We start from the raw sequence: 72,089 nt of genomic DNA on the forward strand, positions 1-72,089 counted from the left end.
GAAACAGGCTCAGGCCTTATATGCAAAGAAGTATGAGGAGAGAGTAAGGGCTACAATTTCTAGTTTTGTAGATACAATAAATGCCTCATTTCTCTACAACAATGTAGGTAAAATTATGGATATATGGAATGAGCTCAGGAGAGACACGACCATTTTGACACTTGTTTTTGACAAATGGAGGCCGAGGGAGCAAGATTTAGAGTTTATGTGTGTATCTTGCAATGAAGCAAGGGCCAATCCCATCATCAAATCCACTTTTGATGTCGCTAAAGACCTAGTACAATTAGCAGTAGAAGTGGATAATGTTGATAGAAAGGTTAATTTGTGCAAAAAGGAGTACACTGATCAAGTTTTTGAGTTGCTCCTAGGAGTTTTTGCTAGCTCGGATCAATTAAAGGACAAACAAATGTGGCTTAAGGAGATAGAAGCTAAATTGCCAGCAAGAGTTAAAGGAGTTATTGATCTAGATGATGCTTCTTTCTTTGTTTTGACAATACAAGAGATAGAGAAAATTAAGTCACATTATGGTTTTCTCAATTTAGAAGTCAACAAAATAAGAAATTCTTGGAAAAGGCTGACTAAGACCAAGGATAAAGTGATTAATTTCTCATGGCCGACAGAAAAGGTGTATGGTGAGCGGACAACTAAATATGCCACCCATGATCCAAAACAGTTGGAGAACGCCCCTGAAAAGGTAGAAGAGGTTGCAACTGAATAGCTTGTTGAAGAAACTGTAGAGGTCGAAAAGAGCTTGTAACTGTTTTTGTGAAAATCTTGTAACCTCTTTATTTTGAAAGAAATGATTGTAACAAAATTCTCCTCGAGAAGTCCGAAGCTGTATGCATCCATGTTGTTATAAATGGATACTAGGACTAGAGGAAAAGGGATCGCAAAAGAATTGTAAGAAAACGCTGTAGAAATTTATCTGAGCTTTTCCAAGTCTAATGGAGAATATTCAAAAACTTCTTGTAATATTTCTTGAAAGTTAATATCAATATACAGACCATCAGTTTTGAGTGAAGCTTTGTGTTGTCTTCAAGTGTGTTTACAATTTGTTTACTATTTTCATTCTAAATAATCTAGGGTTGTTCTGTTTGAATGGAATTGCAAAGCAATTTCAGTAGAAGTGTTTGTTAGCTTTTCTCTTTAGGAGAGAAATTAAAGATGCGGAGATCACTCATACCAATAAACGGTTTGGAAGAGACTTTGAATTTTGATGATCATAGCTTAATTTGGAATGCATGAATTCTTGTAGGTGTTAGGCATATACAAGGATTAATAGAAACCAAGCCAATGGGATGCATAAAGATGTTTTGTTTGAGGAGTCTTATTTGAGTTTAGATGACTCTGTGACCTTGGATAAGGCACTGGTATTGATTGAAGTTGTTTATTGCATGTTTTGTTGATCAAAATGCTGAATTTAAGTATAATTTCCATTCTTTGTTTTTAATTGATTTCAAGGTGAATAGATCCACTAGTTTTCTAGACTGGTTTGTTGTGGGTTTATGTTTGAAAGTGTGAATTCAATTCACAAAGGTATACCCACCTGGGCTTTGAGTAAGTCTGAAGTGTAGAAGGTTCAATCAAACCTTGTCATATGTTGTCTTGAGAATGTCCTTATCTTTAATGTCTCTCCTACACCAAGTTTAACCATATTATTTTAAGGATGTTAAAGGGAATCAGATTTTGAAGACAACAAAAGTGGTGACTCTGCTGGGGAGAGTTACAATAAATATATAAAATGCAGATCTATGTTGAGGTTTATAAAGAAAATTGTTGTGTGTTTGTGGATAAGACTACTTGTTTTCATAATTCCCATAGTTTTGTGGGTGGCGACTTTGTTACTTTTGAACCAGTCCTTGTGAGATACAAATATTTCTAAAAGGAAGACAAGCGAGACGCAAGGAGCAAAAAACACAAGATCATTCATGAAGAAACACCCTTATGAAACCTTGCAAGAAGGTCTGCCAGAACAGTCACGGAGAGGCTAGAAAAGATCTGTGTTGCATGAGCCATCAAGTGTTGCTTGGGTGTAGAAAAACAATAATACTGGTAAGATGCCTATTCGACCTGTTTATGCAAAGTCTAATTCATCTTCTAGAGATTCAGAGCATGATATCTTAGGTTTCCATTCGGGATTGTTTGGAAATATTGATGATGCTCCTATTTTAAATCAAGATCTATCTCATGTTAGTGTTTCTACAAAAGATAGAACTAGTTCAAATGCAATTAGGCACTCTGTTCCTAGGACAATTTATGGGAACATTAGTCTGATTGACATAGATCAAGTTAATGCATCAGACTCTGAAGAAAACTTCCCTAATAAGGATAAAGTGTCTCAAGAGATTGAAGATTTAAATAGAAGAGTCCATCATCTAATCTCCCTAAGAGCCCAAAAGGAGGCAAATAAGGAGAAGGAAGTTAAAGCCAAACTAATGGAAAGAGATAGGCTTCTTAGATAGATAGTTGATCTTGAAATGCTTGCTAAGGAGAAAGAAAAAAGTGATGAGGAAGGCCCTATGATTAGAGAAATTCTAATCCCCAAAACAAAACAAGCTTGTAAGTCAATAGCCCAGCCAACTAGGGAAGTATTTAATGACTCCCAGCTTCTTAAAGACAATATAGACAAAGGAAAACATAAATGGGTAGATGATGGAATATAATCTAAAACTACAGAAGAAATCTCTCGTAGGCTTTTAGCACATGAGAGAGAAATGGAAAGGATGACGAAGGAAAAAGAAGATCTCCAAATGAAATTAGAAAAGGCTGAGTTAGAAGGAGCGAATCAGGAAGTAAAAAGAAAGATTAACTACTTAAAGGCTCCCCCTATTACATTCCCATTAGAAGATCTTAGCAAGCCTAATCCCCAACACATTCCCTTTCCTCAGGCCAATACTCAACTTGCGGTACAAGCTAGTATTGCCTTAGTAAACCAAATACCTATGAATAAACAGTACACCCAAGTACCTCAATCTCCAATCCCAAAAGCTAAAATGACCATGGGAAATAATAGTGCTATTACCCCTTTTCAAAGAAGACCAATCAATCTAGAACAATATAGACAATTGTTCTTTGATGGGATCCCAGGATATCCAAATCATGTTCCCACTAAGTTAAGAGACAGACTCCATAAATTTGCTGGGAACAATGCAATTAGTGCTGAGGAACATCTGAAATATTTTGGGGATCTAATAAATGATTATGAGATAGTAGATGAAGATGTTATTATGAAACTATTTGTTCAATCCCTAGTTGATGATACAAGAGATTAGTACAGAGGTCTTCCAATCAATAGCATAGGTTCATGGGAAGATTTTAAAAATTGCTTTCAAAAGCAGTATGGTGACAAGACTAATGTGAGTTTCATGCTAAATGAGTTCAACAATCTTAGAAAATCTGAAAATGAAATGGTCACTGATTTCAATGCCAGATTCCAGAAGGCCATGCACAGATTGTAACACGTGATGAGGATAGATGATAACATGTGTCTTAATACATATTACAATGAATTTGATTCCAAAATGGCCTATATCTTGAGAGATAAAAATCCCCATAACCAAACAAGGACAAATGGTAGATTATGGCAAGAAACCAAACAACAACTTAATAAAGTTGCTAAAGAGGATGATAAAATAGAGAAATTGGTTACTACTATGAAAGATTTGACTGCCAAGGTTAACAAAAATGATAAACCTCATTATAACTAGAAAGATAGACCCCCTAGATTACATGATATGCCATATAATACCAATTGGAAGGATGGTAAACCCCAAATTGAGAAACCCAAAATTACCCAAAGTCAAGACACACTGGATCCTTTGAAAGGGAAAACTGTTCACAATATAGAAAATACTCCTTGGTGTATTGCTTGTGATGGACCACATTCTTCTCATCAGTGTGCAGTGGCTCAAGCTCTTGAAGAATATATGAGACCAGAAGCAGAGCCTGACATTAATATGTTTGAAACCATCATAGAAAGCGATGAGGAATCCATGCAAAGTGAATACAGTGATGTCCTAGATAATGAAAAGCTAGTGCAAGGACAGTTAGCCTTAGGTTGGCATCCTACATTGAATGTGGTAACAATTGAAGATGAAGAGGTTCATCTTAGGAGGCCTAGTGAGGAAGAAGTTAGAAATCTCACTAAGGCTGCAATTGCCAAAGCAAAACATAACTATAATCTAAGAAGCACTAAGAGAGACACTGATCAGGGTGAGCTGGGTTCTATGTTTGTAAAGGAAGTTACAAAAAAGGGAGCATCAAGTAGTGCTACTACTGTTCCTAAGGTCGGTCAACAAAAGGGGGAACAAGTTAAGGATGTACATAAAGGCAAAGATGATAAAAATGTTGGTGATGTACAAGGAGCAGAGACAGTGAAAAGGGCAAGTCAATTCAAAATAGAAAAAGTTTAGGGTTAATACTGAAAAATGCAATAGTTCTACATTTGATATGGCCCAAGCTTTAACTCAAATGAAGGTCACTATTCCATTAGTAGAATTGCTAAAGATTAAAGAACATAAGGATGCAACTTTGTCTTTATTCTCTAGTATATCTGATAGTGACACAATATTACCCACCAATTTAGCTAAAGTTGGAAAGGATCAAGAGTTCCAAACCCCAGAGGTTTATGTTGGAACCACTATCACTCAGGAGCCTTCTCAGGTAGATCCCTTCTATGTTACCTTGTTAGTCAATAACCAATTGATTAAAAAGTGCATGATAGATTCAAGAGCTGCTGCTAATGTAATGCCCTATGGTGTTATGAAAGAATTAGGGTTATCAGTAACCATTGTGTATGGGAAATGCTATGCCATGGATAACATAGAAGTACCTGTGATAGGTACAATGAAAGATGTAGAAGTAAAAATAGCAGCATTCCCTGAAGCCACTTACAAAATAGATGTTACTGTTACTGACACTAAACCCCACTATGGTATGTTACTTTCCAAGCAGTGGGCAGCAGCAGTAGGGGGAAATGTTCAATTGGACTTATCTTATGCTACCATTCCTATTAGCGGTAATCAAGTAAAATTATACAGAGAGCCATGAGCTCCTAGGGTAATTGAAAATGTAGACCTTAGTATGCTTAATTGTATGATCGATGTAGATTTAGATAACTTTAGACTTCAACCAATTTCACCTCAATTGAAGAATACTGACCCTATTGTGGTTGAGCTACAAGCATAGTAGTATGGATTGTGGCAGATGTATTTTGATGGAGCTTGCTCTAAAGAAGGATCTAGAGCAGGGGTTCTTTTTGTGTCCCCATCAGGTATAACTTTTAAGTACTCATTTTTATTGGCATTCCAGTGCACAAATAATACTTCAGAGTATGAAGCCCTATTACTAGGACTTGAGGTTGCAAAAAGGCATGAAATCCAACTGTTGAAAGTAATGGGGGATTCAAAATTGGTTGTTTCTCAGGTGAGATCTAAATATGCATCCAAGAATGATAGATTAAAGCAGTATAAGCATGCTATTTGGAATGTTATTGAGCATTTTGATACATTTTCTATTAATTGGATAGAGCGAGCAAAAAATATTATGGCAGATTTCCTAGCTAATGTTGCTTTGAAAAATGATGATGCAACGCTAACCAGTATTTCCACTGTGGAAATAAAATCTAGGCCTGCTATTCCTGATAATGTGTACAATTGGCAAGTTTTTGCTGATGATGAAGACATTCTTAGGTTTATCCAATGTGTTGATGATTATGATGGACAAAAGATTGATTGTAATGCATTGGTGGAAGTGGTAGACAACAAAGAGACAATGTTTGGAAATGATGTGGTCCAGTTGGAAACCAATGAAATATCTAAAGGGCTGGTGGAGCTGGAGAGCATGTTTAGTTATAATGATAGTCATTTACATCAGCAGTCTACCACCAAGTTGGAAGAGTTAGAGGAGGTAAACCTGGGGACATAATCATCCTCTAAGTTGGTATATATTGGAAAAAAAGTACCCTCTCATGTCAGGACTAACCTTATTAATTTATTGAAAAGGTATAAGCATGTCTTTGCTTGGTCTTATGAAGACCTAAAGGTGTATAGACATGATCTTTTTCAGCATGAAGTTCCTTTACTTCCAGATGCTAAGCCTTTCAGACAGAAACAGAGGCCTATCAATCCCTTGTTAGAAACTAAAATGCAACAAGAGCTGACCAAATTGAGAGAAAGGGAGATTATCAAACCAATAAGGCATTCTTTATGGGTCTCCAATTTGGTCCCAGTGAGGAAGAAGAATGGAGACATCAGATTGTGTGTAGATTTTAGGAATTTAAATGTTGCTTCCTTGAAAGATAACTACTCATCCCCAAATATGGAAGCCATGCTACAAAGAGTGACATGATGTGATCTTTTATCCATGATGGATGGTTTCTTAGGATATAATCAAGTGTTGGTAAAGGAGTCTGAACAGTTTAAGACAACTTTTACTACTCCATGGGGAACTTATGTATATGTGAGAATTCCATTTGGATTAAAAAATGTAGGAGCTACATTTCAGAGAGATATGGATGTAGCTTTCAAAGAATTCATAAACATCATAATTGTGGTTTATCAAGATGATCTAACTTGTTTCTCTAAGAAAGCTAATGATCATTGTGGGCATCTAGAGAAGGTGTTCAATAAAGCCTTGTAATTTGGTGTATCACTAAATCCCAAGAAATGTCATTCTGGGGTCACTGAGGGAAAGCTACTAGGACACATAGTTTCCAAGGAGGGGGTAAGAATAGACCCTAAGAGAATTGAAGCAATCAATAAGGTGTCTGAACCTAAAAATGTGAAAGGTATCCAATCCTTTTGAGGTAAAGTAAATTTTGTCAGGAGATTCATTGCAAACTTCACAGAGATAGTGAAGCCTATCGTCAAATTGCTTAAGAAGGATACAAAATTTTATTGGGATCAAGAAGCTTCAAAAGCTTTTGCTGAGATTAAGAAGGCAATCCAGGAGACACCAGTGTTGAAATCCCTTGATTATAGTAAGCCTTTTTCTCTATTTTTTTTTGCTTCATATCATACGGTGGCTGTAGTATTACTACAAAAGGACAATGAAGGATATGAACATCCCATAGCCTTCTATAGTAAGTCTTTGTAGGCAGCAGAACTAAAATATGAAACCATGGAGAAACAAGCTTATGCCCTAGTTAAAGATGTTAAGGCTTTTAGGCCATATTTAGTGAATGCAAATATCATTGCCTATGTCCGACATGCTGCAGTTAAAGATATTTTGTCTCACTCTGAGGTTACTGGGAAGAGATGTAGATGGATTAATAGAATTCAAGAATTCAACTTGGAGATCAAGATCACCAAATTGGTGAGAGGTTTAGGTTTGGCTAAGCTCATGACTGAGTCAAATCTCATGAATGTAGAAATACACAATGTTGAGGTTAGAGATGCTTTGGTCACTAGTATTGAGAGGCAACCCTGGTACACAGAGATAATCCAAATTTTGAGAGGTGATACACTCCCAGAAGAAATGACATACAATCAGAAGAGAACTCTGAAACTCAAGTCCCAAAAATATGTGCTCATTCAGGGTGATCTTTTCTAGAGGAAAAGAGATGGAGAGTTACTAATGTGTTTGGATGAATTTCAAGCTAAACAGGTGTTGACTGAAATGCATGATGGAGTATGTGGAGGTCACTATTTTGCTAAGACTACTGCTGGTAAGATAATCTGGGCTGGGTACTATTGGCCCACCTTATGTAAGCATATGTTCGGAGATGTGACCCATGTCAGAGATTCTAATCCAAGCTCAAGTATGAAGGAGCCTTACCCCTAAATCCAATCTCTATAGAAGCTCCTTTTGTCCAATGGGGCATTGATTTTATTGGAGAGATTGTTGAGAGGTTAGGGAGAGGTCATGGATGGATCATAGTGGCCACTGACTATTTCACCAAATGGATAGAAGCCATCCCTACAAGAAGAGCTACTAGTAAAGTTGTCATTGATTTTCTGATGGATAATATTGTAACTAGATTTGGAACACCTGCAAAATTGGTGATGGATAATGCCATGTGTTTCAGATCAGAAGAATTTGTAGGCTTTTGTACTAGTCATGGTATACTCATGTCATACTCTTCACCTTATCACCCTCAAGGGAATGGACAAACAAAATCCAGCAATAAAAGCCTGTTGAATATCATCAAGAAAATCCTAGAAGAGAATAAAAGATCTTGGGATCAAAAACTAAAGTTAGGTCTATGGGCAGATAGAATAACAGTTAAGAAATCCATTGGAATGTCACTTTTTGAATTAGCCTCTGGTGCCCAAGCTAGGTTGCCGGTAAATAACCTTCTTCCAGTGTATAAGTTTTGCAAAATGAGGACATGGAGGTATCTGAACCAATGGAAAATAGAATGATCCAAATTGTAGAAATGGAGGAGCTTAGGACTTCTGCCCATAAGAGAAATTAGAAGATCCAGTTGCAGTCAAAGTATCTTTTTGATAAAAGGACATCACTAAGGAAGTTTCAAATTGATGACATGGTTCTTCAGTGGAATACAAAAGGAAAGGATAAGGGAAAGCATAAGAAATTTGAATCACTATGGATTGGCCCTTTTGTGGTTTGTGACTTAAATGGTAAGGATTCATATTTCTTGAAGAATATGGATGATGAAATGCAGGAATTTCCAGTGCATGGACAATTCCTGAAGCATTATTTCTCTTAATGTCCATGCATAGTAGGTCCTTTGTTTGTACATATTTTGTTCCTTTCCTGCTTTTCTGTTTTAGTCTGTGTTTTGGTCTGTTTCTCTAGAGTTTCTTAGTTTTCTTGTGTTGACCTTACGATCAACCATCCCCAGTCAGAGCCGCTGTTATCACTGGTTAAAAATGGGCTTTTCTTTTCCCATGATTGGCTATGGTTTGTTGAATTTTTGAATAGGATGCAGTTTGAAATGCTTTAGCTTTGTTTTAGACCTCAAGGGTTTAAGGGTTTTTGATTTTAGATCCTCTTGTGTTTGTTTTAAACCCTCTGGTTTCTAATCTTTTGTTACTTTATTCACTTAAGTAATGGGTCATGGGGTCGTAGGAAGTTTCCCCCCTTGTTGTTTGCCTAGGTGGTTATGTTAATTAATTGAAAAATTTATGCCTTATATGTTTTTCTCTTAAAGTTGTCGGGCCCAGTAACTAGTGCGCATCTCGCGGATGGATCTATGGCTTTTGCTATTTCACTAGGCGAAGTTGCGCATAGTTTAAAACTAGCGAAGTTGAGAAAATGACATGGCATGCCACATAGACGGTCTAACTGGTTGATGACAACAAGTAAAATGGTGACATGCGGCACAAGTCACAACAGTCAGAGGCAGGTCACAGTTAGGAGATGATCTGGTGGGTACAGCTGTCAATAATTTACTGGAGCCCAATAGCTTTCTCTCAGCAAATGAAAAAAAGACAAGTCAACTTTGAAGGTGACTAGGCACTAGGTGTTCACAGTGAGTCAGCATGCCCACCCCTCCCAAAAGCCTTTTCGGATGGTTAAATGCCAATCACTTAAAAGATGATCTGACGGCCCACGCTATTTTGCAAGGGTAAGATGCTCATTCTTTATACCCTGTGAAATAGCGAGAGTGAATGAGAGCCATCCACGTGTCATAATGGAGGACCTGGAGGATATAGCTATCAAGAGTTTGTTGGGGCCCTGTGGTTTTCTTTCAATGTATAAAAAAGTCACATGTCAGCACTGTAGATGACTGGATGCTAGGTATTCACAGTGAGTCAATGGGCCCACCCCTCCCGAAAGCCTTTTCAGATGGTTAAATGCTGATCACTTAAAAGATGATCTGACGACCCGTGCTATTTCACAAGGGTAAGGTGCTCGTTCTTTATACCCCATGAAATAACGAGAGTGAATGAGAGTTGTCCACATGTCTGGCGACACATGGTCTTAGAAGAAAGTTGTGGGCCCGCCAAGGTGGAACCGGCGGTATAAAAGAAAGACATGCGGCCAGTATCAAGTGGAATGCGAAGGAAATTTCAAGGCCAATGGTTGGGCGCCATGTGGTATCATGTAGCCAATAGAAAAGTGGGACCCAGTGCAGAGCCAAAGTTGTTAGTTAATCTAACGCTCGATCAAGTTTCTTTTGATCGGACAGTTGGTGCTATTTCACAGGATCAAGTTGCCCGATAGTTATGCTTCGCGAAGTTGCAAAAGAGCAAAATGAAAGACTCGCAGGAACATTGTGACCCATTGGAGTGAAAAATAGGAATTCTCATATGGATTCAATTTTGAAGGGATGGCCGAAGCATGCGGAATCAATGTTGTAGTTAAGACCCTGAGTACAATATTTGATTTCCTATTAACCGGGTGAAGATGTCTTTTAAAGAATTTTGTAGTAGAGCGGATGCAGAGTTATTTTCTTCAGGTACAGAGCAAGTTGGTTCAATTGTAGAGCAAATTCCTTCAAGTGAAGAATAGGTTTTCTCATACTCCTGTGTAGCAATTCCTGTGTGGTGTGTTTTAGATAGGATAATTGATTCGTCACAGGATTGTTTAAGAGTGGTATTCATTTCTTATGTTTTCTAAATGGCTCCTAAAAGACAATTTTCTGGAAAAGTTAATGATTGCTTAGATTTTGAATCCTTCTCTTGCAATTACATTTGATTATGCCTCTTTTATTGCTGATGCTATCCATGGATGGTTAATAGGAATCAAGAATGGAAAGGTGGATAGGCCTTTCGGATGGTACTCACTCTTGATGTATTTTTTTTCTTCAAAGGTGGTGATTACTTTGCCAATGGACTGGACCTTGTTAAGGAGAAAGAAGGAGAAAAAATGCTGGTACAATTATGGAGTACTATGTTATCATCAGATAGAGAGGATGCCAGTTTCTTGAAGTTCGACAAATACTTTGCATCCAAGATCAGGACTCTCCTCTGCTCAGAGAACCCAAGAATCCCCAAAGTTCTTCTAGAATTCATAAGACCAAAAGAATTCACAAAGAACATAAAAATTGTTCATAACTAGGGTGACATTTACTTGTATCCAATCTCCACAATTTTTAGAGTGTTTGGTTTTAGAGGCACCCCATTTTTGCTACCTTACCAGGTCCCTCTCAAAGTGGGAATTCCAGAGATCCTTAGACAAATTGGTGGTTTACAAGAGGCAAAGTTGACAGGAAGCGGTAAAGGGACTATTTTCCTTGAAGCTACCATAGCCCACCAATTTGTAATAACAAAGGGAGGCTAGAATTGCTTTGAGGATTTCCTCAATCCTTATCATTTGTCCACTGCAGTGTCTAGGTGTGCTGATCTAGAAGACTACTTCAACGGTATGTTTAGAAAGAAGGCAGCATGCAGAGGTAGGCCTCATCAATTCCAGTTTCCTGAAGACCTTATTAGAACTGAGTTTGATCTAGATGAGCAGGAGCCAATGAAAGAGAAGCTGGTGGCTTATAAGAAAGCCTTGGATTTTGTGCATTAGTTTGATGCCAGCTATGACCCATTGTCTAGCATTTTCCCTCTGGAGGAGAAAATAAATTTTTTGATTGTTTGCTTTGAAGATGTGATGCAGACCCTGAAGGAGAAGAGGGAAGCTGTAATAAAAAGAAACCCTGAGAAGGTAAGAATGATCCTAAGTAGGTCAGCTTCCAGCAAAGCAATCCCTCCTGGTGATTATACACTACATAAGAAATCTAGTTATAGTGTGTTGATGCCTACAATAGGGGAGTCCTCTACCTCCAAAGGAAAGAGGAAGATACAGGATGTCATTGACATCCAAGAAAGCCCAAAGAAGTAGAGGGTGGGGAAAGAAGTAAAAATAGAGACACCTTTGTATTTCCCTTCCCAATCCCCTATCCATATAGGAAATGAGCAATCAGCAGCTGAGCAACTCCTACAGTTAGGTAGTCTAGGGGAAATTGCCTACACTTATGATGAAGTGGAAGAAGGAATGCCAGAAGAACCCATTGCTGCTGAAATGGATATCACTACCACTGAACGCAAAAGCCAGGAGTGGGATCCTGAGCTAAAGCAGGCAAGTAATGCCTTCTTAGCTGATAACAATTTTATCACATTAGAAGCATTTATGCAGTTTATATGGAAACAACACATAGATAAATATAATGCTAGATGTGAAAAGAGAAAGGTTGAGCAGCCTAATAAAGATCCAGCCCTAGTAGAAGAGGAAATAAAGCAAGAGATGATGGAAGAATTCAAAACCATCACCCCTGAGTAGGGAAGAGATATGGTAGCGCAAGCTAGAGTGCTTATTTTACCCAAATGGGATATAGCAGATGTCATGGTACTAGATGCAGTGAGAAAAGAGACTAAACCCATGGAGGGGATTACATTCAATAAGGATAATGCTACACTCGTCATGTGGTCTCTCAAGAGAAATTAGAGTAAGAAAAGCAAAGAAACCCCAAGGTCAAGTTACCTTGGTGGGATGATGGTGAAGAGAGTGCAGAGTACAGGGGTAGTGGAGGCTACTAGCACTGTGTTAGAGACTGCAAAATTTAGTGTTGCAATAGCAGAGAAGGAAGCCAAAGAGAAAGAGGCCTTCCAAGTCAAGTTGGAAACAGTTTTGAAGGCCTATACCAATGCCAAGGAGGAGGTAAGAGGTAAGCATAGCATCATTGCCAAGTTGCAGAGCTCGTTGACTGGACAATACCATCAAGGTGAGTCTTCAAAACTGATGATCTCCTCTTCTCCTGTAAGACCTCCACCTACTAGCCCTATCATTAAGTTTCCACCATCTCCAGCACCCTCCAGCTCTCAAATGGTTGAAATTACTCCTCAAGAATTAGAAAAATTGAAATAGGCTTAGGCCTTATATGCAAAGAAGTATTAGGAGTGAGTAAGGGCTACAATTTCCAGTTTTGTAGATACAATAAATGCCTCATTGCTATACAACAATGTAGGTAAAATTATGGATATATGGAATGAGCTCATGAGAGACAAGGCCATTTTGACACCTATTTTTGACTAATGGAGGCCTAGGGAGCAAGATTTAGAGTTTATGTGTGTATCCTGTGATGAAGCAAGGGCCAATCCCATCATCAAATCCACTTCTGATGTCGCTAAAGTCTTAGTACAATTAGCAGTAGAGGTGGATAATGTTGATAGGAAGGTTAATTTGTGCAAAAAGGAGTACACTGATCAAGTTTCTGAGTTGCTCCCAGAAGTTTTTGCTAGCCCAAATCAATTAAAGGATGAACAAATGTGGCTTAAGGAGATAGAAGCTAAATTGTCAGCAAGAGTTAAAGGAGTTATTGATCTAGATGATGCTTCTTTCTTTGTTTTGACAATACAAGAGATAGAGAAAATTAAGTCACATCATGGTTTTCTCAATTCAGAAGTCAACAAAATAAGAAATTCTTGGAAAAGGTTGACTAAGACCAAGGATAAAGTGATTAATTTCTCATGGGCGACAGAAGAGGTGTATGGTGAGTGGACAAGTAAATATGCCACCCATGATCCGAAACAGTTGGAGAGAACCCCTGAAAAGGTAGAATAGGTCGCAACTGAATAGCTTGTTGAAGAAACTGCAGAGGTCGAAAAGAGCTTGTAACTATTTTTGTGAAAAGCTTGTAACCTCTTTATTTTGAAAGAAATGATTGTAACAAATTCTCCTCGAGAAGTTCAAAGCTTTGTGCATCCATGTTGTTATAAATGGATACCAGGACTAGAGGAAAAGGGATCGCAAAAGAATTGTAAGAAAACGCTGCAGAAATTTATCTAAGCTTTTCCAAGTCTAATGGAGAATATTCAAAAACTTCTTGTAATATTTCTTGAAAGTTAATATCAATATACAGACCATCAGTTTTGAGTGAAGCTTTGTGTTGTCTTCAAGTGTGTTTACAATTTGTTTACTATTTTCGTTCTGAATAATCCAGGGTTGTTCTATTTGAATGGAATTGCAAAGCAATTTAGTAGACGTGTTTGTTAGCTTTTCTCTTTAGGAGAGAAATTAAAGCTGCGGGGATCACTCATACCAGTAAAATTTTTGGAAGAGACTTTGAATTTTGATGATCATAGCTTAATTTGGAATGCATGAATTCTTGTAGGTGTCAATCATATACAAGGATTAATAGAAACCAAGCCAACAGGACGCATAAAGATGTTTTGTTTGAGGAGTCTTATTTGAGTTTAGATGACTCTGTGACCTTGGATAAGGCACTGGTATTGATTGAAGCTATTTATTTCATTTTTTGTTGATCAAAATGTTGAATTTAAGTATAATTTCCATTTTTTGTTTTCAGTTGATTTCAAGGTAAATAGATCCACTAGTTTTCTGGACTGGTTTGTTGTGGGTTTGTGTTTGAAAGTGTGAATTCAATTCACAAAGGTATACCCACCTGGGCTTTGAGTAAGTCCGAAGTGTAGAAGTTTCAATCAAACCTTGTCATATGTTGTCTTGAGAATGTCCTTATCTTTAATGTCTCTCCTGCACCAAGTTTAACCATATTATTTTAAGGATGTTAAAGGGAATCAGATTTTGAAGACAACATACACATGGAATACATATAGTCAGTTCACAATACTTTACTACCACAATGCAACCCAAAAGATGTCAAAAACCTAAGAGTTTTAATGGTAAAAACATGACAAAGTATCAACTTATGACCACTCTAGACCAGTTGTACAAAAAATAAATAGATGTCTTACAATTGATTTATTTTGAATATTAAGAATTAATTAACTACAATAACATCTTATGATTACCTCTCACTTTCCTCAATCTACCTTTCCCCATCAAGTACTCCCCTTTGAATTTGTTAATGGTGTTGGGATCCCAAATGTGATCCATGTGGATCTTTGCTGCAAACTTAGGAAGATATTCATAAATGTACACCATAGTCTGGTATACCATATATCCCTCCACCATAGAACCCTCAGGATGTGCTCTTTGTTGAACCAAAGCCTTCAAAATTTTTAAGTGCCACTCAACCATCCACATTGTCCTAGTGTGTATAGGTCCACACAATTCAATCTCCTCAACTTGGTGTATGAGGTAGTGTTCTTGTGCATTGAAAAAAGTTGGAGGTAGACACTTTTGCATTTCACACATTAAATGAGGAATTTCTCTCTTCCAATATTTTATATCATCTTTATGGATTTCTTTACATGACAACCACCTACAAGGTATTCAAGATGCAAAAATATATATTACATAAGAAGTAAAACAAATCGCAAATATAATATCTATACAATGAACTAAACAAATATCACTACTTACCTCATGTATTTTCCAATATCATATATGACTTGCTTGACATTATTGTCAAAGTCTTCTGGGAGAGATAGAGGTAGAACGTACTGCAACAATTATAAAATTATCTTTTCATTTTTTTGTAACATAATGAAAAGTACACGTACGCATAGTACTTAAATACATACTAGAAACACAATAACATGAATTACCTTAATGAAGTTATGCCAATCATGTGTTTTCATCCCTGGCCCAAATTCACTTTTCTTTGATATGAGATTGTTTATGTTCACAAAAAATCCTGTGGAAATCAAATTTTTCGTATGACTTCTTTTATAGCATTATTTTGCTGGTCCGTTAATAACCAAGGAAGCTCACTTATATTAATCTGGTCTCCATGGCTATTTGATTGAATGAAATTTGTCATTGCATGATTGGAATCTTGAATGTCACTACATATTTTGACAATTTTTTCTTTGTCACGCCTTCGATCCAATATTTTCCATATTGCCTTTGTTATATTCTTTCCAATATGCACACTATCAAACAAATGAACAATTTGTAACTAATCCTAGTAGGGCAACCTACTAAATTGTCGGGGATAACTTTTTATGCCTTCATGACCTTCATGATCATCAATCACATCATCTATAAACAAAACAAAATAGAAAAGATGTTTTATGACAAACCAATAGATGGAATTGCATTACCTTGATGATTAATTCTATTATATTCCAACTTCCATAGGTGAGTTGTCATTCTTTGTGGCTTTGATGTATTCTCTTCTTTCCCATTGAAAAGGTGTTTTTCAGTATTTCAATACTTATGATTTTTGTGGAGAAAGTACCTATAATCATCAAACACCTTCTTTCCTAAACTGTTTGAATGATGAAATTTCATCTTTGGACCACAAATAGGACATGCAAATTTTCCCTTTATTTGAAGACCTACAAGATAATGTATAATTGGATTAAATATGATATTTTTTTGAAATATAATGTTCATGCATAGCTTGAACACTATAACATACCACAAAAATGTGTTAGCCCCTGGGCATCATGTATTGTCCTTAGAAGCATTGCATGGAATTGAAATTGTCTTTGTCCTATTGGTATAGAGATGTCATACATACTGACACTATTCCATAACTCCAGCAACTCGTCGATAAGAGGCTCGATATATACATTCATATCTTTAACTTGGTACTTACCTAATCGAATGAACAAAAACATTACATAATTATTATGACCATTTTACTGCAATATTTATAATTAAATTTAGACGACTATATTTAAATGATAAAATACCTAGAACAATCATTGCCAACATTATGTGCTCCCTCTTTATTGACATCCATGGAGGAATGTTATCATTGATAAAAAAAATAGGCCACACTGAGTAAACAGATCTCATCTCTCCAAATGGATTGACACCGTCCACTGCCAATGGAAAGCTTGAGATTACGAGGTTCTTCTCTAAAGTGTGGCCACTTTTCCTCTATGTCCATAAATGCTGAACCATCAACAAACATTCATAAAATTTCATCTCGACTTCTATTGTGTGCATGGTAATCCATAAATTGTGCCAAGATAATGCACTTGAATAATCGTTGCATACGTGGAATAATGGGAATATAGCAAAGAACCTTGCGAGGAACCCCTTTTGTTATTTTATCTATTTGATATCTACTGATATGATATTCAGTGCATTTAGTTTGAAATTCATGTTGTTTGTGATATATGATATGATCATTGGGACAAGCATCTATTGCTTGATACTCCATTCCAATATCTTTCATAACGACAGATAATTCTTGGTATGAGTGAGGTAGAATATTTGATGGTGGTAACAAAAAACTCACCTATCAATCTACAGCAAAAAAATAATTTGTTATAATAAAGAATATTAATGGCATAGCATGATTCACAGTTTATTATGACATATATGACATACCTTAACATACGTGATATTGTTATGTTGGATAAACCATTCATAACCTTCAAGTTCACCAACAACAATACATCGGAAAGAAGAGTTGCCTGCAAGACTTCGTAAGGGGTCTCAGATGCCTTCTCAAGTAGAGGGACATCATGAACAACATCAAGGTCATCTTCATCATCATGATCAGCTGTGTGAGTACTAAATGAGTCATAGATCAATGTATTTGTACCATCATCTTCAATTGTGTTTTCTGGCTCATGATCTTCATCTTCCATGGGATCATTATCTTCAGCTTCGATATTCACACCTCCATGTTCATCCACTTCAAAAACCATATTCTTAGGGTTGTGTTGATCTATACCATGTGCTCCGAGGTGCTCACGCTATATAAAATTGATAAACATAAATAAACCGTGATAATGATCTTATCATCATGTGATTTATTGTGTATATAATTTGTCAAAATGATATAATGAGAAACTTACCAATGGATGATTATCATGTCCACCTTCAATGTGACCATGTAGCCTACAATGTTTCTTCACTATTTTGATTAGAAGTCTTCTAGTCTTTAACCCCTTACAAACTTTACATGGACAATAACATTTTCCATCACCTTTTCTTTTCAGGTTAGACACAATCTAGCAATTGTCTCCTTATTTTGTTGTTCATTGATATTGTCTGACATGGTCTTTCTTCACAGGCAAGAAAATAGAAATTACCATAATTGAACAAAGAATCTTATTGAATTTAGATTTCTAGTTTTCTTATGGTACATCACACAACATGGAAAACAAGAAATACTCAATAAATAACAAGATTCATTGATCTAGTATTGTCACAATCTGCACCAAGTAAGTGGGCAAAAAACTTTGCAACATTACACAGTTTATTTGTTTCCAGTCTGTGTATCATAGAATACTGTTGTACAAAACACTTATCAAAAAATTCCTCATAAATTTTATTGATCATACAAAATCTTTTCCCAAGAAGACCATAATAACGAAGGTATGTTCTCTCTTGACCAAGTTCAAGCTTGATCTTTAGTAGCTTATGAATAGCTTCCTCAAAATCAACACTTGACATGATTGTCAAATAAATTGTACGTCTTAAATTGACCAAGTTTGTCTCTATCCCATCCTATATTCTTAGTGCTTCCTCACCTTCCTCATCATCATCATCATCATCATCATCATCATCATCATCATCATTCTCCCATTCTGCTTCATTTGAAGAAGCATCTCCAAGGATATCTTTTTTCAGTTTTTCATAGGTTGCCTCATGCTCTAAGAAATCAGGATCTAGCTTGAAAACATCCAAACCAGCTTCTTGATCAAGTTCATCTTCTACGAAAAATTCATGTGTTAAGAGATCTGTATACATAGCTAGATGACCATCAAACTTAGCTTTGTGAAATGAAAAAAGGCCTTCTATTAAAAATTGTACTTGTTTGTCAATTTCCCCCTCATGGAGAATACCTCTAAATCTTTCAAAAATCCCATAGAGACCTTTGCGTGAAAGGTCTTGCAATAAAGAACCACATTCTTTCACAAACCCAACAACAACCTCTACACTGTCATCTGTGGGGTTCTCTAGTAAAAGGGTGAGAAGTTCCAAGGCAATGATCTCATGTGCAACTTGTTGATTCACTAAATGGGCTATGAATTTTGTTGTTGCTATCAACATGTGCATGTCATTGCATTTGTCTGCCCTCTTAAGCTGCAAAATAATTCTTCGCAAAAGTAGATTGCCAACTTCAGGAAATTTTATATTTACCACAGCAACCAACGCAACAAAAACATTTGTAAATCCAGGGGATGCCATTTGGGATTTCATACAAGACCTAAAAAATAGACCCCTCCCATGGATGAGATTCTTTGAAAATAACTCTAGAATGATGTTCTTGATGTTAGATTCATTTACCTTGTTTACTAACCCATTGATACTCTTCCAAAGGGCATACCATGTCATGCGCTAGTATTCCACACTGCTCTTGTCTTCCACATCTTTCATCATTTGAGCTAGCTTAAATGGGTGAATGTAAACACCCTCACTTCTTCCAACACCCTTCTCAACTTCTCTTAGAGCACCTTCACCATTCCCATTCTGCGATGGAGTAGACACAACACCAGAAGTTTTGACTTCCACTACCTCTCTGTCCCTCTTGTTTACAGAAGCCCCTTTACCACTTAATTCATGCTTATTTCTATACATAAACCCATCAAGAAGCATGAGTTTTTGCATATAAGCTCACCTAAATATTTTATAGTTATTTTCATCAAGATTCCCTCAGAATTTGGCAGATCCTACTTCCATACTTTAATTCTGTTTTCTCAAAGGACAATCCTAAAAATCCATGCATTGCAAACAAATTTTTACACCTTTGTTGGTTGTGGTGGTGTCACAGAGAGTTTACATCAATAAATGAAGAACATGCCAATGCTTTTAATGTAGCAGTAGAAGTCATCTCTTATTCAATATCTCTAGTGAAACCCCCATGATCTTTTGTTGGAGTAGAATTTGTTATATTCTAGAAAGGGTCTTGTCCTTTGTTGATGGGATATTCATCTACCTCAAGAAATAACTATTCTTTTCTCCAAAAAGAAGTGGAACTAAATGAAGATCTAGCACCATAAAATGAATCCTCAAAAGGATTACTATAGTGAGTTTTGGTAGATAATGATCTAGGTAAAATACTAATGTGGCTTTAGGAAACATTATGTACTAGCTTAGCATACTCTAACAACTTTGGTGTGACATGCTACATCCAATTAATTCTTCATCGGTATCTCTATTTTGTTTATGGATTGGGATTCAATGTACTCTTTTTATACACAGATTTTACTTTCAACTGAGGAGGCTTGTATGTACTTACTTTTCTTTTGATTGTATCCCTATTTTAAGATTTTCTTCTATCAACAAATCATTTGTTGTAACTTGTACAAGTGGAAGCTTGAACATGCCTTCCATGCTAGCCTTGTTGATACATTCAACACCACATTGTGCAACAAATCTTTAGAACTCCACTATTTCATTGAAGAGTGAGTAGTAGGCACAATCTAGGACACTTACAGACATTTTGCAAGAGAGATAAATAGACCTAAATATTATGGCTTAATAATGATCAATAGGTAAACAGATAAGAAACTCTCAATATCAAATTGACTTTCTCAATTGTCTTTACTAGAAATGAATAGATCTGCTCATAATGGCTTTATGACTGTATGTCAACTTTAGACTCAATCTAAGAAGAGATAGAACTAATATGCGATATCTAGATTTATGATCTCTATAATATAACAATCCCATAATTATGTTTCCATGCATCTATACCACAACACAAACATCATGCTAGTGTTCAACCATAGCAATTGATATCCTAATTATAGAATGTGAAATATGCACATAACTATGAATAAAGATTAAGAAAAACAAAGAAAGATGCTTATTGCAAACATAAATGACTAATGGACAAGAATTGAATTCATTGTAGATAGTTTTGAATATCAAATTTAATTATTTGTGTACATTTAGTAACTCATGTACTTATGGCCAACCATTTATCTCTTTCATAAATTAAACACTTATTAATAACATTAAATGGCTGAGTAATTATGTTTTAGTTGAAATTGAAAATAAAATATTTTATTTCAAGACAGCTCACACTATTCCCTATCATATTTTAGACTCTCGGTTTTGTTAGTAGTAGTTTGATGTCTTTGGAGCTGATCATTGCATTTCTTTAGTTACATTTGCCAGTGTACTCCCAGCCTGTGCCAAAATGGGAGATTTGGAATAGGGTATGGACATCCATCAAAGCATTAAAGATAGAGGAATTTTGTCAGATGTAGTTGCAACTACTCTGTTAGCATGTATGCAAAATGTGGAAGCATAGACAAGGCATGAGAGCTGTTTGACAGATTGCCTCAAAGAAATGTGGTTTCCTAGACTGCAATGATTGCCAGATATGCATAAAATGAATTTGTTGAGAAGGCTTTAGAAACTTTCAAGCAAATGCAATCGACTGGTGTAAAGCCAAATTCGACGACCATTGCTACTATCCTCCCTGCCTGTGCCAAAATGGGAGATTTGGAACAGGGTATGGACATTCATCAAAGCATAAAGGATAGAGGAATTTTGTAGATGTTGTAGTTGCAACTGCCCTGGTAGCCATGTATGCAAAATGTGGAAGCATAGACAAGGCACGTGAACTGTTTGATAGAATGCCTGAAAGAAATGTTGTCTTGTGGACTGCAACGATTGTTGGATATGCACAAAATGGATTTGTCGAAAAGGCTTTAGACACTTTCAAGCAAATAAAATTGGAAGGCATAAAGCCAATTTCCACAACCTTTACCAGCATCCTCCCTGCCTGTACAAAAATGGGAGCTTTGGAACAGGGTATGGACATCCTTCAAAGCCTAACGGATAGAGGAATTTTGTTAGGTGATGTACTTGCAAATGCCCTGCTTGACATGAATGCAAAATGTGGAAACATTGACAAGGCTCGTGAATTGTTTGATATGATGCCGCAAAGAGATGTGATCTCATGTGAACAATCAACACTCGCGTATACAAGAGGAAGGGATTGCTGCTACAAAATTGAATGCTCACTCCTCAATCATAGTTATATGGTTTTACGAGATTAAACTAGGGAAATTAACCACCACATGTATATTTTTTGCAACATGAAATTAAAAACTAGGTCAATTTGAATCTACCTCCTATGCGAGATCGCAAGCAATGCCACGAATGCCTTTGACGTAGGTTTGATATTCTTGGGGGTTGAAGTCACCACAGATGCCTAGGCGAGAAATTTGCAATACAAATGAATTCCCCTCTTCTTCTTTTTTTAAGATAGTGGTCATTATCGTCAGAATTATGACTAACTAGATGACTTTTTTGGAAAAAAGAAAATTTTCATTGCTAATGCCTTCTTCGTCAAAACCAAATGGGAAATTTTTGTCGGAATTATGATGAATGTGGGCATTTTTTCAAAAAAAATCAAATTTGGCCACAATATACCTTCTCAGTTGGAAACCTCAGTCAGAAATCTAGTCCAAATGTATTGGTGTCACCTTGAAAAGTTTTAACTCTATCAGGGCCACACAAATCATTATGAATAAGATCAAGAACATCATTAGATTTATCTTGTATACTCCTAAAAGAGGTTTTGACTTGTTGACCACTTTGACATTCTTTACATACCGGATTATAGGGCTTCATAATCTTAGGTATATCTCTAATTGCCTTAGCTGAATTGATCTTTACAATGCAATCAAAAGTCACATAACATAGCCTCTTATTCCATAGACAACTCTCATCAATTTGTGCAATCAAACATGTCTTATCACCAGAATTCAAATGAAATATATTTCTTTTTGTCTGTGTACCAGATGCAATCTTCAAACTAGATCTATTAATGATTTTGCATTTTCCATCCTTGAACTATAATTGAAATCCCTTATCCAACAATTGTCCTACACTCAAAAGATTATGGCTCAAACCTTCAACAAAATAAATATTATTAGTATTTTTCTTACCATCCAATGATATAGTTCCTTTTCCTTTGATCATACATGCTTTGTCATCTCCAAATCTAACCAGACCACCGTCAAATCCTTGCAAAGATAGAAACTTCCCTTTATCTCTAGTCATATGATGTGAACAACCACTATCAATTACCCATTCATCCTTGTCTTAAATTTTAGCAGCAAGTGCCTTTTCTTCAGGTACATTCTCTTCTAGTGCTAGAACATCTTCCTTGATATCTAGGAACACCCATTCCTTCCCATTGCCAGGACCACTCACAGATTCTTCTATCGGTTCATCATCAGAATTAGTAACACCTTCCTCATCCGCTATGTAGCATGACTTATCTCTATTTTTACTATACTTGTTCTGATATCTAGGGTTAGCCTTAAAAGATATTCTAACTCTTTCTTCAAATCTTGAATTCCTTTCAGGACATCTAGATGCAAAATGACCAATCTTATTACATGCAAAATATTTAAAAGGTTCTTTTCCCTCATACTTACTTCCTACTGTTCCTTAGCTACTCTTCTAGAAAATAGTGCTTCAAATTTCTCAAACTCATCATCTTCTCTCTCGATATCATCCAAATCTTTTGTATATAAATATTTCCAATCTTGCTTACTAGTTGATGATGCAGATGCATGAAAAGAAGGTCTAGACTTCACAGCTCCAGAAGGTCCAAATTCTTCAAGCTCAAAAGAAGATAATTTCCCAACCAAGGTATCTATGTTGACATAAGTGTTAGCCATTGTTCTCAATTCATTAATTCTAGTATCTTTCATCTTGTAACCTGGTGGTAGGGCTCTCAAAACTTTATAAATAATTGTTAGGCCCAATATGGAAAGCTAATGTACTAAGAGGGGAGGGGTGAATCAGTACTCCAAAACTTTTCTTCAATAATAACTTTACTATTATGCATAAACCGAATAGTGTAGTAACATAATATAAAGCTAAAACAAATAGATAACAATCATACATGATTCACTCCATAACACATATATTTTGGTTATGCAGAAACTCTTGGTTAGAGAGAAAAACTGTAGTGGGGATGGCACCCACAACTTCACTACTGCAATAATAAAGAGTGCTCGGTTAAAGCTACATGTTTAGCTATTTCTGATAGCTTACCCTATTAGGAGTAACAAGATCTATTAGATCTACCTTGCTATAGGATTTCACAACACTTCATCTAAATGCTGCACCTAGTTAGAGGCTTTACAATTTATAGACTTGATTAGACTCTTTTACCCTGTTAAAGGTTTCTCTTACAACTTCAAAATATTACAATAAAATCATTACAAATATCTGCAACTTTACATCTGAAATGTTATAGCAAATTTTATGTGCTTAGAATAAGTTACCTTGCTTATAGCATACCTCAGTAACCCATATAGTAACTTGGTAAACCCTTCTGTTTACTCTGTTCTTTAACTATTCTCTGAAAACCTTCTCAGTGACCTCTATGTCTCTATAATAGTCTTCTTACACTCATGCACACACATTGTTAATTTTTAACTCATGCTATATAAATAGATGTCTTATGTCGGTGATCCATTCATTGCTTTGATCTTACAAATATGATTTATTGAATGAATAACCATGCAAATTATTTCATTGTTTAGATGACCTCAAAATCATACACAATCTTTAAGTGTAATTTCCAATCTGATAACGGTTAGATCTACCTTGATCTTGTAACACATTTTCATATGTATGTCTAGGTTCAATTAATCTGGTAACATGTTTCACTCGGTGTGTCATCTTTGCTGCTCAGTAGACATGAAATGATACTCGGTAGATAGCTTGGTGTATACTATGTTTTGAGACTACTTTCTTCAATAACTGACTAGACTGTGCATACCGACTGAATATCTCAATAGAGACAACCGACTAGAGTATATAGAGTAACTTTGACATGAAACTAATGGTAACTTGGTAAGAAGTAACAATCTCCCCTTTTGACATTAGTTGAGATGTTTGACAAAAACTACTTTCAAAGTTATAACTCAATAATCTATATACTTGCAAAATTTGACTATGCTAACAGTATATACAATAGTCAATAATATAATATATCCAGATATACTCCCCTTATCGATATATTGTACAAAACTCTGATTTTGCATCCTTGGTGATCTGTTATGTGTGCTTTGCTTACTATACTGTATACTACTCGGTGCACCTCTCTTGGATACTCTGCTTGCTCTACTCAGTATACTCCCCCTGTATACTATACTCCTTTTGTTTGATTTATGCTACACTCCCCCAATACTGTATCACTCCTCTAATACTATAACATATTACTCCCCCTTTTTGACAAACATCAAAACTTAATTACCATTCGGGGGTGGTAACTGGTCAAAAATGGATTTGTACTTGGTCCGGAATTCGGTGAGAGCAACAGAGAGGGCACTCTTTACACTATCCATTAAAGAATTTTGGCCTTGAATATCAGCCAATAATGATATTAAGCCATCTAGAGTGCTTCCTTCTTGTGTAGTAGATAAGGAGGTGGCTTGGTTGATCTGTTCTTGGATAGATGATAGATGAGGAAGGAATAATGTCTGAAGTGTCATTATGTCCATTTGGATCCTGTGTTCTTCATTTCTTAGGTCCAATTGTTGAGCCATGAGCTGTTGTAGCTTTGTATAAAAATTCTGAACTGAATTTGGCTTTGTGGTCAACTTGTTTGAGAGATCAGTGATTTCTTTCTCAATTGCCTCTTTTTTATTCTTAATGTCTTTAATGAATAAAGAAAATGTGTAGAGTTTCTGAAATAAATAAAGAATTTTCTTGAGTTGAGGAGTCAACTCAGTAATAAATTTGACAAGTTTAACTTTGCCAATAGCTATAGCTTTCTGTACCTCTTCTATCATTTTGGTTTTGAGCTCTTTGTCTTTTACCTTGCTCAAATACTCTGATGCATCTACTCTAGATGTCTCTATCTTTGTTAGGAGTTCATCCAGTTGAATGTGGATGGCTGCATTTGTTGATACTGTAGCTTCAGGTAGCATATCTATTAAGAGTGCTTTCACCTTTTGAAGTACTTTATTTTTCTTTTGAATGGCCATTTGCTTCTCTTGTTTGGCCTTTTCTTTGCATAGTTCACCGAAATCAATGAGTGCTTGCCCCTTCAATTTTGATATGTCTACATTGGGCAACACTATTGGTTTTGACAACTCAACTTTAAAACTATGCTTTTTCATCTTCTTTTCTTTACCTTTCACCGATGGAACTAAGACAAGGGCTTGTGAGGCTTGATGACCCTCGGTAGGTTGCTCGGTAGAGGCAACACTTTGATTGGTTTCTTTAGCCTCTGTAGAGTCCCTTGGTGTCTTGATACTCGGTGTCTCAGTTTTAATATTCATAGTGCTAGAAGGTGCTTGAGATATCTATTTTTGAGTAGTACCTTCTCCTATTGTAGACTTGTGACCTTCGGTGCCTTGCTCTGTATCTTGAGGGATTTCGGTTGAGACAGGTTGCTTGACTGATGGATAAGGCTGAACTTGTTCCAAGACTAATTCACTAGATACAAGTTTTACATATGGATTGCCTTCTATCATTTCTTGTTCTGGTGCCTCTATATCCATGACATCTTCATCTATTTGAATGGTGTCAGCAGGGTCTTTCTCGGTAACATCAGGATCTTTCTCGGTGACATCAACAATTTCAACTATAGCTTGCTCACCAACATCCTTGATTTTAAAGATTTCCTGCCACTTTTCTTTTGTCTCATTTTCAACTTCAATATACAACCCATTCATTAGTTTTAAAGCTCTCTACTTGACAAGAAACTTTGAATTATAGGTTATCAGATGTTCCTTTATTTCAGTTACTAACATGTCAGGAAAGAGATGAACTAGACTTCTCTCTCTAATTTGTTTCTTCAAGTCCATTGCATACTTCCACCTATTATCAATATGCAAGTAAAGTTCACTCGGAAGTGACTTAGCTAGTTCCAATGGAGCTAACCAGAATTTAAGTAGTGTGCAGATGATAGCTTCTTCAATTTGTCTCTTCTCATCATTATTCCTAGTTTCATACTTGACATATGTAAATGATCCAAATCCTCCATGTTCTTTTGGATTAGCACAGAAGTTTTCAACACTATGTATATTTACCTTCTTGCTCTTGACAATCTGGAATTTCCTTGCATCCTCTAATTCGGTATCACTAGACTCTTTTGCCAAAATGAGTCTCTGAGTAGATTTCTTGTATGTCTTTGTTATCTTGGGAGCAGTAACACTTTTTGTTTTCTTACTCGGTGAGGCTGCAGATGCTCTTGTGTTAGGTTGCTTTGGAGGTGGAGTCGGTGAGGCCTTTGATGTGTCCTATTTCTTTCTCTTCAACACTTTTCCCTTAGGAAATTTAGTGCTTAGTGTTATTGCTACCTCTTGGGCTTCAGATTCCTCTTTGGTAATGGTAATGGTGCCTTTGATACGTGTAGAGGAAGAGTCTTCTCTGAATTTCTCTGACAATGCCTTTATCATTTTTGTTTCCTTTCTTGTAGCTTTGGGTACTACAATGCTCATTTTTACCTTTTCCTTTACTTCCTCATAGGTTCCACACCTTAGGTCAGTAACATGTCTTGGTAATGAGAGAAATGAATCAATTTGCTATTATGTGATCTCAAAGTCAATCTCGTAACCCATCAGTGACAAATATTGAGTCCTTAGTTCCACAACATTCACATAATAGTAATCAGTGTCAACTTTAAAACATATATCATTTTTGTATTTCTCCACTAGCTGGGGTAGAATCCTATATCTATTATGCATTTTCTCGTAAAATTTACTGAAGTAGTCATCCATATCCATAATATCATTGAAATTATCACCTAACTTCTTGATGAAGTCATCTATCTGATGGGTGATTGGTTGGTGTAGTTTCGAAAAAACTTTACCGACTGATGGAAAAAAAATTTCAAAATAGAAAAACATGCATACCAGTAATGATCCAAACTTTAGTGTATTAGCCAAGTTGTTTTTCTTCAGCTTCCTAATGGTGTTTAGATTTTCAAATGGGTTCTTCAGCAACACCTCACATAGGCCAATTTTCATTCCCTTTTTCACAATTTTGTAGGCCAGATCTACTGTTGCATAGGGTACATTGTTTTCCCTTGCCGATTGGAAGAAACAGTAGCCCATTACTCTAATGGCAAATTTTAGTTCTTCATTTGTGACATTATTCAGTTTCAATCCTCTGCAATCTGATTCCACTCTGATTAAACTAATCTATTCCTTCTATGATATCATCTTTTGGGCTCGGGTATGATCATAAATGGGGTAACCGGTAATCAGATGAATGGTTTCCTTGGTAATCTTAAATTGTTGTTCTTCTAGCCACATGAAATCATCGTGAACTCTGCTCAGAACAAACTTAACCCACTAGGGTTTGAACACATGAGGATAGGTTAGGGCTTCAGTTAATCCCTTGATCTTGATGTGTTCATACTTGCTATTCAATTTACCATATATGCATAGTTCATCATAGGTATCTTTAATTTCAACATGACTGAGTTCTTCAACACAACATTTGGTGAAGAATCTCACATCCTCGACTAACAACACTCTATCTGTGATGAGTGAAAAGGTGGTTTTGTCATCCGGTTCAGATGCAACTTTGGGAGTCAAAGAGTATTTTAGTGAGGGATTCTCTACATTCTTGACAACTATGGGATCTTGGATCTTGGGCACCATTGTAGATTTTAGATAAAAGCTAACAAAGGATCCTTATGGTTTCAGGATTTTCAAACGACTGACGATTTATACTTAGCAGATAATGGCAACTAGATAAGATTGGTAAACCAGCTTAACAATGTGTTGAGATTGATGTAAATACCTTGAATCTACTTTGTAGGAGGTTTGATCGCCTTGGATTCTCTTTACTTTGCTCTCTCGAAAACTTGGTAAGTGTAAATGACCACGAAAATGCTTTTAAGTACACCATATGCCTTATCGGGCTTTGTGCGGGTTAGGTCAAAAACATTAAATGCACTTGGTTCCTCTTTAACCGATTTACTCTCCTCTTTAACCGATTTACTCTCCTTTTTCTATTTTAACCGAGTAACCAAACTTCCTTCATTTACCGACTAGACAAGTTTCCTATATTCACCGACCTGACAGTTTTCTTGTATAGTGCTTCAAAAGACTTTGATATAATTTCAAACTTACTAATACATCTTAATTATGCAGATTTGAATTAAGTACATGATAAAATAGGAACTTTTAATATTTTAACCTTGAGAGAATGTAGTCCCTTCATACCTTTACCGATTAATTTGGAATAGGTGCACCTAACTTGGTAGGTAAGGTGCTTTCTTCATTTGACACAATTTCCTTCTTTTTCCAAATCATCTTTAATTTGTCTTTTATTTCTTCAGTGTCTTTTCTAGGTTGATCTCTGCAATCTCTTGCTAAATGTCCAACTTTGTGACAATGAAAACATGCCATACCAGGATTTCTCCATGATCTTCGGTTGTTCATTCCAAACCTTATAAAGCAGTTGGCACTTATATGTCCATATCTTCCACAACATTCATGCCATATCCTTGTATTGTAATCCCATGGTACTACAGAATACTGTTGGTAAGGATGTGTGTGAGTTCGGTAACCTCTAGCATTTGCTCGGTGTGTAGACCACATATAGTTCTTTTTCTTAAGCTAGCACTTCTCGATACTATGTCCATATCTATTGCAGTTTTTACAAAACCCTTTGAATTTTGCCTTCTGATAATTGTTAACAGACTTTGTCCTGCATTGATTAGATGTGTGACCATATTTATTGCAATTGTAATAATAACCTTTGGACTTAGTGACATTCGGTTGCTTACCTTTTCTGAATTGGCACATGTTGGTAGTGTGACCTTGATTTCCACAGTAGTTGCAAATAGACTCCTTTCTTTTGATGTTATTCTTGTTTCGAGCTTGCTTTGATGATTCTCCTCTCTCGGTAGTATGAATTCCCTTCTTGGTAGAGTCTTTTCCTTTGTAACCGAGTCCTCCATCTTTGTTGGGTCTTCTTGTATTCACTTGCTCATCCAACATCTTTGATGCTTCATAACTCTTCTTGAGTGTTTCTTTGGATTTCTTCTCTGATTTAAGTTCATCGGTTAACCTTGATACTTCAAGTTTCAATGCTTGATTCTCATCATTTTTCAGAATTGCTTCATGATGTGCATAACCTAGTTGATCTGACAGGTTTTGTTGAATTCCAGTCAACCTTGTGATTTCATCATTCTTATCAGATACTAAGACTTCAAGTTGTTGTTTTTCTCTTTCTAGATCTCTTACTTTATCCTCGATTGTCCTCAATGCATCAATATTTTCAGTCATCTGTGTGCTGAAATGTTCATGTTCTCTTTTCATTGCTTTCAATTGATCAGCCAGTGCTTTGTTCTTTTCTTTCAATACTCCAATCATTTCTTCAGTTTCTTCAGATATACTATTCTCAAATGATGTCTCAATTTGTTCCACTAACTCTTGAGAGTCCTACAAATCATCAGATAATCTTCTTCTTAATTTCAGAGATTATTTCAGAGATTTTTGCATTTGTCTTTGCATGTTTGCAATTACTTGATTAGCATGATCCAGTTCTTCTTGTAGATATACAATCCTCCGTGATTGTTTATAGCCTTCCATTGATAAGATCTTTCTCTTTAGGTAGTTAGACCCTTTTTCAAGATTTAAGCTCTGATACCAATTGGTAGGCCAAATATTGAAAGCTAATGTACTGAGAGGGGAGGGGTGAATCAGTACTCCAAAACTTTTCTTCAATAATAACTTTACTGTTATGCATAAATCGAATAGTGCAGTAACATAATATAAAGCTAAAACAAATAGATAACAATCATACATGATTCACTCCATAAGACATATATTTTGGTTACATAGAAACTCTTGGTTAGAGAGAAAAACTACGGTGGGGATGGTACCCACAACTTCACTACTGCAATAATAAAGAGTGCTCGATTAGAGCTACATGTTTAGCTATTTCTAATAGCTTACCCTATTAGGAGTAATAAGATCTGTTAGATCTACCTTGCTAAAGTACTTCACAACACTTTATCTAAATGCTGCACCTAGTTAGAGGCTTTGCAAATTATTGACTCGATTAGAGTCTTTTACCCTATTAAAGGTTTCTCTTACAACTTCAAAATATTACAATAAAATCATTACAAATATCTACAACTTTACATCTGAAATGTTATAGTAGATTCTATGTGCTCAGAATAAGTTACCTTGCTTATAGCATACCTCGGTAACCCATATAGTAACTCGGTAAACTCTTCTATTTACTCTGTTCTTTAACTGTTCTTTGAAATCCTTCTCGGTGACCTCTGTGTCTCTGTAACAGTCTTCTTACACTCATGCACACACACTGTTAATTCTTAACTCATTCTATATAAATAGATCTCTTATGTCTGCGATCCATTCATTGCTTCGATCTTACAAATATGATTTATTGAATGAATAACCATGCAAATTATTTCATTGGTTAAATGACCTCGAAATCATACACAATCTTTAAGTGCAATTTCCAATGTGATAACGGTTAGATGTGCCTTGATCTTGTAACACATTTTCATATGTATGTCTAGGTTCAATGAATCTGGTAACACGTTTCACTCGGTGTATATCAACTCGGTGTGTCATCTTTGCTACTCGGTAGACATGAAATGATACTCGGTAGACAGCTCAATGTATACTACGTTTTGAGACTACTTTCTTCAATAACCGACTAGACTGTGCATACCGACTGAATATCTCAGTAGAGATAACCGACTAGAGTATATAGAATAACTTTGACATGAAACTAATGGCAACTTGATAAGTAGTAACAATAATTTCATCTTCACTCAGAGTTCCACCACAATATTGAACTCCCATAATAGTCTCATTTACCCTTTCCATGAATGCATTATTCCTTTCATCTTCTTCCATCTTTAGGTTTTCATATCTCACCTACTAACCCTAAAGTTAAGCAATCTTTATAGTAGGATCACCTTCATTAAGTGTCTCCAACTTATCCCATAGATCTTTTCTAGATGATTTGTTAATTAATCCCATTATTTGTTGATCAGAACGTACACACAAGAGGGCTTCTCTTTCTCTACAATCATTCTCAAGCTCCTTATCCAAGTTTGTCAAAGGAGGGTTGCCAGATGTTGGATTCTGAGGTGTAACACCATTCTGTGTGACCTCTCAAATCTCCTTACAAAGAAATCTCAAATGAGTCTCCATCTGAATCTTCCATATTGTGTAATTTGTTCCATCAAGCCTAGGAATATCTCTCTGAAAGATAGCTCTAGATGAACTAGATGAACTTGAACTGTTACTCACCATAGGATCTTCCTTAAGCGGTTAAGAGTTTTGTAGAGAGGACCAGAGCTTTGATACCAATTGTTACATAGTTCAAATATCTGGAAGACAACTGAGAGGGGGGGGAGTGAATCAGTTGTACTAAAATGCTTAAACCAAATACCGGAATAAAAGATAAACCAATTAAGCATTAACAATAATCAGAGAATAAACACCATCCACATGACACCAAGATTTATATGTGGAAAACCTGGTAAAGGGAAAAACCACGGTGGGAAGCCTACCCATAGTTAGATAATACTTCTGCAATAAGTATGTGAATTACAATTGAGGGGCCAAAACTTACAAGAAGGCTAATATCCTAGACCGCACTACTCATCACAAAAGGAGTCTCACTGACTACATAGAAATCTAGACTACAATCCAGAGAAATGATTGAACTGCAAAGATAACATCTCCTATGCTTGAGTACAAGTTTGATTAAGCTCAATATTAGAGGACTAAATCCTCTTACATAAACCTGAGTCGATCTCTAATGATCGACCAAATCCTCTGCCTAAATGATATTGCATTATTCACACATTACATATCCATATCCCATTCCTATATTCTAATGATCTACAATGAGATCTTACATCATATATATACAAACCCTCAATCATAAACCATCAGGTTGGCCACAAGACAATAAACTAATTACATAATTACAAAAAATGTCAACCTTAGACCAAGAAAATAATATCCAACCCATAGGACATCCTGGAAACACATCAAGAGGTCCAATCCACACATTACATTAAACCAGTCCATAACCTAGATCAACTAGGACCCAATATAGGTCCACATGCTAAATCAATGATCCTAATATATCAAGTCTCAAACATGATCACCATCAGCATCCTGAATCCATACCAGAAGCTACACCAACACCACTTATGGATATCATTAAAGATCTTCATTAAAACTCTGTCGGTGAAACCCTCACCAGAATCACAAACCAAGCTTCCAAGCAAACAAGATAGCATCTGATCACCAGATCAAAACTAACTAACTGAATATGAACATGAGTAAGACAATTCCATAACCAAATCATACTAGAGCATACTAGATCATACCAAATCCAAACCAACCAGAAACCACACAACCTACCAGGACCAGAAGGGTGCTAGTAAAGCATCCAAAATAGCTAGTGGTATTATCAATGACAAAAAATCAATTCCTCCAAGTGGCCAACACAAACAACAAGTTGAAGCCAAAATTTTCCCATTTGCAAAAAAAGGGTAACTTCATGGAGAATTCATTTGGTTGGAACAATCCTACAATATCATCAACGAAGTAATCAAGAACATCACCTACCTACATATGATTGGAGGTCTACTCGGACCTAGGTCTAAGCTCTCCAAAATAGAACTCTGCAAACTCATCGGATCCACCTTCAAAGGTCGTTTGATGATGGTTGATGATATAAAAGATATTGATGTCAAATTTGCAACTATGGTAATTGGATATAAAGTTTGCCAGTCAAACCGGTTGAACTCTGTCTCCGGTAATAATATTCTTATAGCTCATGAAATGGTGAAGGAGGATGCACACTATGATATCTGTAGTGTGATGCTAAAGGAGATGATGTCAAACCTTCAAAAAATTAAATAGGACAAGAAAAATAGTTTCTGGTATGGGTCTTTTGTTATTTTTTTGGCATTCTACTTTTTGAATACTATTCCTAGTTATGGAAAAATACAATAGGCTTTTTATTGACTGGTAGCCATAGAGACAGCCCAAATTTTGGATAGCCAATGGGATAAGTAGCTAAAGGAAAACTTATAGACAGTCTTCAAAACTTTTTAGGAGGAAATGAAAAATAGTGCTAGAATTTCCAAATCTATAATAGAAAAATATAAATATACTATATGTTTTATGGGAAATAGAGATGAGTGTATGATGGAAGCTGTCTAGCCTAGATTAGTTTGGATTATTTCGATGGGATGTGAGGTGGACGAGGCCAAACTAGATGCTTATGGACAACATCTATTGTAGGTACCAGTGGATGAAAAAGAAGAGAAATTTGGCACAACCTAGGAAAAAGGGTTAAAGGTTCACCAAGAACAGGTTGCTCCAGCAATAAGAAGAAAAATGACCAAGATTGCAGTAGAGACCTAAATAAGTGAAGGTCATGATAGGGCTAAAGTTGAACACAAGTTCAAAATTATTGAAGGCCAAAGGACAGAAGAAATGAAATAGAAAAGAAAGGAGGAGAGGGAAGCTAAAAACGTAGCTCAGATCACTACCAATGTGGTCCTGGTTTATATAGAGACTTCTAAATAACCGAAAGCATCATCAGGTGAGCCTGTCAGTCCGAAGCTGACCAAATCAGTCAAGATAAAATACAAGGCAACTAGGTAGTATATGATAGTTTCTTCGGAGGAGATAAAATCAGATGAATTAATCAATGAAGCTTGAAAGAAGAAAGGCATTTTTGTAAGGGTGGTAAGGGAGAAGAAGGAAGAGTGGAAGAAGAAAATGGCTAAGGAGCCTCCTCGGAAGACATGCAAGATCAACATTGTATATAAATGCAAGACAAAGACTAATGAGAAATCTAAACCAGAAGCCAAAAAGAGAACTGGTAAGAAGAAATTAGATGCTCAAATAGTTAATGATGGTCATTTGGACAATATTTCTACATTCTTTGATGAATTTTATGAAAAGGATAAGAAGCAAATTGAGGAAGCTATTCTTTTATATCTTGATTCTTTTTCGTACACCATTGATTGAGTTAGAGAAAATTTTGCCTAAGAAATTATATGATAAACTAGAGCCCTGAAAATTACATTCTCAAACTCTGGACTAGAAAATAAAAGAGACATAATTAGTCAATCTATGTCCATAAATAACCCCTCCAGAGATAGAAGATTTAATAAATAAAATAGGTTCATCAAAATTAAATCCAAAGCACCAGATAAATAATTTAATGTTAGAAAGATTTGAGGAAATCTAGAAGGAAACCATAGATATTTGGGTTAGAATTATTTTGAGTTTAGGATGAGTTGAAACCCATTTTTGTTCAGTTAAAAAATATTCAATTACTACGGGACAAGATACCAATAGAAATAGAGGAACAAAATATAAATATTGATCCACCGGCTAGCACTCCAGCAACTACTACTATATTGGCTAGTGAGTCCGATTTTGCAGCAGAGGATAGCCGACAGATAATGTACAGGACACAAAGGTTAATAATTATAAGGAAGAGGATAAAGAAAATTGCTGAAAATTTGGAATTAAATTGTCATTGATGTCAACCGATATGATGAAGAGGTAGAATGTTAAAGTTATCACAAACTACTGGAGGTGAAGGTGTGTTACCGATATAGTGTTCACTGCCAGTAAGAAGAAGAAGAAAGCCTTACTGGTAAAGGCATGTACTATTATGATTTTGTTGAATGTTCAAGGCTAAATAGACTCTGTGTTAGTGAGAAAAGTGATTGACCATGGTGATGTTGTGTGGAGCTGAGGTGGCAAATATGCAAAGGTTGATAAAGCCACCATCGACATAGTTGGTGAAACTATCAGTCGACATAAATGAAATAGCCACAAATCATGAGATTGCAACTAACTAATGTGACTTGAGGAAGGAAGGATGAAAGAGGAATATCAGGGAGTAGTTACCACCTGGATCAATGCAAAGGAAATTGGATTCACAAAGACCTCAAAAATGAAACAGCTGAAGCGTTTTATGTGTCGACAAATTTCAAGGAAGCAAATCTTGTTTGAGATTACTATCTTCAACAAATATGCGTTGTATAATGGAAACCATGTATAGATGCATCCCTCAAGGATAGGTGATCGATCCAAGATAGGATGGATCAAATTTCATGAAGATTGCGTTGGGAAGAGGAAACCCTAATCGATCTAAAGTTTGAATTGCTTTCTGGTAGGAAATCACAGGATAAAGAGGAGAGCTCAAGATAGAGCAAGATGTTGCTATAGAGAAGAGGAAGATAAAAGAGAGATTAAGTAAAAGAGAACAAGTGATAGCCTAAGATATAGTTCTAATAAAGTTGCAGAGTAAGTGAGCAAGCATACCAGTGAGAGGGTTCTACCGGCATAACTATTGTTTCACAGTTAAGCTAAATCGACAAGGTGTGGTAGAGCAGGGAGCATCCTAGTGTGACATAGTGTGTTGAGAGACTATGAGAGAGAGAGAGAGAGAGAGATAACAAAGGCTGAGAATCAGAGAAAGTAATCTCACAACCGATAGTGTGAGATTTAGTGGAGGAGAAAAGACTATCAACCGTCAGTGAGTTATCTGATCAAAGAGTTGTAGAATTCATTTGCAACAAGAAGACTTAATTCTATTCAAATAGTATTTCAATACACATCAACAAGGTGAATCTTGGTGCAGGGGTTGGTGCTCCTTGCGTTGGTTCCCTAAATCTTTATAATTTAATGTTTTACCTCTTAGGCTAGATTGGAGCAGTAGTCTCTAGCAGCTTTTCTCACTGAGTTTTTTCACACATTTGATTTTCCTCATAAATCTAGTGTTGAGAGTTACATTTGTGTGAATGATCTCTTTGGCCTTCTTTCTTGTTCTACCAGTTTGATTGTTCAGTATTTAAGTGAATAACTGGTATTCTGAAGTTGATTTGAAAGTCAAAAAGTCTAGGAAGTGCTGATTCACCCCCCCTCTCAGTGGTACTCTGTGTTCAACAATTGGTATCAAAGTGTAGGTTCTCAGTTATCTTTAAACCTTGGGTAGATTTTGGACTTTGAACACAATGGCAAGAAATGAGTCTGCTTCCTCAAAAGCACCCATGTTCTATGGATCCAACTATGCTTTCTAGAGCAGAATAATGGAGACCTATATTTCCTCTCTAGGTTTTGATGTGTGGATGTCTGTCAAGAATGGGTATGTTGTTCCTAATGCTCCTCCCACTGATTCACATGCCAAAAAGGAATATGAGAATAATCCAAAGGTCAAACATGCTATCTTGAGTGGACTGTCTGATAATGAATTTGTCCAAGTCATGCGCTATGTTTTAGCAAAGGAGACTTGGGATAAATTACAAAGGTTGTTTGAAGGAGATGAAAAAGTCAAAGAAGCCAAGTTGCAAGCACTAAGGGGCTAGCTTGAAAGCATCAAAATGAAAGATGATGAAAAGATTGCAAACTATTTTCACAGATTTGATAAAACTATGAACACTATTACAAGACTTGGAGAAGAGATTGCAGATGAGATTCTTGTCAAGAAGGTACTTAGATATCTCACACCCAAGTATGATACTAAGGTGTCTACCATAGAAGAAGCCAAGGATCTAAAGACTTTTTCAATGGATGATTTATTTGGTTCACTGATAGCCTATGAGATGAGAACAATTGGTGATACTTCCTCAAGGAAAGAAGTAGCATTCAACATCACCAAAAAGGGGAAAGAAGCTGCTACTCATGAAGAATCTAGTGAAGACTCGGATGCAAAAGTAGCAAACTTTATTAGGAAGCTCAAAAGAGGAATCGGTCAGTATAAAGGAAAAATTTCACTTAAATGTTTCAACTGTGGGAAGGTAGGACACTTTGTTGCTAATTGTCCTCACAAGGAAACCGATGGAGATGAGTCAAGAGAGTTCAAAAAATCTATCAGCAAAGATAGAGAAAGAAACGACCACCGGCAAGGAAGGAGAAGCTACCATAATTAGAACTGTCTATATATTATTGAGGATGATATGATAGATGAAGAAAATGCATCAAAAGTTGATTACCATGAGAATGACATAAAAGTGAGTCTTTTCATGGCACTTGGTGAACCAGTTGATGAAGATAAGGAAAAGGAGGATATTGAGGCTGAAGTGGACTTGGAAGGTGAACTTTTCAGTTCTCTTGAGGAAATGGGTAAAATGAGAAGAGAACTCAAGAGGGTTAATCTTGTTGCAGTAGATGAACAAGATCTCTTGAAGCAATCCCTGGATGAGTCCAGTCAAGTTATATCTAACTTGAAAGTGTAGCTAGAAGAAACTAAGAGGATATGTGAAGCTATAACCTCTAATTTGACAAAGAAGGAAAATTAGCATCAAAAGTTGGAAGCAGCAATAGTAAAGCTCAAAAAGGAGCTTGAAGAAAGTAAGGAAGAAATAAAAATAAGGAGCAAGTATGGAGGCAACATTGAGGCCTTAGACAAGATGTTGAGCAAATAGAAGCAATCCAAAGATACTGGTGGCCTAGGCTTTGAAGAAGGTCAAAGTTCAATGCACAAAGATAAACCCGAAAAAGAAATAATGTTCACCTCTTGAATTAAAAGTGAAGAAAAGAAGACATTCACCATAGGCAAGTATATTGGCAAAAAGACATATGCAGATGTTGTTGGAAATCTCCACTCAAATTAGTACACAACAATGAACCGGAGGCCACACTTCTTATATCAACATGCAGATCCAAGGAGAAATGCAAGAGTTGACAATGAAGGATTCACCAGACTCAACAACATGGAGGGGAGACCCCCAATGAGGCAGTTCCATTAAGGACCAAAACAACCTAACTGGTATGTTTCAAACTTTCATGGTTACTGTTACCAGTGTAACAAATTTGGGCATAGCATAGCTGACTGCAAATTAATCAATAAGCCCTCAATGAGTTATGAAGATAGAAATCCATTTAATGCACTCTGGGATATGAGTGGTGTCTGTTATCAGTGCAATGCACATGATCATAAGAGTTTTGATTGTAGGAAGAATAAACTGGTACCCTACAATAATTTTAAGGATGTTCCCTCAAATGAAAATGTAAAATGCTATAACTATCAAGAGTTTTGACACATACCAAAGTTAAGGAAAAACTATAAGATCAAGTAGAAGAAGACAAATCCTGATCAAGAGCTGCTAACTAAACCTAAGCACAATATAGCAGATGACAAGAAGGAGACCAAACCAGTTTCGGTTGAGAAAGAAACGGAAATGGTAGAATCAAGTCTCATAGTACAAACTGCCTTACATGCTGAAAGGAAAAAACTATGGGTTGTAGATAGTGGTTGCTCAAACCATATGACTGGTGACCAAAGGAAATTCATCAAACTTGAAGACTGAAATGATGGTTCAGTAAGGTTTGGAGACAACTCCTCCTTTAAAATAAAGGGAAAAGGAACTCTAAGAATTGATGGAAAATTGAAGGCACATGATGTATATTATGTGGAAGGCCTTAAGCACAATCTGTTGAGTGTGAGTCAGATGTGTGACAAAGGTTACAACTTCACCTTTGACTCAACGGGTTGCTAGATAAAGAAAGACAGTATCGATCAAGTTGTGTTAGAAGGAAAGAGAATAGATGGAAACATTTATAATCTGAAGTAGTGCTATGAGTCCCAATGTATGATAGGACACGTAGATGAAAGTTGGTTGTGGCACCAAAGATTATTCCACATAAACTTTGATTACCTAGTTGCATTAAGAAAAAAGGAGTGTGTGAGGAATATTCCACCCATCATCAAACTAGTAAACACATTTTGTGATGAATGTGTAAAAGGTAAGAAAAATAAAGTGAGCTTCAAGACAAAAGAGCACAACACCTCAAGACCACTTGAAATCATGCATACAGATTAGTGTGGTCCAAATAGAACAAGAGCACTTGCAGGTGAAAGATACTTTATGCTCTTCATTGATGACTACTCAAGAATGACATGGGTGACCTTCCTACAAGATAAATCACAAGCATTTGAGAGATTCAAGATCTTTCAGAAGATGGTGGAGAAAGAAAGTGGGTACAGGTTCAAATACCTAAGATTAGAAAGGGGTGGAGAGTTTACTTCAAATGAGTTTGAAGATTATTGTGAAAACTATGTAATTAGAAGGAAATACTTAGCTCCTAGGACACCACAAGAAAAAGGGTGTGGTAGGAAGGAAGAACATGATTGTCAAGGAGATGTCCAAAACCATGTTAAATGAGGTTGGACTGCTAGACATTTATTGGAAGGAAGTTGTTCATACTGCTACATGTAAAGCGGAAAATCGCGATCGAACCCTAGTTGCTCTCCCCTCTTCCAACTCCAAGGAGAGAGAAGGGAGATTCACTAGGGTTGATGGTTTTCACTTAGGGGAGAGACTTTACATTCAAAAGAGGGGTTGAAACCCACAAGATCCAATCCCACACAATGCAAGATTGGATGCTAAATGAGTTTCAAGGGTTATGATAACAAGGCTACCCTCTTTTGTAAAGAATGTTGATAGAAGAATTAAGCTAAGCATGCATAGAAAGTGACAAAGATTCACTTATAAACTGAGATAGGGATATAGGATGAAGCTGCGGACCTGGAATTAGCAGTAAAATGTCGATACGGTGCTGTCCTGCAAATTTGAGCAAAAGTTGTCGCGACGATGGCGCCCGGCGCCACGGTCCTCCGAAAAATCCGTGAAACGAAGGGGGATCTGTTCATCTCTGCACAAGGATTCCAGATCATCAATTTCAGCCGTGTACCTGCAACCTACACACAGAAAAGCGAAGATGATTGGGGGGTTAGGGATTAGGGGTTTGCCTTTAGGTCAAACCCCGGTTTTGGAATTAACCAAGAAATGAGCAAGTGCTGTAAATGTAAATGTATGTAAAAACAAGTACTAATACCTTGTTCTAAGGATGTTTGTATCCTTATGTGCGAAGGTATAGATGTTGTATGTTGTTGTAGTATGTTGTATGTAGTATGTGATCTCCTCTTCAATGGTTGAATCCTTGACTTGAATGCAACACTTAGCCTTGAATGGAGACTTAGAATGATCAATTGCTTGAAAGAATGCTTGAATGCTTGAATGCTTGAGTATAGTTTCCACGCTTTTTCCCTCATGTGTGTCTCTTTTTTTTCATCCAAATGAGAGAGGAAAATGTAGTTTATATACTTGTCATTTAGGGCTGATAGACTAATTTTCCCGACCTTAGGCTGACCAGGAAAGTTAATTTCCAAATTGCAAACAAAAAGACCCGAGGCCCCTTAGGAGACCGGGCCCAAAATAGGACCCAGGGACCAGGGCGCTGGGCACCATGATCCTGGGGACCAGGGCGCTGGGTGCTCTAGTCCCACCTCCCGGGACAGCAGGGTGCAAGGAGGTTCAGGCCAAGGTGCTTGAAAAATGCAGTTTTCAGTGTCATAACCAAGTTTCAGGGTCTCCATTCAGGTTGCGTGTTGCGTCGCCATCGTGAAGACCGAAATGCAGTCGAAATTGCAAGTGTCACAATTTTAGGATGCTACATTTAGCCCCCACTTTAGCGGGAGTATAAGCGTACGCTCATACTTCCGGTAAAGTACAAGGAAACAACATTGAAAGACTTTCACCACATCAAGGAGGCAAGACACACCAAGCCCCCTAGTGGACTAAGGATCTTACGACTTCGATTGACAAAGTAAAAGGGAAGATCACGAGGGAGAACCATGACTATCAGTAGTAAGGTTCCCTCACTATGAGTCATGCAAGAAAGATATCAAAAAATTTCAAGGCAAAGCTAAGTTTGTCAAGAAATTTTCATGTATCCTGAAGGGATAGACAGGGTGTATGCCCCCCTACGTTAAAGCGATCGCACACGCCTCACCGGGGGTGATTGCTTTAAGGTAGTCATACATATAAGAAATGAGAAAGGAGCACGTTATCGCAAGGATTTAGCCCCCAAGTGTGAGATAAACCCAATGATAATAGACACAAAACACAAAGCACGAGGTGACTTCGCTTTCCTCGGGGTTAGTATGCTGTATGATAATCCATGTATATCATATGTATGTATGCATAATTGTTCTTCATTCCCCAATCAAGGAAGGTCACCTAGAAGAAGGGAACACATGTGTCTTTTGAGTCAACATGAGAGAGATCGAGAGATCTCAATGCTTTGCATCGTCCTCAAGTAGACAACACTAAGGACAACAAATAGAAGAATGAGAATAACGTATAGAAGAAGTAACACAAGAGAGGAGGAGAGAATCTGCTATGCTAATGTAACTAGTCTAGCACGTCATCTACCCCCCGATCTTACTGATCAATGTTTCGGGAAGGTAGGGAACACGCTAGAGGAGGAACATCCAACACAGTAGATGGAGCTATCACAAGATCCAAACACGGGCTATGTTCATATTCCAAGCCACGGTGTTCTTGTCTAGGAGCTAGGATAAGTGCTTTAGAAAATTTGTTAGATAAATGGTTATCAACATCAACAAGTTCATATTCACTATCAGAAGCAAGAGGAGTAACATTTTCATCATGAATAACATTTTCATCTATAGCATCATCAAGATTTATAAAAATAGGGTCTTTAATTTGCACAGGATCAAGACCATCATGCATCTTATGTTTAGGAGATTTAGGCTCAATGTCCGGCTAAGGAGAAAATGGAATAATGCTTGTTGAAGGTGTTTTTGGAGATTGCAAAGTTTGAGAAGCAGCTCCTTGAGCTCTAAGACGACACTTTCATCGGTGTTCACGTGCAGAACGATTTCATCTAATCTTAGTAGGAAGTGGAGAAGATTGAGGAGGAGGAATGTTCTCATCCTTATCACTTGGGTGTTTAGGTTGTGGTCTCTTAGGCTGGATAATAGGAGAAGAAAAAGGTCTCTTCTCTCTATAAAAAGAAGGAGGAGGGACTGCTCCATATAAAGGAGGAATTTTTGGTTTAGGAAGGAGACCAAGTCCATCATGACGAGGAGGTATAGGTCTACTTTTAGAAGGTTTATTAGGCATAGACATAATCACATCCATGGGAACGGGTTGGGAATCTTCTTGAGGAAAGACATTAGTTTTATCTTTCAAAGGAAGAACTTCCTTCTCAAGAATGATAGGAATATCAAGTTTAGGTGTTCTAGGTTCACTTAGAGATAGGATCATATCTGTTTTCCACTTTTGATAAGATTTGAAAAGATGATCACTTCGCGGAGGAAGAGATTGGAATTGTTTAGGCCAAAAATAATCAATAGGAACAATAGAGATTCTTTCAGCTAGTTTAAAGAGACTATGATTGACAGTAACAACTTCACCATTATGGGGAAATTTCAAACACTTGTGAATAGGAGAAGCAATAGCTTTCATGGAAGACAGCCAAGGATAGCCAAGCTTTACACGAAATTGTTCGGATGAAGGAATAATAGCAAAGTTCACATCAAGGGATTTGTTATGGACCTCAATAGGCAATGTAATAGAACCAATTGCAGGAGAAGAAAATGCATCAAATAGTTTCACAATCACATCTGTTTTGTCATAGATTACTTGATTCAATTGCAAAGTAAAAAGAAATTCTTTAGTAATGACATTAACCATACAAGAAGGGTCAATAAGCACTCCACGGCAAGGTGTATTCTTGACTTTTGCAACTATGTATAAAGGACCATCGGGTACCCTAATGGTTTCACTGGAATCAAATGTGATGGAAGGTTCTTTAGGGTTTTCTTGCTGCTCTACAAAGTTAATCACATTCGGAGTCATAGACACAAGACGATCAGATGATAAAGAAGAATCATTAGCCTCAATCGCATTAGAGGTATGAGAAGGTAATGGATCAGTGAAAATCTGAAGATTTTGTTTAGGAGGAGCTACAGATGTATTGCCTTTATCATTCACTCCAGAAACAAAAATAGTATTATTATCAATCAAATCTTGAATTTTACCCTTTAAAGAAAAACATTTTTCAGTATCATGCCCAGGTTGACGATGAAATTGACAAAAAGCTTTGTTATCAAAATAAGGTGAATTAATCTTTGCAGGATCAATTTGCCTTATAGGAGGAAGAGTAAGCACATTTTGTTCCAATAACTTATTCATAATACTATGCAATGATTCATTCAAAGGAGTATACTTTCTTTCTTTCTTGAAAAATTTAGAAATAGGAGACACACCTGATGCGGCATTCACATTGTTGTTGATGATGTTTTCATTGAATTTGATGGAATCTCTTTTCGGTTTAAACTTCCCAAATGGTTGTTGACTGCTATCACCCTTATCACTCGGAGCCATAGGATGTGATTGTTCCATTTGACTCACAGTCAGTTGATAATTGTGAAGAGTTGCACACAACTGTTGGAAAGAAGTAAACTCAGAAAATAGGAGTTTATCTCGAATATCTTTTTGTAAATTAGAAATAAAGATTCTTTGAATATCATTGTCAGGCATTGGAAAAGAAATTTGAGCATACAAATGCTTATATCTACCAATGAAATCAGTCACTTTTTCTTTAACACCTTGTTTACAATGCATTAAATCAATCAAAGTAACTTTAGGACTTATATTGTTTTGAAATTGTTGAATGAAAGCATTTGCAAGTTGTTCGAAAGAAGTAATAGAATAAGAAGGCAACGAGCAATACCATTGTAGGGCTTTGTCTCTTAATGTTCTAGTGAACAGTTTTGCAAGCAACCTTTGGTCATAAGCAAAATCAGTACATATTGTTTGAAAAGTCTTAACATGTGTTAGAGGATCACCTTTACCATTATAAAGCTCCAAATGTGGGATTTCAACATGTTTAGGAGGGATAGCTCGAACAATGTCAAGAGAAAGTGGGCTCACAACATCAAATGTGGGCACACTAAACTTAGATTGATTCATAGAGGCAATTTGTTGCTGTAAAGAAGAGACAGTTTGTGCAAGATTGTTAATGGTAGCTTCAGTCGACGAGTTCATATTAAATGTGTTAGATTGAGATGGAGGTGTTATGTTATTGAAAGAAGGTAAAGAGTAAGGTGGTGGGACTCTATGATAATTAGTCATAGGAGATGATTGGACAGAAGGAACACTACAACGAGGAATGGAATGATTGAATGAATTGCCCCCTTGCGTCATGTTCATTTGTGGGGATATAATAGGGACACTCATTGAAGGAGTGAATGAAGAAATCGGATTGAATGAAGGAAGAGGGTTAATTGAAGAGGAAGGATTGCCCCCATGACTAGTAATCATGGGAGGAATGTCTTGTGTAGAAGTAGCCATTATGTTTGATGTAAAGGTAGGTATGCTAGCAATATAAGTCATCAAAGGAATAGAATGATTGACTTGAGTAGGAGGTTGTGTATAACCCAAATTTTCAGCACAACTCTTCATAGGCATCACATTTGAATCCACAATGTGTGCAATACCACGCAAAATATCAATTCCATTATTATCACTTTGAAGCATATGTTTTAGACCCTCAATTAAAGGAAGAGCTTGACTATCGGGATACTCATGAGACATCCATTGGTGAAAATCGTCAAATTGGTTATCCAATTTTGAAAGTTGTTCTACAGAAACCTCATGGAGAGCTTCTTCATTATTAGGAGGATTAGAGGAATTACCCATGTCCTCGTTAAAAAGGCTTTTCAAATTAGGTTCCATCTCCTCAGTAATTAAACCTTGGAGGGACTTAATTCTAAGGCTTCATCTAACGGGAATAGTGTAAGTAGGGCTTATTGTTGTAAAACTCATGCACTAGAAAGAGAAAGAAAGTTTTGAATTTAGAGGTAGCAATTTTCAGTAAAATCAGCCAATCTTCTGGATTTAAGCTGTTAAATGCAATCACGACAGTCTCCTGAAATTTCGGAAAAAATGTCCGGGACCGTGGCGCTCGGAGTGCAACACGGTCCTTGCAACTTTTTTCGAAATTTGCAGGGATGAAAGGTATGATGATTTTAGAGCCAATCTAAAAAAATTGAGTGATTTTACGATCTGTAGATAGGCCAAATTAAAGTTGCAATCTCGAAATTGAACCCTACCAAGATTGTCGAAAAATGCAAAATTTGAATTTTGAAAAAGAGAGGGAAACTGAAATTTTGAATTTTATGATTTTAGAGGGAATGTCAAAAGCAATGCAAGTTTTGAAATTTGAAAATTGACTCAATTTCACGCAAAATTCAATTTTGAAAGCGGAAATTAAAGTTGTTGTAATTAAGCACTTAATTTCAAAAGTCACAAATTGCAAGAATTTGAATAAAGCACTGAAATTTCGAATGAATGCAAACACACTTTTCAGATTTAGGACAGCAAGAACACAATTTTGATACAAAATTTCAATTTCAATGATTTTTGAATGTTTAGAAGCCTTAATCCAAGCAATCACAAGACCAACTTTGACTGTAATTTTGAAGGTGTTAAAATTGATAAAATCAGCCAAAATTCTGGATTTTAGCAGAAAAATATAGTAAGATCTAGCTCCCGAAATTTTGGAAAAAATGTCGGGGACGATGGGGCTCGGAGTGCACACGGTCCTCGCAACTTTTTTCCAAATTTTTAGGGATGAAAGATATTGTGATTTTATTGCAGAATCCAAAGTTACAGCTGATTTGGAGATGTTTTGAATGGTCAAATTGTCGGACAAAGGTTGAATCAAGAGGGTTTCAAAAATTAGGGTTTTGACACTTAACCACTTAATTTTCAAAATTAAAGCATAGACATGAATTGACAATTTGTAATAGAAGGGCAGATCTGAAACAAGCATTAACAATTAAATATTTCACAAGTTCAATTACTAAAAAGAAATTTTAGGGTTTTTATGCAATCACCTCTAAAATTTTGCAAAAGATCAAACATGGAAATGTAATTAAAGAATCAAATTTCAGATCTAATCATGAATAATCAGAAAGGATGTTCACGTCGGGTTCACCAAAATGTAAAGCGGAAAATCACGATCGAACCCTAGTTGCTCTCCCCTCTTCCAACTCCAAGGAGAGAGAAGGGAGATTCACTAGGGTTGATGGTTTTCACTTAGGGGAGAGATTTTACATTCAAAAGAGGGGTTGAAACCCACAAGATCCAATCCCACACAATGCAAGATTGGATGCTAAATGAGTTTCAAGGGTTATGACAGCAAGGCTACCCTCTTTTGTAAAGAATGTTGATAGAAGAATTAAGCTAAGCATGCATAGAAAGTGACAAAGATTCGCTTATAAACTGAGATAGGGATATAGGATGAAGCTGCAGACCTGGAATTAGTAGTAAAATGTCGATACGGCACTGTCCTGCAAATTTGAGCAAAAGTTGTTGAGACGATGGCGCCCGGCGCCACGGTCCTCCGAAAAATCCGCGAAACGAAGGGGGATCTGTTCGTCTCTGCACAAGGATTCCAGATCTTCAATTTCAGCCGCGTACCTGCAACCTACACACAGAAAAGCGAAGACGATTGGGGGGTTAGGGATTAGGGGTTTGCCTTCAGGTCAAACCCCGGTTTTGGAATTAACCAAGAAATGAGCAAGTGTTGTAAATGTAAATGTATGTAAAAACAAGTACTAATACCTTGTTCTAAGGATGTTTGTATCCTTATGTGCGAAGGTATAGATGTTGTATGTTGTTGTAGTATGTTGTATGTAGTATGTGATCTCCTCTTCAATGGTTGAATCCTTGACTTGAATGCAACACTTAGCCTTGAATGGAGACTTAGAATGATCAATTGCTTGAAAGAGTGCTTGAATGCTTGAATGCTTGAGTATAGTTTCCACGCTTTTTCCCTCATGTGTGTCTCTTTTTTTTCATCCAAATGAGAGAGGAAAATGTAGTTTATATACTTGTCATTTAGGGCTGATAGACTGATTTTCCCGACCTTAGGCCGACCAGGAAAGTTAATTTCCAAATTGCAAACAAGAAGACCCGAGACCCCTTAGGAGACCGGGCCCAAAATAGGACCCAGGGACCAGGGCACTGGGCGCCATGGTCCTAGGGACCAAGGCGCTGGGTGCTCTGGTCCCACCTCCCGGGACAGCAGGGTGCAAGGAGGTTTAGGCCAGGGTGCTTGAAAAATGTAGTTTTTAGTGTCATAATCAAGTTTCGGGGTCTCCATTCAGGTTGCATGTTGCGTCGCCATCGTGAAGACCGAAATGCAGTCGAAATTGCAAGTGTCACAATTTTAGGACGCTACACTACATATACCTTGAACTGGGTTCAATTAAGGACTAACAACAAAATGACACCTTATGAGTTGTGGTATGACTGGAAGCCTTTCGTCAAATACTTCAAAGTACTTGGAAAAAAGTTTTTATTAAGAAAGACATGGATGGTCTAGGAAGTTTTGACTCGAGGAGTGATGAAGGAATCTTTATTGGTTACTTATCTAACAACAAGGCCTACAAATACTACAACAAAAGACTAAGCAGACTCATTGAGAGCATGCATGTAGGAGTTGATGAGGATATGCACAAATGATTTCAACCAAAATCAACTGGTATGATAACTTCAGTGATGAAGATGATGAAGCTCATTCAGACATTGAACAAGAGGAAGCATGCAAGAAGGCCCCCAACTGGTATGTACAGCTGAATCACCCGAAAGAGAAAATTTTGGTAAATAAGAGTGATGGTGTGTAGACTAGAAGAAGACTTGCTTAGAATGATGAACAAGTCAACCTTGGTAGTTCTAATACTTAATATAAGTACAGATCCAATAGCCAACAAGATGAGAGGGGGGGTGAATCATACAAACTTAATCATCCATAAAAACAAAAGATTCAAACTCGGTAACATATATATCAGTCATATAACCAAAACTGTCAAACATGCAAACTCAAAAGCATATGAACAATATAAACCTCATAACACCAGATTTAATGTGGAAACTCAAATAGGGAAAAACCACTATGGGATTTTGGACCCACTAAGAAATATACTCTTCTAGATTATGTTCAGTTAAAAGCAAATCTTGTTAAAGATTACAAACACATTGCTAGATGTGACCCGGTTAAGGGATTTCCCTCAGATCTGTTAGGATCTTCACCTTGTTAGAAGTGACCTTGTTAATGGATTTCAAACACTCAATAAGAATGTCACCTTGCTATAGGATTTATAAATAAGACTGTTAAGTCCACTCGGTTAAGAGATTTTTTCCTACTTCTCAAAATAATAGTAATAAAAATATGTCTGCAACTTCACATCTAAAAATGCTAAAGTAGATTCCCATTTGTTCAATATAATTTAGATATAGAACTAGTCTTGTCTATCTATTGGGCATCTATACTCTATTATTCTAATAGGTCTTCAAGCTTCTGTGCTCATTAATCACTATGTAGCATCCCTGTGCATACACTTGCCTGCATACATTGTTTATCAACACTTTCCTATTTATAAACAATCTTCCAACCACTTAATCTCCTTGATCACATTTCCCATGATCAATCATAGCCATCAGATCTTCAATCTTGTCTAGGTTCAACGTATCCTTTGATCTGAAAACATTTTACCCCACCTTGGAACTTGCATTTTCACCTTGGAACTTGTGTTAGGGTATTGCGGTTCAATCTAAGCTGTAGATCCTCCTGCCGATATTTCTTTACCATAGATTCTTTAAAAATCTTCATACACGACTTACCAATCATTTAATCCACTCCAACTCACCAGCTTCCTTCATTAAATATCACATGTAAACATTTAATGCATTCTGTTATAGCTCTGTTGTAACTCGATAAATACTAAACTTCACTCGGTAGACATTCTGCCTTCATTAACCAATAGCGATAACCTTAGGGTTTATCGACTAGGTTCTTTGCCTGATAACATAGTATAGTATTAACCTTTACATTTTACAACATATGTATGATGTTAAAACAATCTAAAACATCATGATCTCATCATTGTCTAACTCGGTAATAGTTGCCTATTGAATAATTTATCCCCTTATTCATCATATTCTTTCTGTGTCTTTTACCTACTTCTTTATAATCTTCAAATCATACTTCTTAAGATATGGCAACATCATACTAAATTAGAAAATCAATTTCTTGACATCAATTTGACAAAATAATAATATTAAGACAGTAATCATCCTTAATCAGTTATATCCATAGTCATCAACAACCTTCTCAATATCCTTATTGAAATACCAACAATCTCTCATTGTATTTGGAATGCCAACCTTCTTCTTGTCTATTATAATGCCAACAAACCTCTACATCATGACTGAAGTTCAACCCAAAAAAATCAATGAGGAAAGGAAAAGACAAGAATGGATGGATGCCATGGAAGAAGAACTACAATAGATTGAGAAAAAAAAACTTGGGAATTAGTCCCTAGACCAGAAGACAGGAACAACATTGGCACTAAATGGGTCTATCGAAATAAGATGAATGAAGAAGGTAAGATTGTTAGGCATAAAGCTATACTAGTGCACAAAGTATACTCTTAAGTAGAGGGGATTGACTTTGAAGAAAAATTTGCACCGGTAGCTAGATTAGAATCAATTAGAATGTTTCTAGCCTACTTTGCCTATAAGGGTTATAAAGTATACCAAATGGATGTAAAATTTGCCTTTCTAAATAGAAATTTGGAAGAAGAAGTGTGCATGGAGCAATCAAAAGGGTTTGTGCTACATGATGATGAGATATTTGTGTGCCGGTTGAAGAAGGCCTTGTATGGTCTAAAGCAAGCTCCTAGAGCATGGTACTCAAGACTAGATCAGTATTTGAAGGACAAGGGATTCAAAAAGGGAAGTGCTGATAGCAATTTGTACATAAAGAAAGATGGGAACCACATGATCATTGTGGTTGTGTATGTAGATGACATTATCTTTGGAGGCAACAAGGACACCCTCTCCAAAGAATTTACTGATCAGATGTAGTCAAAATTTGAGATGTCCATGCTTGGTGAATTGACTTACTTCCTCCTTGGTTTGCAGAATTAGAGCAAGATAAAGGAATATTTATCTCACAAATCAAGTATGCAAAGGAGATGTTAAAGAAATTCCAACTAGAAGATTGTAAACTAGTAAGTACCCCAATGGTGACTAGTAGCAAATTGAGCAATAATGATGAATCACTGCTAGTGGATCAAACACTGTACATATCCATGATAGGAAGTCTACTATATCTAACTGCTTCAAGATTGGATATAGTTCAGGCAGTATGCATGGTGGCCAGATTTCAAGCTGCACCAAAGCAGTTACATATGAATTTTGTTAGCAGAATCTTTAGGTACCTAGAAGGGACACTCAGCTATGGTTTGTGGTATCGTAGACAAGGAGATTTTATCTTGGAAGAATACATTGATGCTGATTGGGTAGGTTGGACTAATGATCGAAATAGAATAACTGGTGGTGCATTCTTTCTAGGTGACCGGTTGGTCTCATGGCACAACAAGAAGCAGGACTCAGTCTCTCTATCTACTATTGAAGTTGAATACAATGTTGCTGCTACATGTTGCTCTCAGGTGCTTTGGATGAAGCAAACTCTCAAAGACATACTAGAGGACATCACTGACCCCATTCTCATCTAGTGTGAGAATTTGAGTGCAATCAACATAGAAAAGAATCCAGTCATGCATTCCAGAACAAAGCACATTGCTATCAAGTATCACTTTCTTAGAGAGAAGGTTGCAGGATAGGAGGTAAGGATGGATTATGTCCCTGTAACGTAGAAATTAGGAATCATCACAAGATAAGTAGATCAATCAAAACACAAGACATGATAACTCAATCATGAGAGCACTCATTGCAAATGAACCTAATCCTAAGGACACTCAATAGAGATATGAAAACAAAGCATTCAAAATGAAAGATTATGCAAACCAAATGCATAATTGAATGCTCCTTCCATGCGGCTCCATTGTTGTTCTTTCCTCTTCAATGGATTTGTGGATCTCACCTACAAGTGTTCACACAATTGAAAGCAAGATTGATGAAAAGCTCAAGAGTACTAGAAGCGTAAGTTCGGTAGTTTGATAGAAATTCAGATTCGGGATTCAAGGTTATTAAGGGGCTTTGAGTGAAGAAATTCATCCAATTTATAGATAAATTGGAGAAAAAGATCAAATTAGCATGAAATGGATATTAGAGGCAATTGATTTCAAAATGGGAAAATTGAGTGGAAAGAAGAAGGTTATGACACCTTCTATGTCATGAATTATGACATATTGCCAATGCAAAGCTTAGAGAACTAGAACCTTATGACATCTTGCTATGTCAAGAGTATGACACACGAAGCACAAAAATAGGGAGAACCAGAGACAAGTTAATTAGGTGGAAATTGCAATTAGGAAATTAGAAAATAGGTGGAAATTAAAAATTAGGAAATTTAGAAAATTAGGAATTAGGTAAATAATGAAATTAGGTAAATTAATTAATAATTTGTCATTTATTAATTAATTTACAAAGAGGAATAATTAGCCAATTAAATGAACATTTAATTGTAATGAGAAGACTTAGGATAAATGAACAATTTATTAATCCTAAAGGAAGAAATGACACACACAAGGTTAAATGATTAAATCATGAAACCCTAGAAGATGAATTAGGTCTTGAAAGATAATTGATGTGAAGCAAAAACCTAAAATGAGGCAATGCGCAAATGTTAAAGTATGACCTCGCAAGCGTTGACCATTTTTAGGTGTCTACATTTTGCCCCTCTTTGAGACAATGCGATTTTAAGCGTTGTTTCAAAGAACAATAACGAAAATGCCCCAGACAATAATAATGACATATGGATGCCCCCTCGAGGAATTGGCCGGAAACATGCAGAAAAGAGGCCAATTGATCGATAAAAATGATAGGAGATGATAGGTTTGAATGGACTACCAAGATTGACGGAAGAAATGTTAGTAAGAAGAAATGAGACAGGGGAGAGTTAGAGACGAAGAAAAACTTGCTTTCAGTAATGCACTTTGTAGGTGAGAACCTTTATTTAATGTAGCAAAATGGATGCAAAGCATCATGGCATTGAAGGCCAGAGCTGAAATGCAACCCTTTTTGCAAAAGACAGACACATTGCAGACAAACAGCAATCACAAAAAAGAAAAGAACCATGAACCATCCTAGTCGCTCTAAATCATTCAGTGACATCATCAAGAAACATAGGAACATGATCGAAGATAAATCAATAAATGATAAGATGTACAAATTCCAACAAATCAAACAAACACCTTGATCTTCATTGTCAAAAGTTGAACGTGCTGATAGGACGATCATGCTGTCTGGTTTCAGGAAATGCGGTACCCCGTCTAAGACAGGACACAGTCTGGTTTCGAGTATACCACACCCTGTATAAGACCCATGATAGCAGTAACAAGGACAAATGATTTTGATGTTGATATTTGATTGAGAAGACAATTTTGATCAGTTTGACTGTTTGATTTTGATTGAAAAAGTTCATCTGGTTAAAGCATGATTTCATTAAAGCACAGTGTGAAATGGATTACGAGGGTCGTAGGATGAATGCTCAGTGATTCGTCTTATGCACAAAAGGAATAATGTTATTGCAAAATGTGTGTTTTTGGATTTTAATGTTTTGAAATTTTTTTTGTGTTCATTTTTTCAGGACGTTATTATGATTTTTAGGGATTTTCATTTTTCAATTTTTAGATATTTTTTCAGGACTTTATTCGATTTTTTTGAAGATTTTTTCAGGACATTTTTAAATGTTTTTGAGATTTTTTCAGGACATTTTTAAATTTTTATGATTTTTTTCAGGACATTTTTCAATTTTTTTGAATTATTTCAGGACATATTTCAATTTTTTATGATTTTTTCCAGACATTTTTCAATTTTTATGATTTTTTTCAGGACATTATTTGATTTTTATGATTTTTTTGTGAGATTTTTTCATGACATTTTTCAATTTTTATGAGATTTGTTCATGACATTTTTCAATTTTTAGGATTTTTGCCCCCAGTGTCTAGCAAGGAAAGGAATATGACAGGTGAATAAATAGGCTTGCTGTAATGATGGTGGATAGAGGGAAGACAAAGGCCTTTTATTATGGAGACAATGCAGATGCAATTTCCAAGAGCTATTGTGTGATGGTACAAGAGACTGGATATGACAATGTATAGCAGTGACATGGCATGAGGGACATGTCAAGAGGTTTTCGAAAAGTATGTTTTGCATTTCATGTCCTTATGTCAGATCAAGATCAAGGAATGAAAAAGAGTGTATGGATAGTGATAAGATATGGATAGGATAAGCAAGACCAAGAATGGATAAGGGACATTGGACTGAAGGTTGGGATAAGCTAAGGGATAGTGGCAGAAAGTTGCAATAAGCTAGGGAATATGGATGAAAGTTATAATAAGCAAATGGATAAATGACCAAAAGCTATGATGGACTAAAAGCTGCAAACAAGATACATGATGCTCATGAAGATCGTCAGCCTTGTCAAGATCAAAGGTGGAAAAAGGAAATGGACATGAGGGACAATAGGATATGAAGGGTAATGACATGGTATGATAGGATAATGAAGGGCAATAGGATATGAAGGAGTATGACATGGGTTCGATAGAATAATGGAACAATGAAGGACAAAAGGATATGATAGGATAAAACCTGCCCCCAAGTGTAGTGTGCAAGAAGTTCATAAATTATGCATGACGCCTGTTTGCTAGGTTTTCATCACTGTACTTGCCCAAGGCGCCTGTTTACCAGGTTTTCACCAGTGGACGAATTATTTTTCTATTTTTTCCTTATTTTTTTACTTTTTTTCATTTTTTTGCTTTTTTCATTTTTTTTTTTGTATTTTTGACTTTTTCAATAGAAGATGGACACATGATAGGGGATGGAAGAAGGACTCAAGCGTCTTTTTGTTTGGATAGCAGCCTTGAAAAAAATGGACCATGACCTTTAAAAGTATGCTCAAAGACATTGGTAGGATAAGGACATGGAAAATGAGATGAAACTAAGGCAAGTATTTATGCAAAGGATTGGATCAAAGAGATGGAAGGATGGAAAATATGCATTGGATAATGGATAGGGTATTGGAAGAACTGGGCTTGAGTGGATGGAAATGTTGGCAAGATCGACAATGGCACACACCTTGAGGGGTGATGGACTGATGGAGGAAAAATGGATTTTGGATATTGAGATTTGGATGGAGGAAAGGCTATGGATTTTGGGACATAAGGGCCCAAAATGGATGAAGAATGTGATGGAGGAATAGACTTGGAAAGTTTAGATGGAGGAACAACAATTTTGGATGCCAAGTTGGATGTTTCTTTTTGTGCTTCAAGGAGCTTCTTGGGGATCCACATGGTTTTTGATTTTTCATGCTTTTGTGGTTCCTTGGAGTGCATTGCTTGCACAAGGGATTTAGGAACCCATATATATTTTGACTTTGCTTTATTTTGCTCAGTGGGCCTTTGTGGCCTTTTGGATTTTTCTTTTTCTTTATAGATCATATTGTTCGTTGTTTTGACATGTCGATTATATTGGACATGTTGATCCTTGAATACATGTGGATTTTTAGACTTATGACGTTTATACTTGGCATCCAAATTGCTTGGAAGAGAGAATGAATGTCGGTGTGGATGGGAATGATATGGAGGCATGTGGGATGGATGGAAGGTTCTCCAAGATGTGTGCCTTTTCTGATTTTGCATAGGAGATGGAGGGATATAGGGACCTAGAATGGATGGAAGCGATGATGGGGAAGGTGTATGTTTTGATTTTGATGGAGGGATACCAACGTCTTGAGAGTGAGTTGTGTAGCCATGACCATTAGTATACTCTTTGATATGGAGAGATTCTTGCTTATGAAGGTCTACTCCTTTGCCTTTATCAATATTTTGACTAATAGGATACTCTTTGCTTTGGCAAGAAGACGCGAGCTCATTATGAGGTGGATATGATATGAGAGAAATAATGAGATCTTGAAGTGGATCGGATTGCACCAAAGTGGAAGAACCCATTATGCATGTCGAGGGTTCATGAACATCTTGCACTGACATGTTAGAATCATGAGGGGGATTAGGATCATGAGGGGGACTAGGATTGTGTAGTGGACATGGTTCAATGACAAGCTCTTCAAGAGATGGAATGAGATCATCAAAAGAAATGCGATCTTGGAGTGTATATGCTGGATTAGGATGTGGAGATGGAGGAACAAGTGGATCTTGCGGAGGATCTGAAGGAATGATAGGGTCTTATGTTGGAAATGAACTTGGAAGGATACTTTGATCTTGACAAGGAGGAAAATCATTGGATTCCTCTTTAAAATTGCTTTGCTCTTGACTTTTAATGGGATCATCAGAAAGGATAGAAGGGATATCTGGAATGTCAATGGGATTTGAAAGGACATTTTGTTCATGAAATGGAAGGGGGTCATTTGGGATTGGATGGACTAGGATATCTTGATCTTTCTCAGGGAATGGAGTGTCAATAGGACTTTGGATAGGATGGACAAGAATATGGGAATCATCGTGAGTATCTGGGGAAATGGGATCTTGGTCAACAATTGGATGGGATGATAAGGTTTCAGGATCTTGATCTTGATTTTCTTTAGGACTCATTTCTTCGTGCTCTAAATTATCCTCTTGACATGAGGTTGGACTTTGGATATGTATGGGGCATTCTGACAAGGGATCAATGATTTGGCATGAAGGGGATGCACTTTGAACATTTGTAAGATCAGACATTCCAATCGTAAAGATTTCTTGCATCTTAGATTTGGATCCACTTTTTGGTATTCGAGGAATCACTTCTTGTTGAGGCACACCTGTCATCAACATTTGTGTGGCCTTCATTTGATCTGGTGTTAAAGGTGTTGCATTAAACAATGGATTGTTTATTATTTTGAATGTGGACTTTTGAGGAATAGTCACTGTCAATGCCTTTGAAGCACGTTTACTCATCAAGGTAGGTTGGGTTTCTTGTTGCACATGTTCTTCATTTGGATGCAGAGAGAAACTTAACAACTCACCGCCTTGTTGTTTTTGCACATTAATTTGCTTACTCGAGGAGGTCACATTACTCATCATGTCAAGATATTTTTGTGGGAACCTCTTAAAGACCTTATTCAAGAATTTATCCATCTTTTTTGTCAACTTTGGATCCTTAAGGAACATAACAACATCATCAGAGGCATCGAAATATGATGAAGAATCTAGTAAAATATTTGGATTTGTTTCTTGCTGAATGCCCTGATTTGAACCAAATCCTTGTGAGAGAGTTTGTTCTTCATACAATGTTTGTATTTCCTGTTGCAAGCTGGACTGATTCCAATTGAAAGGTGCATTTCCTCGTGGAGTTGGTGGGACACTCCCTTGTCCTGGTTTCATAGGTACAAACACTGGTTCATATAATGGTGGTGGTCCAAGTTGAATTGTTCCATATGGTGGTAGAGATGTGTTTGATGAACCTTCAACTTGCACTGTTTGACTAGTTTGAAACTGCGAATTTGCTATGTTGTCCATGGGTTGATACATTGGTTCACTCATCTTCTTAGATCTTGATCTTGTCTCAACAGGCATGTCACTTATGCAAATGCAATGTTTTTTGGAATTTTCAAGGATAATGTATGATATGCAACTAAATGCAAACTAGATAGACGAGCATGCAATCTATGTTTTTGGTTGTTTTGAAGATTTTGACAAACTTTTGAAATGCAAATCTAAAAAGAGACCCTTAGGAAATTGAAATGATGTCTAGACCTCAAAGGACAAAAGGACTTAATGGACAAAGGACAAGATGACAATGTCTCCCCTATATGCTTGGATACTAAGCTAGGTTTGACGAAATGATATTGATGACAAAAGGACAAAAGGTTGACAAGGTCTAGACTTCTTAACAATGACTTAGGGTTTATCAAAGATTTGGATTACTCAAGTATGACAAGACCTAGTTTTGGCACTATATGCAAAGGGATACTACTATGCAAGTGAGCCTAATATGATATGATAATGACCTAAGCTTAATGAAGAGACCTAGGGTATGCAAATATGAATGAATGACAATGATATGACTTTGATGCAAGAGGACATATGCAATTGGATGACTCTTATTGATATGCAAAGGAATATGACCTAGGTGGAACTTAACCTTGGTACTTGACAATGAACTTTGCAAAATGCAACTTAGGATGAACTTAAATGTAAGTGACATGCATGTTGAGACAAAATTTTGAACAATGTTTGACAACCATATTTGAAGGTGTTTTGAAGCTTGTTGGATGAAATGCTCTTATGTTTAACCTTGTTTTGAATCAATTTGTCTTGTTTTTGAAATGATATGCAATTCAATTTTTGACAAGCAAAGAATACAAGATATTGCAACTTAGACTCAAGACACTCATGCTCATTTTCACATTTCTTATGGTAGGCAAAGACATTAGGTACTTGAGAGGTAGACTCATTATGGGATTCAAGGAGAATACATAGATGCTTGACCCCACGGGCTCCCCTCCATGGCACTCACTTCTTCGGGCAGCCAAGCATCAGTTCCCATGGAATCTCCCCATGGCGAACTTAGTATCTCTTCCAAGTATCCGAATTTGTCCTTCTCAAGCAACTAGAAAGGTTTTTGGCCTCTAAAAACAAGGTATGTAGTAAGGGTTTCTGTTAAGCGTTACTCCTTGATGTCATGCAAGCATGATTGAGACATTAAGCCCATCAAGATACCAAACAAATGTAGTCGCGCAAGCACGATTTAGACCAAGAGGCCCTACTTAGATGTTGATATGAGAAAGAGTTCAAGGGTCATCACTTCCCAAGTAACTGCAATTCCCACGTAACACTTCCTTCAAAGCTTTCACTCATCGGGTATTTTTTTATAGTGAGTTAGAATGCCAAGGAATTCTAGCCGTACTCACTTTGGGTCATTCCCTTCTCATGATTATCACTCGCTTGCTAAAGCAAAGTGGTCGGGAAGGCAAGCCCTCTAAGGGTGACAAACAATCAACAACACAAGCATGGTATCGAAGATTGGATTTCTGATCACCCTATGAAGGATGAGAGCATACTCTCCTACTCCAATGTCATACTTAACAAACAAAGCAAACAAAGGTTCATTTCCACCTATTTATAAATCACTAAGTGCCTAATTAAAAATCTCAAGCACACAATTTGGTTGTTTCTCCAAGGCAACCTGCAAAACCCAAGTTAGAGGTTTGATTTGTCGTCTTTGACCATCGAATCTGCACAAAACATGTTAGTAGTTTGATTTTTAGTCTTTTTCATGCGTATGCCAAGATCCTGCACAAATAATCAGTACCAAAATCCAAAGCACAGATGATCTGATTTATGAAAACTATCAAAATTATAAAAAAAACTAAGTATAAAATTTCAGTCCACTTTGAGAAGGCATAACTTTCTCATCCTAGCTCCGAATTACAAACCGTTTGATGCATTGGAAAGGTATTCAAACAATCTAGAACCAAATCTCAAAAAGGAAACATCAATGATATCTCATCATGTTTCCGGGCACAATATTTGTCCAGAAATGCACCGAAGACCCTCAAAATTGCAATTTACTAAAACATATAAAATTTTGGAAAAATTAGATTTCAATATTTTCCCAATTTAATCCTAATCAACAGAAAATAGAAAGCAAAAACTGCATTTTTCACCTCTGTTCTGGACTTTACACAAGCGCAGAACTCATGACATAGGCGCAAGATGTCTGACACAAGTGCAGAATGTATCAACACAGGCGCAAGATGTCTCAACACAAGCGCAGAATGCTTCACACAAGCGCAGAAGTCTCCAGAATACCCTGCACGGCCCTGTTTTTGAGTTTTTTGACCTGCAAATCAACTTAGAAGCACTCCAAATCACAGTAGAGGGGTTAGAAGGTTAGTATTCACGTCAGGTTCACCAATTAATGTAACATAGAAATTAGGAATCATCACAAGATAAGTAGATCAATCAAAACACAAGACATGATAATTCAATCATGAGAGCACTCATTGCAAATGAACCTAATCCTAAGCACACTCAATAGAGATATGAAAACAAAGCATTCAAAATGAAAGATTATGCAAACCAAATGCAGAATTGAATGCTCCTTCCATGCGGCTCCATTGTTGTTCTTTCCTCTTCAATGGATTTGTGGATCTCACCTACAAGTGCTCACACAATTGAAAGCAAGATTGATGAAAAGCTCAAGAGTACTAGAAGCGTAAGTTCGGTAGTTTGATAGAAATTCAGATTCAGGATTCAAGGTTATTAAGGGGCTTTGAGTGAAGAAATTCATCCAATTTATAGATAAATTGGAGAAAAAGATCAAATTAGCATGAAATGGATATTAGAGGCAATTGATTTCAAAATGGAAAAATTGAGTGGAAAGAAGAAGGTTATGACACCTTCTATGTCATGAATTATGACATATTGCCAATGCAAAGCTTAGAGAACTAGAACCTTATGACATCTTGCTATGTCAAGAGTATGACGCACGAAGCACAAAAATAGGGAGAACTAGAGACAAGTTAATTAGGTGGAAATTGCAATTAGGAAATTAGAAAATAGGTGGAAATTAAGAATTAGGAAATTTAGAAAATTAGGAATTAGGTAAATAATGAAATTAGGTAAATTAATTAATAATTTGTCATTTATTAATTAATTTACAAAGAGGAATAATTAGCCAATTAAATGAACATTTAATTGTAATGAGAAGACTTAGGATAAATAAACAATTTATTAATCCTAAAGGAAGAAATGACACACACAAGGTTAAATGATTAAATCATGAAACCCTAGAAGATGAATTAGGTCTTGAAAGATAATTGATGTGACGCAAAAACCTAAAATGAGGCAATGCGCAAATGTTAAAGTATGACCTCGCAAGCGTTGACCATTTTTAGGTGTCTACAGTCCCTATTGGAGTACAAGTAGCAGAAATATTCACCAAACCATTATCTGTAAGCACTTTTGAATACCTGAGAAACAAGTGGTGAGTTGTGTCATCTATCTAGGAAGACTTTATGTGGTTCAAGGGGAGTTATTAGTCGTCCAAACTTGGAGATCGGTATGGATCACAGGGGGAATGCACAGTATCCTTTATCATTGTGTCAAATGGGGAGAAATGTACTGGTATGAAGTGTCTTGCGAGAAGTTGACATCAATGACAAAGGCAGAGATTGTTGGCATTTTGGCATTAAATTGTCATTGATGTCAACCGGTATGATGAAGAAGCAAAATCTTAATGTTATCACAGACTACTAGAGGTGAAGATGTGTTACCGATATAGTGCGCATTGCCAATTAGCATAAAAAGAAGGCCTTACCGATAAAGGCATGTACTACTATGAGTTTTCTGAATGTTCAAGGCTGAACAAATTGTGTGTCAGTGAGAAAAGTGATTGGCCATGGTGATGTCATATGGAGGTGAGGTAGCTAATATACAAAGGTTGATAAAGCCACCATCGACATAGTTGGTGAAACTGCTAGTTGACATAAATGAAATAGCCACAAATCATGAGATTGAAACTGACTAATGCAGCTCAAGGAAGAAAGGATGAAAGAGGAAGATCAAGGAGTAGTTGGTGTCTAGATCAATGCAAAGGAAATCCTATTCAGGAAGACCTCAAAAAGGAAATAGCTGAAGTGTTTTATGTGTCGACAGATTTCAACGTAGGAAATCTTGTTTGAGATTGCTATCTTCAGCAAATATGTGTTGGATAATGGAAACTGTGTACAAATACATTTCTAAAGGATAGATGATTGATCCAAGATAGGCTAGATCAGATCTCATGAAGATTGTGTCGGGAAGAGGAAACCCTAACCATTTCAAAGTTTGAATTGCTTTCTAGCAGAAAATCATGGGATAAAGAGGAGAGCTTGAGATAGAGAAAGATGATGTTGCAAAGAAGAGGAAGAGAAAAGAGAGATTAAGTAATAGAGAACAAGTTCTAGCCTTAGATATAGTTCTAAGAAATTTGCAGAGTAAGTGAGCAAGCATATCGATGAGAGGGTTCTACCGGCATAACTATAGTTTCATAGTTAAGCTAAACCAACAAGGTGTGGTAGAGAAGGAAACATCCCAATGTGACACAGTGTGTGATAGAGAGAGAGATAACAAAGGCCAAGAATCAAATAAATTAATCTCACAACCGATAGTGTGAGATTTAGTGGAGGAGAATAGACTGTCAACCAATAGTGAGTTATTTGATCAAAGAGTTGTAGAATTCATTTTCAACAAGAAGCCTTAATTGTATTCAAATAGTATTTCAATATACATCACCAAGTTGAGTCTTGGTGCAGGGGTTGGTTCTCCTTGGGCTGGTGTCCTAAAAGTGTAGGGGTTGGTGCTCCTTGGATTGGTGCCCTAAATCTTTATAATTCAGTGTTTTACCTATGAGGTTGAATTGGAACAGTAGTCTCCAGTAGCTTTTCTCACTGAGGTTTTTTCCCACATTAGGTTTTCCTTGTAAATATGGTGTTGAGAGTTACACTTGTGTGAATGATCTCTTCGGCATTCTTTCTTGGTCTACCGGTTTCATTGTTCAGTGTTTAAGTGTAACTTATATTCTGAATTCGATTTTAAAGTCAAAAAGTTTAGGAACCACAAATTTATCCCCCCTCTTAGTGGCACTCTATGTTCAACAATAATAAGGTCATTGAGGAAGCATAGGAACCATATAAGGCACCAAGTGGTGAAGCCATCGGTGCACAAGAAATAAAGGATACAATCAATAAATTTTCCATAGTCAAAGGCAAAGAAACTATGACAGACTTTTCTTCTGGCTTGGCAATTGATTCTTCATCCCTAGGCAATGGAAATTTGTCACAATTTTCTACTAGTTTTGACAAGCCTTACCACATGATGTCTTCTTCAGAGAAAATTATGGCCACTATAGCACTTCGAGCACAAGATACTCAGGAGTTGGCCTAGTCGGAATGTAAAGACAAAGAGTTGATTAAGAACAATTTTGAAGTTTTGAATCGACTAGTGCCTGATTTTGAGGCACAAGAGAGAACAAGATCATCTGGTAAATTACAAGAGATCACTAATTTTATTCCTAAGGATTATGATTCTTTGCTCAAGATTTCAATAACTGAGGCTAAGGAAAAAAAATTAGAGGCCCGAAAATAAACATTTTTGCAAATGATTGCATCTGAGAAGGGTAAACTCCGAATTTTCTTACAATCCATTGATGCAGCATTGGTAGAAGGAGGAAAAGTTTACAAGACTTGTCTAGATTTTTAAAAGATTATAGCCTCCATAGACAAACAAATCTCAGACTGTAAAGGTAATTTGATTCAAATTTTTAATTGTTATAACCTGACAGTGAACCTAACCAGTTCTTTTGATGGTCCAATTTTGGTGGTCATGGATCCAATTTTGAGATTAGAGAAGGAAAGAGACAACATAATAAAATGAGCAACTAAACTCTGGAATTTCATAGGTCCTCGACTTGATAATTTTTTATTTCACAAGATTGAGTGCATATATAACATGTTGAAGGAGGATCCCACATAATCTGAGGCAATTGAATATTATGTTAGTCTCTTGAATGGATTCACCACCATTCTTATTTCTCTCAAGCAAGGTTGGGACAAATACTTCTCATTTTTTAAGACTTTGTATGCTGACATTTTGAAACTTGTATAGAACCAACATGTGTATATATCTGTACATAATACTCTGTGAGCACTTCAGTTTGTCATTGATGTCAAAGGGGGAGGAATACAATGAAAAATGTATATAGAACTCAAGGGGACAATACCATATGTATATAGGAGTGTACAAATCATAGGGAGCATATTCAGAGACTGATTCAAAGATGGCATCATTTTTCACATGAGTGTTACCATCAATGCCAAAGGGGGATATTGTTGGCAATTGACACTCATCTGGTAAGGAAAATAGTATTTAGGATTTTCATTGATGGAAACTCATCTTCAGGTGAAAATATTTTCAATTGGGAATCATTGATTTATCATTTTTCTTTGATTGGGTCAACTGCTATTCACTACACACAATCGATTAAGTCTTGGTCCCAATAATGTGTATTCGGAACCTAATTAAGGATAGGACCTGACTAGGATATCTTGTGACCCTGATAACTTTTTTCAAGTAATTTTTGGTATCATGTGAAAGCCGACATGGTCATTGGGATTATTCATGATATACCTTTTGATCCGGCAACCTCCAGGTTTATAATTCTTCATTGAGGCTGACATGTTCAACAAGTTAAAATGGTATTTAAGGAGATATTTTAGTGATGGATTTAATGAGATTTGGAATGAGATTTTGGTTATGAATAAGTCAAAAATTGATGGTATGCTTTTTGGTCAGTGAAAGAAATCCTATATGCACAGTTTCACATGCACAATCTCAACCGGTAGCAGAACAGGGCAAAATAGAGTATCAGTAAACTGGTACATAGAGAGGGTTAACAAAAATTAAACCAAACCTTATCCAGCATGGTCAGATGCATCTTATGCGTTCATTTTTGTTTGTAATCATTATGTAATGTTGTGTAAGTTAGTGAGACTTCCATTTGAGCAGTGAGCTCTAGGCAGTGAGCCTAATTGCATGTGCAATCCACTTTGTGTAATATTTATATAACTTTATCAAGTATATAGATAGTGTGGGTATCATCCCCACCATGGTTTTTCCGTTTGCAGGGTTTTCCACGTATAAATATTGGTGTTATAGTGGTGACTCTTTATGTGTTATTTAGTTTATGCACTTTAATTTTATTTACTATTAATCAGTTCATAAGCAATTAGTTCATAATTAGTTTTACCAGTAGAACACTGATTCACCCCCCCCCCTCTTAGTGTTCTTGGATTCCAAAATTGACAAGATCCAAAGTGTGACTATACTGATAAGAGATGTGTTGGTTCGAAAGCTTGCTGCATTTGACCTAAGTGAGTTTGGAGAATCACATGGAAAGTATGAGACAACATTTAGAGCATCAACCTCTATATCTGGTAAGAATAAGTATGATCCTGATGAGTGCATAATATCCAGATTTCAAAGAGAGAGAAAAGAGATTGAGGAGAAAGAAAGAGATCTTGATGAGCTTGAAAAACTGATTTCCCAAAGATTGCCTAAAGGTGTCGGTAAGTATGATGGAAAGTTACCACAGTAAAATGGAGTTGTTGAGAAGAACACAATTATTTTGGATGTTACAAGGATTATGTTGATTGAAGGAAATGTTCTGAAGATCTACTAGAGAGAATCCATTAGCATTTTTGTTTACACATTCAACAGAGTTCACATCAAAGGTGATACAAGTAAGATCCTTTATGAGCTATAATTTGGTCATGTTCCTACAGTAAGATATTTTAGATTATTTGGTAGCAATTCTATATCAAGATAGATGAGGATATAGGAAATTTTTATGCTAGAAGTGATGAAGGTATCTTCTTGGGATATTCAACTAAGAGAAAATCCTACTGGTGCTATAATAAGAGACAAAGAAAGATAGTTGAAAGTGAAAATGTGAAGGTGGATGAGAATCTTGAGAAGGAGATTAGAGCATGTGGTTATGACGATGGTCAACATGTTGTTTTGACTCCTATTTAGCCTGAAGAGCCTAAGCAGAATGATCTAGTAGAGACTGTCAATCCGGATGTTGTTTCTTCCAGTGAAGAAGTACAAGAACCTAAGAATCAGAACAATTAGAAGACTCTAAGGTATGTAAGGTTGAATCATTCTGAAAAATCAGATTATTGGTGATAAGAATAAGGGTGTGATGACTAGAAGAAAGTTAGTTGCTAAAGAAGTATGTTTGATTTTTAAAGTTAAACCTAAAGATGTTGTTGAAGCTTTTAAAGATGAAAATTAGATGAGAGATAAGGAAGAAGAACTAGATCAGATTGAAAAGAAGAACACTTGGGAACTTGTGCCTAGATCTAAAGATAAGAATGTGTTTGGTACTAATTGGGTATTTATAAGCAAGTTGAATGAAGCTAGTGAAATTGTTAGAAATAAAGATAGACTAGTTTACAAAGGGTACTCACAAAAAGAAGGAATTTATTATGATGAGAGTTTTTCTCTAGTTACCAGACTTGAAGCTATTAGACTGTTGGTTGCTTATGCTTCTTATAAATATTTCAAGGTATATCAGATGGATGTCAAATCAGCCTTTTTGAATGGTGATCTAGAAGAAGAAGTTTACATTCACCAACCTAATGGATTTTCACTGTCACATGATGAAGACATGGTATGTAAGTTGAAGAAAGATCTTTATGGACTAAAAACAATCTCCTAGAGCCTAGTATGCTAGACTAGATAAATAATTATTGAAATTGGGATTTACTAAACGTACTGTTGACAGTAATATATATTTCAAGATTGAAAATGATAACATCTTGATTGTTGAAGTCTTTGTTCATGATATTATCTTTGGTGGTGATGATGACTTGAGCATGAAGTTTGTCAGTGATATGCAGAAATAATTTGAGATGTCTATGTTGCTGAGATGAAATTCTTCATAGGTTTACAGATTCCACAAACAAGAAAAGGTATATTTATATCTCAAACTAAGTATGTGAAGGAATTGCTGAAAAAATTTGGATTAGATGACTCCAAACTAGTTGGAACTCCTATGGTGACTAGTTGTACATTGTCTAAAAATGACGAATCTCTAAAATCTAATTAGAGTCTGTATAGATCTATGGCTAGTTGACTGATATATCTTACTCAGAATAGGCTTGACATTATGCATGTTGTTTCTATGGTTACCAGATATCAAGTTGATCCGAAGGAGAGTCATGTCACTATTGTTAAGAGGATATTCATATATCTAAAGGGAACTGTGGACTATGGTTTATGGTAGCCGAGGAATCATGATTTCATGTTGTGTTCCTACACTAATTTTGATTGGGCTGGTGATGTAGATGATTGGAAGAGCACTACCAGTGGAGCATTCTTTTTGGGTAAGAAGTTGGTGTCATGGGGTAGCAAGAAAAAAGATTCAGTGTCCTTATCTACTGCTGAAGATGAGTACATTGTTGGTGCTAGTAATTGCACTCAGGTGGTTTGGATGAAACAAGTATTGAAAGATATCAGAGTTATTCATGATGAGACTACTATTATTTATTGTGATAATTCTAGTGCTATCAACATGTTAAATAATTAGGTGCAACATTCAAAGACTAAGCATATATAAATCAAATATCATTACTTGAGAGAGCGAGTCAATAAGGAGAAGGTGAAGCTAGAGTATGTATCTACAAAGGAATAGATAACTGATATTTTTAATAAACCTTTTCCTGTAGATACATTTTCCTATTTGAGAGATAAGTTAGGGGTATCCACCCCTCCTAATGAGAACTAGATGCAATGAGTTGCACCAATCTAGTGGATTTCAGAGCCTTATTCTTTTATCCGGATTAGTGAGTTGGTGTTGCTCCTCTACTGGAGTAGTCTGTGTTTTGGGGAGAGAGATTCATGTTTTTGTTTTCTAGAGTGTTTATTTATCTATTTTGGAGATCTTTGGTATTTTTGTCAAAGGGGGAGAGAGATCATGTGAAAAGCTTCTCTATCTATCCTGATCTTAGGATGAGTTTGCTAGTGATATCTTCTTTCTTTGCATTGACTATTTTTCACATTCATATGTTGTCGTTGTTAGGTCCTAGAGACAACTGAGAGGGGGGGTGAATCAATTGTAAAATAAATTTAAACCAAAAACAACTTAATTAACTTACTGCTTAATACCGGTGAAACAGTCTTTTATACCAGTGGACAGATTTAACAGATAAATGCAATACCGGTAAAGATTAATGCATGAAACTAAAACACAAAGTAATCCACAACACATGACACTAATATTTGTATGTGGAAACCCTGTAAGGGGAAAAACCATGATGGGAAATGTTACCCACAATCAGATGATACTACTGCAGATAGTAAGTGTACATAAATGGGGTCTCCACATGCAGAAAGGCCAAGCGACTAGAGCTCACTACTCAATCACAAATGGGAATCACACTAACTATAGTTGGATGGTTAAATTCAATAAGAATGTATTGCACAAAATAGCATCTTCATATGCTAGATTCAGTACCGGTGTAGTTCTGATATGCTTTCGCAAAAACCTAGCTTCACCTTCAAATGATGTCTACATGTGTAGCTCTACTTAATCTCCCATATACCTTCCCTCAAATCTATTTCGTATTATACACTTGATCTTACAATTAAGATCTTACATTTATACCATAACCTAAGTCCAATTTTAGTAGGTCGGCTCTACAAGATTTTACAATAAAATCATTTTACAAACAATACAATATCTGATGCAATAACCAATTAAACATGTCGGCTTAATGCATTTACAACAATAATTAATCATCTCCATAACATGTCGTGTTGATCTGGAAAAGATAAACCTATTGGTGTAACCCTAGACCTATTTGTTGGTAACAACAGATATGCAAATATGAATATGCCAATAAGCAATTCTCCAAAATAAGATGTCCAAACAATGTCTTCGACATTACCAAGTGTTTTCCAAGTCATTCTAAGTGTCGGTGATCATTATTTCCTACCGGTGTGCTATGTACAGGTGACTATGCAAAAGTCACTTATTTTCGGTGAATGTTGTTGGATCTCTAAAGTGCTAGAGTTTTAGTAGGTGTTGACATCAATGACAAAACCATACCAAAATACCAACAATCTCCCCCTTTGACATTGATGGAAACACAAGATGGAAAAACCATCAAAGTGCCAAAACAGAAATGCCAAATACAAAAACCAACAATCTCCCCAAAAAAATAAACTCTCCCCCTGAGAGTAACATGTGTTATCTTATGCTTTGCTATACCAATCTCTTCCCAAAGGATAATGTGTTTTTCCATAAATATGTCTCCTGCTTGGACATCAAATGCCAAAGTTACAACAAAATCAGGTCCATATACAAAATACCAACCAATTACAATATACCAACCACTCCCCCTTAGAAGTAGCTTCCTCATCAAAGCCGGAGTAAGAATATATCTTTGTTAATTCTGTCAGTTGATGATAGAAATCAACTCTCTAAGTGTCTACCGGTGGGGGTATGACCCCAAGCTATTCTCTAAGATATTCAAATGTCTCCTTAGGCAATGATTTAGTGAAAATATCTGCAAGCTGCTCTTTAGTATTCACATAAACCTGTTTTATTTCTTTTGCATCAACTTTCTCCCTTAGAAAATTTAGTTTGATTGAAACATGTTTTGTTTTAGAATGAAGTACCAGATTATTAGATATATCAATTGTTGTTGTGTTGTCACAATAGATAGTTATAGGGTCCTTGCATTTTACCTTTAAATCTTTCAACATTTGTTTAAGCCAAAGTACTTGTGTACAATTAGTTGCTGCTGCAATATATTCTGATTTTGCTATTGATAAAGATGTACAACTTTGTTTCTTACTCAACCAAGAAACTAGTCTGCTTCCAAGAAAAAATGCTCCATTGGTGGTGCTCTTTCTATCATCAATATCTTTTTCCCAATTTGCATCTGTGTATGTACATAGGTCAAAGTTTTCATCTCTAAGATACCATAATCCAAGATTTGTAGTGCCTTGTAAGTACTAGAAAATTCTTTTTACTACTAATTCATGATTTTCTCTAGGATTACTCTAAAATATTGAAACAATACATACTACATTCATGATATTAGGTCTAGTTTGTGTCAAATATAGTAAACCTCCTATCATAGATTTGTACCTTGTTGGATTAATAGGTGTAGATTCATCTTTTAAAGATAGTTTGTCATTTGTAGTCATAGGCGTGCTTACCGATTTAGAGTTCTACATCCCAAATTTCTTAAGTAACTCTTTTAAGTATTTTGATTGACTCAAGAATATACCTTTGTTAGTCTATGAAATCTATAATCCTAAAAAGAATCTTATTTCACCAATCATAGACATTTCAAATTCTTGCTGCATTTTGATAGAAAAGTCTTTACACAGTCCATCTTCTCCTCCAAATACTAGATCGTCAACAAAAACTTCTATAGCCAAGATGCCATCATTAGTCACTTTATAGTATATATTACTGTCAGCATTACCTTTAGAAATACCAATCTTCAAAAGATACTTATCTAGTCTTGCATACCAAGCTCTTGGAGCTTGCTTCAATCCATACAAAGCTTTCCTTAACCTGCAAACCATATCTTTGTCATCTGTCAAAGAAAATCCATTAGCTTGTTCAATGTAAACTTCCTCTTCAAGATCTCCATTTAAAAATGCACATTTAATATCCATCTGATATACTTTGTAGTTCTTGTGTGCTACAAAGGCCAAAAACAATCTAACTACCTCAATTCTAGCTACTGGTGCAAAGATTTCATTGTAGTCAACTCCTTCTTTCTGAGAATATCCCTTACATACTAGTCTTGCTTTATTTCTAATAACCTTACCTTCTTCATTAAGTTTTTTTTTGAATACCCATTTTTTTCCAATTCCATTTTTATCTTTAGGCCAAGGAACTAATGTCCAAGTGTTATTTTTCTCAATTTGTTCTAATTCTTCTTCCATAGCTTTATTCCAATATTTATCTTCATATGCCTCATTAATTGATGATGGTTCAATTTGAGAAATAAGACATACCTCTTCATTTTCCAATCTTCCTCTTGTCATAACTCCTTTGTATTTGTTTCCAATTATCTGATCTTTAGAATTATCCAGTCTTACATACCAGGGTGTCTTTGTCTGTTGTAGTTCTTCAGTCATAGTGGAATTTTCAGATGATACCGGTGTAAATGGATCTTCACTCTATACCGGTGGATTCAGTGTAGGTTCATTTATAATTTTTGTTGCCGGTTCAAAATCTATATACCTTGAAATTCCTCTGAATTGTTCATCAATCTTTACATTTGTACTCTCAACAATTTTCTGTAGTCTGTTGTTGAAACATCTATATGCTTTACTCTTAGATGAATAACCAAGAAATATTCCTTAATCACTTCTAGGATCAAATTTCCCAATATACTCATCTCTTCTAATGTAACATTTACTTCAAAATATTCTGAAATATTTGAGAGTAGGAGTAATACCAAACCATAGTTCATGAGGAGTCTTACCGGTTTCACCTTTGATGTGAACTTTGTTAAATGTATAGACCGTTGTACTTACTGCCTCTCTCCAATATACATGTGGCAAGTTTTCTTCTGATAACATACTTCTAGCTGCATCCAAGATAGTTATGTTTTTCCTTTCAACAACTCCATTCTGGTGTGGTGTCTGAGGTGCTGATAGTTGTCTTCTAATTCCATTGACTTCATAGAATGCATTAAACTCCTTAGATGTAAATTATCCTCCTTGATCTGATCTTAAATATTTGATTTTCTTACCAGTCTCATTTTCAACCATTGCTTTGAACAGTTTAAACTTTCCAAGTGCTTCTAATTTTTCTCTGAGAAAGGTAACCCAACACATTCTAGAATAGTCATCAATGATTAGCATGAAATATCTATCACCTTGTAAGCTTTTATTTCTAGCTGGACCACATAAATTAGTATGAATTAAATCAAGAGCATTATTGGATTTTTCTGGAATACTTTTGAAACTAGCTCTAACCTATTTTCCAAATTGACATTCCTTACATACTGTGTTGTGATAATTTTAGGTAAATCTCTAAGTACCTTAGTAGTACTGATTTTTACCATGCAATCAAAATTTACATGACAGAGTCTCTTATGTCAAAGCCAACTTTCATCTATGTGTGCAATCAAGCATGTCTTTTCACTGTTATTCAAATGAAAGATATTACCTCTAGTCTAATTACCAGTTGCAATTTCTAAACTAGTTCTATTCATGATTTTACATTTTCCATTTTTGAATTGTAACTAAAATCCTTTCTCAACTAATTGACCAACACTTAAAAGATTATGCTTTAAACCTTCAACATAGTAGACATTGTCAATGTTATGCTTACCATCAAAAGATATTGAACCCTTACCTTTGATTTGACAAGATTTGTCATCTCCAAATCTTACAAAGCCTCCATTATATTCTTGAAAATTCAATAATTTACTTTCATCTCCTGTCATATGATGTGAGCATCTAGAATCAATGATCCATTCATCTTTTACTTCAATTTTAGCTGCCAAGGCTTGCTCTACCAATTGCACTGCAGGTGTTGGCTAATCTTCTGTTATAGCAACAAAAACCCATCCATTCTCTGTCAGATCTTCATCAGAATCATCAGTCACCCGTTTATTAGCTACATAACAAGATTTGTCTTTGTTCTTCTTAAATATATATCTCTGATATTTAGGGTTAGGCTTGTATGTCCTTCTAGCTTCTTCTCTTAGTCTAGCATGTCTATCAGGGCATCTTGAAGCCATATGACCAATCTTATTATAGTTAAAACATTTAAAGGGTGCTTTTCCTTCATACTTACTTCCAATTGGAACTTTAGGCATTTTTCTTGCAAATAGTACTTCAAGCTCTTCAAGTTCTTCATTTTCTTTCCTACTTTCCTCAAGTTCTCTTGTATAAAAGGCTTTCCAATTAGATTTGTCAAATGCTGATGCAGATGATGTTGATTATTTAAAGGCTAAATCTGTCTTTATAGTAGCAATAGGACCAAATTCCTCAATTTCAAAGGCTGAAAG

Source organism: Cryptomeria japonica, chromosome 4 (genome assembly GCF_030272615.1).
Source record: "Cryptomeria japonica chromosome 4, Sugi_1.0, whole genome shotgun sequence".
Lineage (NCBI taxonomy): Eukaryota > Viridiplantae > Streptophyta > Pinopsida > Cupressales > Cupressaceae > Cryptomeria > Cryptomeria japonica.